Source organism: Toxorhynchites rutilus, chromosome 2, assembly GCF_029784135.1.
Source record: "Toxorhynchites rutilus septentrionalis strain SRP chromosome 2, ASM2978413v1, whole genome shotgun sequence".
NCBI lineage: Eukaryota > Metazoa > Arthropoda > Insecta > Diptera > Culicidae > Toxorhynchites > Toxorhynchites rutilus.
The window spans coordinates 215,806,961-215,876,976 of record NC_073745.1 but is presented as its reverse complement, the minus strand read 5'-3'; the positions used below and the strand labels follow the sequence as shown (position 1 = coordinate 215,876,976).

The 70,016-nt window shown below is 41.6% G+C and overlaps 11 protein-coding genes across 15 annotated transcripts in view; all 11 read right to left on the bottom strand.

Annotated features, from left to right (window-relative positions):
- Positions 1-674, bottom strand: part of LOC129766676 (uncharacterized protein K02A2.6-like) — a 2,777-nt gene extending 2,103 nt beyond the window's left edge. Inside the window, exon 1 of the mRNA XM_055767262.1 lies at positions 1-674. This exon is cut by the window's left edge and continues 2,103 nt beyond it. The gene's annotated coding sequence lies outside the window, so the exon portion shown is untranslated.
- LOC129766675 (uncharacterized) lies at positions 294-1,175 on the bottom strand. The gene has a single exon (XM_055767261.1). The coding sequence runs from the start codon at positions 1,173-1,175 to the stop codon at positions 294-296; it is 882 nt and encodes a 293-aa protein (XP_055623236.1).
- Positions 1,176-3,590: 2,415 nt separating this feature from the next.
- LOC129770421 (uncharacterized) lies at positions 3,591-4,935 on the bottom strand. 2 transcript variants are annotated; one of them, XM_055773254.1, is made up of 4 exons: positions 4,496-4,935; positions 4,187-4,435; positions 3,679-3,866; positions 3,591-3,617 (listed from the first exon to the last, which is right to left on the bottom strand). In XM_055773254.1, exons 1-3 carry the CDS (start codon positions 4,616-4,618, stop codon positions 3,843-3,845), a joined length of 396 nt encoding a protein of 131 aa, XP_055629229.1. In that variant the 5' UTR covers positions 4,619-4,935; the 3' UTR covers positions 3,591-3,617; positions 3,679-3,842. The 2 variants fall into 2 exon arrangements, with proteins under 2 accessions (XP_055629229.1, XP_055629228.1); XM_055773253.1 differs by lacking the exons at positions 3,591-3,617; positions 3,679-3,866 and having other exon boundaries at positions 3,935-4,435.
- A 13,711-nt stretch (positions 4,936-18,646) lies between these two features.
- Positions 18,647-20,932, bottom strand: LOC129768767 (probable RNA helicase armi). Of its 2 annotated transcripts, none has more exons than XM_055770630.1 (2): positions 19,901-20,932; positions 18,647-19,830 (listed from the first exon to the last, which is right to left on the bottom strand). In XM_055770630.1, exon 2 carries the CDS (start codon positions 19,242-19,244, stop codon positions 18,747-18,749), a length of 498 nt encoding a protein of 165 aa, XP_055626605.1. In that variant the 5' UTR covers positions 19,245-19,830; positions 19,901-20,932; the 3' UTR covers positions 18,647-18,746. The 2 variants fall into 2 exon arrangements, with proteins under 2 accessions (XP_055626605.1, XP_055626606.1); XM_055770631.1 differs by having other exon boundaries at positions 18,647-19,827.
- Positions 20,933-22,381: 1,449 nt separating this feature from the next.
- LOC129766674 (uncharacterized protein K02A2.6-like) lies at positions 22,382-26,849 on the bottom strand. The gene is made up of 5 exons (XM_055767260.1): positions 26,804-26,849; positions 25,785-26,421; positions 25,585-25,742; positions 25,340-25,478; positions 22,382-25,277 (listed from the first exon to the last, which is right to left on the bottom strand). The coding sequence occupies exons 1-5, from the start codon at positions 26,847-26,849 to the stop codon at positions 22,382-22,384; spliced, it is 3,876 nt and encodes a 1,291-aa protein (XP_055623235.1).
- A 4,335-nt stretch (positions 26,850-31,184) lies between these two features.
- Positions 31,185-31,842, bottom strand: LOC129771104 (uncharacterized). Its single transcript, XM_055774436.1, has 2 exons — positions 31,587-31,842; positions 31,185-31,526 (listed from the first exon to the last, which is right to left on the bottom strand). The coding sequence occupies exons 1-2, from the start codon at positions 31,707-31,709 to the stop codon at positions 31,200-31,202; spliced, it is 450 nt and encodes a 149-aa protein (XP_055630411.1). The 5' UTR covers positions 31,710-31,842; the 3' UTR covers positions 31,185-31,199.
- A 13,513-nt stretch (positions 31,843-45,355) lies between these two features.
- Positions 45,356-47,685, bottom strand: LOC129768850 (probable RNA helicase armi). 2 transcript variants are annotated; one of them, XM_055770784.1, is made up of 2 exons: positions 46,606-47,685; positions 45,356-46,535 (listed from the first exon to the last, which is right to left on the bottom strand). In XM_055770784.1, the coding sequence occupies exon 2, from the start codon at positions 45,947-45,949 to the stop codon at positions 45,452-45,454; it is 498 nt and encodes a 165-aa protein (XP_055626759.1). In that variant the 5' UTR covers positions 45,950-46,535; positions 46,606-47,685; the 3' UTR covers positions 45,356-45,451. The 2 variants fall into 2 exon arrangements, with proteins under 2 accessions (XP_055626759.1, XP_055626760.1); XM_055770785.1 differs by having other exon boundaries at positions 45,356-46,532.
- A 2,693-nt stretch (positions 47,686-50,378) lies between these two features.
- On the bottom strand, positions 50,379-51,630 carry LOC129766672 (uncharacterized protein K02A2.6-like). The gene has a single exon (XM_055767259.1). It carries the CDS (start codon positions 51,405-51,407, stop codon positions 50,379-50,381), a length of 1,029 nt encoding a protein of 342 aa, XP_055623234.1. The 5' UTR covers positions 51,408-51,630.
- Positions 51,631-51,730: 100 nt separating this feature from the next.
- Positions 51,731-52,612, bottom strand: LOC129766671 (uncharacterized). Its single transcript, XM_055767258.1, has one exon. The coding sequence runs from the start codon at positions 52,610-52,612 to the stop codon at positions 51,731-51,733; it is 882 nt and encodes a 293-aa protein (XP_055623233.1).
- Positions 52,613-54,997: 2,385 nt separating this feature from the next.
- LOC129770863 (uncharacterized) lies at positions 54,998-56,294 on the bottom strand. 2 transcript variants are annotated; one of them, XM_055774005.1, is made up of 4 exons: positions 55,935-56,292; positions 55,626-55,874; positions 55,118-55,305; positions 54,998-55,055 (listed from the first exon to the last, which is right to left on the bottom strand). In XM_055774005.1, the coding sequence occupies exons 1-3, from the start codon at positions 56,055-56,057 to the stop codon at positions 55,282-55,284; spliced, it is 396 nt and encodes a 131-aa protein (XP_055629980.1). In that variant the 5' UTR covers positions 56,058-56,292; the 3' UTR covers positions 54,998-55,055; positions 55,118-55,281. The 2 variants fall into 2 exon arrangements, with proteins under 2 accessions (XP_055629980.1, XP_055629979.1); XM_055774004.1 differs by lacking the exons at positions 54,998-55,055; positions 55,118-55,305 and having other exon boundaries at positions 55,486-55,874; positions 55,935-56,294.
- A 13,646-nt stretch (positions 56,295-69,940) lies between these two features.
- Positions 69,941-70,016, bottom strand: part of LOC129766670 (probable RNA helicase armi) — a 498-nt gene continuing 422 nt past the window's right edge. Inside the window, exon 1 of the mRNA XM_055767257.1 lies at positions 69,941-70,016. This exon is cut by the window's right edge and continues 422 nt beyond it. Within this exon, the coding sequence (XP_055623232.1) occupies positions 69,941-70,016 (76 nt within the window).

Genomic DNA, 70,016 nt, shown 5'->3' with positions numbered 1-70,016 from the left:
CAAATCGGATCCGAGTAACTGCAGCTGCTTCTCGGTTACACGGATGAGCTCACGTCGTGTACTGCTTCCGATGGTGACGTCGCACTCGAACTCCCCATCGAGCGATAGTATGCTGCCAGATGCCGTCTTCGCCTTCACCGTTGCTGACGATAACGCAGGACTGCCAATGCTCCGCCAAATCTCCCTGCTAATGACGGTGATGTCTGAGGCGGTATCGAGTTGCAGGCGAATTTTTGTTCCAGAAAAGCCCACGGAGACATATCTGCGTCGTTGCTGCACACTGCACACATCGACTACCACCACCTTGGCGGACACTGGTTGCTTCCTGCGCCTCCTTCCAGTTTTTCGGGGTTTGGCACTGGCACTGGTTTGGATTCGGTGTCACTGGAAGGATGTTTCGGTGACTCACGGTCACGCTTTTCGTACCGCTTCCCACCAAATTTTCTTATCGCTTGTACTTGGTCGTACGTGGACGGAGATTCGATCATGGCGCTGTCGTGCTTCAGGTTGTACAGCCGCTGGCACTCCTCCGAAAGTTGCTCCAACGTCACGTCATTTCTCTCTTCTATTTTCGTGAGGAGGCGGGTGCGAATCTCGACGTCGTTCTCCGATTTTAAACCACACACGTAGACCAAGCACTTGAATTGCTCCTCCGAGAGCTTACCCAGCTCAAACTCCACGCAAGCCTTGTTTTCGCGGCAAGCGAATGCCACATGGTCCTCTGCAGGATTTTTCGCTATCTGCAGGCATCGGTAGCGACGGCTGATCACCGATTCTTTTGCTCCGAACAGGCTCTTGAGCTTGGCCACTGTTTCCAGGAAGCTAAAATTTTTCGGAAGTTTAGGCAGAATGTAACTCACATACCGTTCGTGCTCCGATGCACCCAGCTTTCGCAAAAGAAGACGACCTTTTGCTTCACCGTCCAATCTAGCAGCATCCTTCTCGAAGAGATCGTCGTATCTCGAGTACCAAGCCGCAAACGTCACGTTGGAGTCGGCCTCGAACCGGAATTCCTTGATGTTGCCGGCCGAAGAGTCAAGGATCTGTTCCGGATTCGGTGGTACCTGCACGTTGATTGACGATGCGATCGTACGGAGAAAGCGTTCATGCTTCTCATCACTTTGCTGCTGCTGTTGAATCAGTTGGGTCATCATCTCTCGGTGCTGCTTCTGCATCATTTGCAAAATTTGCACGAACACATCGCTACCGACCTGTGCTTGCAGTTGGTGGGGCGGGAAAGGCGCGTACTGCTGTTATTGGGCGGCAGAGACGGGAATAAACTGCTGCTGATAGTGGACCGCCGACACGGGGATAATCGGCTGGTTTTGTTGCCGTTGATTGTTTATCACACCCGTGGGGTCAACACTATTCTGCCCGTCGTCGTTGCTCGCAATCGCACTTTCACTCCACTTTCTTTTCTTACGCGCGGGGGGCGAAATGTTCAGTGTGTTTTTCCGACGGTGAAAAACAACACACTCGCGATTACTCGTCGCCACTTTTATACCGCGGGACCCTGGACTTGCACTGGGACAATATCACGACAGGGTTAATGAAACGCGCACGGTACAATAAATAAAAACAAACTTTATTCACGACATGACTAAACGATACATTTCACTATGGACGATAAACAATGACTCTGTCCACAACAATAACAATGTAAACAACAACAAGTGACAACCACATTAAAAACACATATATGCGCATCTCCAGCATCGCTCAGTGACAGTCATGCTGTCGCACGCGAGCCCTGCGGTCTGAGCTGCGTCGGATGAATAACGTATCCGAGCGCGGCAAAATAGGGTTGTCCACAACAGTGGGGATACAAGGAACCCTACTGAATATGGGGAATGCTACTATAACCTCGAAATTTCTCTATGGAATCGAACTATTCAACCCTACGGACCTTCAGGGCCTACGACCAGTTTACAACTGCTTTTTACGTGTGTCATCTGGTGCAATCAGATCATCTCCTATTCTTTCTCTCTACACCGAATGTGGAGTTCGTGATTTCACCTCAGTAGTATGTCGCACTCTGGTTCACCGTGCTTGTCGCACTCTCGAGCGTTCAAACAAAACTTCATCCGGAATGTTCGAAGAAGCAGGGAGACGTTTTTTCAGAACTAATCTCCGAACAGCTTCCTTCCCCTATCAAGGTCCTTAGAATTCTATCCAGACCATGGAATGTTTCCCCGGTGCGAGTAGATTGAACTATCAACAGTCTTTACAAAACGGGTCAGGCAAAAGAAATCGCTCGCATGAGCTACTTGGAACTTACAGTAGCCACAAACTGATGTTCACTGACAGTTCAGCAGCAGATTATCGTATTGGATTTGAAGTCGCGGGAGTCGAACACCCTCTTTGTCGTCACACACAGCACAGCACAGGCAGCGGCCTTATCATGCAGAATTAGCAGAGCAGATGGTCCTACGGCAATTTTTTCGTCTTCAGCCAGTGCACTTCTTGCAAGTGGCAAACAGCAAACACCCGTTCATTCAAGCAACGGTAACTCACGCTATGAATAAGGCGATCACACTTGTTTGGGTTCCCAGTTATGTCGGCATTAATGGAAATGAACACACAGACTGACTGGCTAACGTTTGGAGATATACATGGATCTGAGACACCAGCATTCCTTCCGAAGATATCTTCAGAAATGTTGATTATCAGCTAGAGCATCATCAGCAGATCATCTGGAACCAGACAAATACAAAACTTCGGGAAGTAAAACACTATCAAACGCTGGAAGAACCGACCCGACAGAGTGGAACAACGAGTTCTTACTCGTTGTAGAATAGGACACACAAAATTAACGCATTGGTACTTGTTCGATCAAACTGAATAGTCAGTTGGTATCACCTTCGGAGTTCAGCTGACTATTAAACACATGCTGGCCGAATGTAGAGCCTACGAAGAACAACGACAACAATTTCGTCAATCTCATTCTCTGCACGACATTCTATCTCAAGAACCGATAATGAAACAAAATTTATAAAATTTTTGAAGACCACTGGGTTACTTAATCAGCTTTAGATGTTATAGCGTGGCAAAAGCCTTAAGCCTCTTAAAATCTAATGAATAAAGTCAACGGAACACGAAACTTAATTCCGGAAACGTGAAATCCAATTTATGTGGATGTCACTGCTTCAGCCATCATTTCCGGAGATGGTTAATCAAACCTTCTTTGGAGGAACTTAAACTATTTTCTCGATTGGTCCATGACTGCGCAGTTTGCGCCCAATCTAAACACATCCCAGTATCCATTATTCGTCGAAGGCCACCTAAACCTGAACCATGGTGGAATGAGCAGAGTGCCAAGCTTTATGTTGAAAAATCGAATGCACTTAAAGCTTTTCTAAAATATTGAGTCATCGTCAATTTTAAAACTTTCCTAAAACTTGAGACTAAGTTTGAAGACTTTATAAAAGGGTGTTCGATTGTACTAGTGCAGAAAATTGTAACAAATCGGCTCTAGAGTATAAATTAAATTAGTTTATTACAAATTAATTAATTTATTCATTCTACAACAAAAGATGTTAAAAAATATTAAATCTAAATCGTGACTTGGTCATCTCTTGTTTTTTTTTTAAACGGGAATTGCCTTGGTTTGATCTGACCTATGAAAAATGGAAAAAATTACTACAAATTTGTTTTTTTTATTCTGGAAAAAGAACTCACGTCATATCTTGTGTCATCTACTCATAGCTAGCTCATTTCTCAGTGTTGTAGTCAAGAAGAGTCCCCTCGAAAGCTCATATGTATTTGATGCAATGTAAGAATGAATAAATATTAATAAAATCTTCATCGGAAAACAAAAGAAGAACAATCAAATAATTGAAAAATCAGTAGTGTATTGATAAAAGAAGCTGAAATAAGAAAAAAAACAACTATGAAACTCAGCAACACAAAGTAACATAATAAAATCCAACAGAATACGGAATACAACAACGGTATAAATAAGGTAAATCTAAATACTAATAAAAAACATCCAAATACTAAAGGAAAAAATAAATCATCAAAATATATCAAACAAAACACAACTTGAAATAATAACAAAAATTGAAGATAACACACAAAAACACTCCCAATTATGTTTATGATAGAAGATTTAAACAAAGAGCGACTGCGCCACTTCTCCTGCAACAACCAGCAGCATTTTCAAACAACAATACTTAAATAGTCTTACCCCTTTTGCTGCTGTTTTTAGCCGTTGATTCTCCTGCCGCAATCTGGAGTTTTCCACTCTCATTTTTTGAAGCTCCCATTCAGCCTTCAGCTTCCGAAAATATACCTCGTCGATCTCGGAAATGTTTATCGGCTCCCAGTCGTACGGGTCGTCTCCAGTATCCTCTATGTCTTCATAGAACAACGGCGGAAAATTTTCGTCCTCAATCAAGCTCTCTTCAGGATCTATCTCGTTCGCGGTTGGAATAGTCTGTAAGAAAATAAGATTTCATTTTAACACTGCTACACACTCTTACACGATTTTACTCACCTTGCTTGGAAAACGAACTTTCCCTCCCGATTCCGCTTTACCTCCAATTGCTTGGGTGGCCCGATAGCCTCTCGGAACCCTCAAGCCGGTCGGAATTCGGGATGTAACGCTCGTTCGGTCCATCTTGGTGCTGAGTGAAATTTCTTCTTGCTTCTCTCTTGCAATTTCAAACAGCAGTGACAAGTATTGTTGTGTGCACCTACCAAGTAGACTGCTTGGATCGAAATCAGAGTGGGAGAATGGAAACCGGCCTACTTTTGTACCATTTTCATTTTGACATATGCAAATTGCAATGTATTATATGATTTGTTGAGATTTCTATGAAGATCGAATATCTACTAGTGATTAAATTTGGAAAATTATTCGATGTTATGCTGGAATAATATTGAAATATCAGTAAATTACGTCGCGTGTAGACTTGTTATTAAACGCTTCGTATATTTGTGTACTTAACAAGCGATTCCAGTTGCGCGGTTGATTTGGGTGAAAAAATATTCTGAATATAAAAGATAGTGATTAAGTACTGTGGATAATGCGAAAATTAGATTCAGAATTAATATTCAATTTTCGTCCGGTTCATTCTGGAGCACTGCTGGATAGACAATATGTTTTTCAAATTCAAATAGACTAAGAAGCATCTGTTGGGATCATTGGGATGTGACAACAGGAAATGATGCGAGACAGATTACATACGACAAAAAACGTGCGAAAAAGATCGTGAGGCAGCTGGAACCGTTGCCCAACGAGGACTAATGCCCAGGAAGGTTCTCATGTGTATTCAAGTGGAACTGGAAAAGTATGACTTATTAAGGGTTGCCACACATAAAATTTGAATCATTGCTGTCAATCGCTGGAACCCAGTTATTGATTAAAAACGGCCAATATTCACCGACAGGACAGAACGGAACACAAAAAATGCATTCCCAGACAATCTTTGAGAGCGTTTAAGAGAGCAACCATGGATAACGGCTATTACTACAGGATAACTTCGATATAACGTACATTTTACTTTCAAAATTGTGCGTTGTATCGAATTGTACGCTATATCGAAGCATAATAAAGAACTCAGAAACGTAGCTTATATTACTTTGTTGTGTTGCTATTGGAGTAAGGTTAATGAATAGATTCAACTAGAAGATGAAGGCAACCTTTCTCATGATGTTTCCCTTCGTACTGTTGATTGAAATTTGATTCATTTAGAATTCGGAATCACAAAACAATTGTACTTCGGGATTGATTAAAAGTAAAAATCAAGCTTTAGTATCAAAATACAGATAATTTATTGTTCTTTCAGAAAAACAATATTCAAAAAATTATTCCTTTGGACTTTGAAAATGTGTACGTTATATCGAGGTAAAATGTACGTTATAACGAGGGTACGTTATATCGAAGTTTCCCTGTACCATCCTCCTTTTTTTGGGCTTTGGAACATGCTATTATTAATTCCGTCATTCGCAGGCGAAGTCTGATTATATACAACGTAAAACGTAAACAACGATTCTTCGCAGCGGGAGAAAAACAATGGCTACTAACTTGCGATATCCTAACCTAATATCCTATGCTACTAAGGAGACTAGAGCTTCCCTATTCCTCACTTGTCTGAGATACGTTTCAATGTGCTAAGATGCAATTCTTCCAATAATCCATTGTTTATTATCTATTGCAGGTACTTCCAGTGTTCGTTCAATATCTACCACTACGTGAAGACTTCGAGGAAAACATGGCCGTTTTCCGTAGCTTGGATGTGATATATCGACAAGGTAACGATAACCTCATACCGCTGTTGGGTCGCGTTCTAGTTGTAGGATTACAAGTTTTGTACAAGAAGCAACACAACAATGATGGTAAGTGTCCCGAGTACAGTTATCAAATTTCTCCTACCACCTTAAACATACGTATTTAAACCCTCTCTATCAGAGTGTCGCGATCTAATCTTCAACTTCGTGAAACAAATCAGTAAGGACTTTCCGGAACGTTTCGCCGAGGTGGTAGGTAGCGATGCCGAGATTGCCAACTTCGTCCAGACGCTTCCGCTTCAGTAGAAGTCGGCCCGGGTGCATTTAATGCGCAAACTGTTCGTATCATATATCGATCCCTATCTGCAAACATGCGTGCGTCGTGTCGAGAAGCAAAGCGATCAGAATAAATCGCTCAACGGCGCCACAACACGACTTGTATTCGAGGATCACAACTGAATGAGCGATAGAAATAGATGTTCCATTGTAAGGGCCAAAACGGGTAAACTGATATAGGGGGAAAGCCGGACTCTCATTTCTCGGCAGATATATTTTACTCAACTCTAGATAGGTTTCTAGATCTTCGCAACAGAAACGGAATATTACTCGCTGTTCAGATGCTTTACTATTACTTTTATTCCTAAAATCAGTTACAGATACTAGAATATTAACAATGACACGTTGAAGTTTATTTATCCTCTCTGAATTTAGTTTATTGTTATTGCATATAAACGCATCGTATAGAATATGCATATATATCTACGCATCGTATGTTTTTACTGTTCTATATAACCCGAGCGCGGATTCATTACAAAACTAGACACACCGGCCAGCGCATGCAGGAAATACGAAAGTGATTTACGAAACTAGAGGCTAAATATATAGAAAAGGCAACCGAAGACACTATTTTGTCTATGTGCGAGAAACTCATGCAAGTGGTTCGAAAACACACAAACACTCACATACACACATACAAATGAGCGATAGAAAAGATATTTTATCGCGTACGCGAATACAATAAAAAAGGTAGACTAAATGAAACATTCACAGTAGGTCTAACAGTGAATCGAAATCAATTATTGTCATTTACAATAAATAAATCGTATTAGAAATTACAAAAGAATATTATTGTATCGTATAGCATGGAATTAAATGCATTTTTTATCTCAATGTATTGTAATTTTTTATCGTTATCACAGAATTCTAACTTCATAATTAACATAGGATTATTTATTTCCTGTTCGTCGAGCGGTCCTCGCAGTGTTCCTCCATCCAGGCAACGATCAAGCATTGCAGGGCAGGAATTTTGCTGCTCTCCACACCGCTTCCATTTGATCTCGTCATTATCCGTTTTCCCGTCGAGACGGATATCGATTAGGAATAGCCCTCCGTGTTCCGGAGTTTCCTCCCCATCTCCACACCGGACAAAGAGGCGATCTTGTAAACATCATGCTTGCTCACCATTTGTATCGGATTTACATAGCTAAACCATCAAATTAACGCATTTTGATGATCATGAGTTGTCCAATTCAATAATGTTGTTTTGTCCACATGATTTCTATGGCAACCGCTTGGCGCGCTGCAGTTTGTTTATGTTTGTTTATGGTGTGCTTCGCGCATAGCAGAAGTATGGCTTTTCTGTGTTGATTGTGTTGAGGTGAACACTTCTAAAATGCCCAAGAAAAGGCAATATTCTGAAGAAAGCCTAAATTATGAATGAATCAATATGATGACAGTAAACTCAAGCAATGATAAATGCAACATCTAATTGTGAATTCGAATGTTTTCATTCAAAAATGGAGATTTCTAAAACCGGACAAACCATGATCATTTTTTTGGGCAAACCATGATCAGAGGTGGTCAAACCATGATCATAATTCTTCTTTAAGGAAAATCGTTAAAAAACATAAAAATTTGAATAATTTCAACACCTTATGGTAGTATTAGCAACTAGAGACTTGGGGCTTTTCAACAAACCCAAACTCGTATCGATTATGTGTTATTTTCATGAAGAAAAATCGATTTGCATTTACTAGTTACGTAAAAACACCCCAAATTGGACAAACCAAGATCATTTACCCTACTATACCGAACTTTCTATACCATATGCTAAAGCTGAAATGTCTTGCAAAATAATAATGTTGTTTTGACGTAGGACTACGTCTAACCGGAAGATATAGGGGGTGAAATGAAAATCTAGGCACGGAACAAGTAGGAAAAAATGCAAGATTTGGAACGCTTATAACTCGAGCTATCAATTGATAGGAAATATATCTACGCATCTATCATAACGAATAACATTTCATTTTTCTTGAGATAAATAATTGAATAATTGTGAAATATCAAGCATTGTCCAAATGCAATATGTGCCCATTTTTGATTGGTCCATTTTGTGCTCCTCAAATCGTACCGACTAAGACGGGCAACCAGAGCAGCAGCGAAATACAATGAAGCACGATTGGAAAGGAAAAAGAAAAAAATGAACGAAACATTGGTCGCAGTCTCACACATGCGTAATTCTCGAGCCAGCCAGTCAGCTTAAAACCCCGCTCCGCTGCCATAACGATCATTCTCATCCAAACAGTACACCACATCGTTTCGCAACACATCACATCAACAAACCAACACATGTCTGGACATGACAAAGGAGGAAAAGTGAAGAGAAAGGCAAAATCCCGCTCGAACCGTGTTGGTTTGCAATTCCCCATAGGTGTATTCGCCAATTGCTCCGCAAGGGTAGCTCGGCCGAGCGCGTTAGTCCCAGTGCACCAGTCCACCTAGTCGGCGTTATATAGTTTCGGCCGCCGAAGTGATCGAGTTAGCTGGCAAAGCTGCTCGCAACGATAAGAAAACCCACATTCAGAACAGACCATATTAGGTTCGGTGGACATCAAGACAACAACAGGCAGTTGCAGCGAGTGGCGAGTGGCAAACGCAATCGCAAAACGGCAGCAGGTAGAAGAAGGAAAAAGTTTGTTTATACAGACAACAAAGCAAAGGTAGCAAAACCAGCCACCGTAAAACACGGCGTTTTTCAGGGCAATTAAACCTTTCAAAGAAGAGTTATTAAAAGTTTTTCACAATACCAATGCATTCTAAAGTGACATAATATGACATATAATATAAACTGATTTATTTTGTTTATGCTTGTTTTTGAACTTATTGGTGGTTGGGGTCTTTCAAATTGATCATTCAGTTTTCACATACCCATGCATGGTTTCCGAATTAAAAGTGGCTTCAAATTACAACACATTGTATACAGGATGGCATTAACTAATTTTCTCGGTAGCAAGAACTGCCTTCTTTGGTTGATAACTGATGTTGAAAATTGACTGACGTTACATCTGCATTGTATAGAAAAATAACTAAGGATGATGAGCTATGTATTTCCTGCTGCTCTGTTCGTTTTTTAAAGGACTTTAATCCGAAGGTCATCCGTCCCTGTATTTACCGTTGGTTTGTCAGAACGCTTATAGCTCGTTTGTTTTTCGACAGATCGTAGACTTCGTCTCCAAAAGCTCAGATATTTTTCATTTTTATTTACTTTGTTTGCGGAGACTACAAATCTTACAATTCATTAGTCTCCGAAACCACACTTTAAGGTACGGTAATGTGCTCACTAGTGAAATATATGATAGTGAATGAGCTGATGACCACCTATGCATTCCCTATCACAGCCATCATTTTGATTGTACGATATGTGCAAACGCCGAAAGATGCCCGGCGTTGAACATTTAATAAGTACAAAGCATTCAGAAAAAAAAATCAAGAATCAAGTTTGTAAAAAAAAACGCAAAAACACAACAAAGGTTCTTTTCAGAACCCCCAACATGTTCATGAAGAGTAAACAGTAAACTAATCCATTTTTCAGGTAGATAGGTAGGTATTCACGTAGGAGAAGAAAATAAAACAATATATTTAGCAAAAGCTGTCCCCTTTGTATAGTCCTACGTCACTCCGGTTATGTCCCCGACATTACTAACCCGTCTTTTTTAAATTACAGATTTGGATTGACATGAGGTGAAAGGTAAAGAAAACATTAGCAAACACAAGCGAGAATTTAGGGCCACAGGTGGTGGCCCAATACAATAAAGCTATTGACGCCGCTACAACAAGAAATCGACGCTAAAAGAGAATCACATGCAAAAAAAATTATTTTGTCAAGAAAAGTGGGATTCATGCGTGACTCCTTACGGAATTCCATAGATTGCAGTTGTGAAAATACATGAATAAGTTCATTTTCTAATAATTATATTTTTTGTAAAGCAATTTGTTTCATGATGCTATTACTATCAACCAAATTACCTACCTAAAAACAGAAAGTGGGTTATATCTATGGTATAACCGCAATGGTGACGTAGGACTATCGTTGATTCAGTGATCCTTTGTTTGAAGTTGAATCTGAATCCATTCTGAATGAATGAATAAATGAATATTTGGGGGACTTCGAAAATGAGAGCGTTACGTTGGAGGTACAAGGTTTTATGCATCCAATATTGGATACGAAAATATCCTACTGATGGGAAAAAATAATCTTCAGAAGCTATCCTGTTAATTGCGATTGATTAAAAAATCACAAAACCAAATGTATTTGGTCATAGTGTTACATGGATAGAAAACATTCAAATAAACTCTTTCACATGAATGTAATTTTAAATTCCCAGAGGAACTGGCAGATTATTTTCAGTAACGATTAGATATTTCCACATTTTCCTCGATACTGGAAGCCCACCAGTGGTTTATGCTAACTCGATAACCATCTGTTAATAGCACTTGATTGAAAAATATTTGGTCACAGTGTTACATGGATAGAAAACATCAAAATAAACTCTTTCACATGAATGTAATTTTAAATTCCCAGAGGAACTGGCATACTATTGACGTCTACCCGGAGTATATGGGGGGTAAAATGAAAACCTAAACACAGAACATGCAGGAAAAAATGAAAGATTCCGAATGCTTATAACTCGAACATTTCTTACTGGATCGGAAAGATGTTTGCATCAATTGATAGGGAATATTTCTACGCTTCTGCAATTAATAAAATGTAATTTTTCATCAGATAAACAATTGAATAACTGTAAAATGTTAAGCGTTATCTAAACGGCATAACTGCCTCATTTTGATTGGCCCGATCTACGATTTCCCTAACACAGCCATCAAACCCAAGCAGCCTTGGGTAAATCAGCATTGCAAATACATGAAAGTCGGGGGTATTTTTGTTCCGACTGAAATGTGTTTCCCTAACACAGACTTTAAATCCAAGGAGCGTGGGGAAATTGGCATTCCAAATACATGTAAGTCGGGGGCATTTTTGGTCCGACTGAAATGTGTTTCCCTAACACAGAGTTCAAATCCATGTAGCGTGGAGAAATCAACATTGCAAATACATGAAAGTCGGGTGAATTTTTGTTCCGACTGAAATGTGTTTCCCCAACACAGACTTCAGAACCAAGGTGTCTGAGGAAATTGACATTGTAAATTCATGCAAGTCAGTGGCATTTTTGTTCCGACTAAAATGTGTTTGCTTAACACAGACTTTAAAACCAAAATGTCTGGGAAAATCGGTTCTGCAAATAAATGCAAGCTTCGAGTACTTTTGTACTCGCTTGCCTTTGTGCAAATTAGAATATGTTTCTTTAACACGGTCTCCTAAACTTAGGAATCTGGGAAAATCGTGCAGACACTAGAGACGAATGAACTTTCAAGTTTAAATCCTTTATAGTATAAAAAGTAGAAGTTGAAGTTTTTGATTCATGCAAGTCGGGGGTATCTCTGCACCCGCATTTTTTTTGCACTCCGCAAAGTGTTTTCCTAGCACGGATTATAAAAGCGGGTACGAACTTAACGCTTTGGCTCGGTTATTCATTATTGTATTGAAGGATATACCTTCATATCCTCCGCTCATTGAATTTGTACGCATACCATTTGATGATTAGGCAAAATGTTGTTAACCATTTGCTGCGATAACGCCTATTCATTAAACAATATGCGTTCGACATACATGTCAAAATCGGAACTGAGTGCCTGAAGTTCATATAATCAAGCGAATTCGCGGTTCGATAAGTACGTACACTTGAGAGATGCAAACTTTAGAAACAAATGTAAAATAAAATAATCGTTTGAAAATTCTCCCGTTCACAAATTTTGTTCTAGGCATCATACCAACCGTAAAAGGACTGTCATTAAATTTACTATCACAATGCATGAATTGACCTTACATGACATTTCACAATCTTTTTACTTACAAATCAGATATAGTGAATTCAATTGAATTCGGGAATTGTTTCATTCCATCAAAAATTTAATCAATACAAACGAATGATTGATAAGCTAAGGTAGTCCCACGTCAACCTTGCGGTTATATCATAGATATAACCCACCCATTTTTCGTCAAATTTATCTACCAGACTGTTTGTTTTCACAAATGAGCCGTTTTCATGTATATTTTTCCGATTCAACTACGTGACCATCAGCTGGCCAACGCGACCCAATTTGCTAGCATGAAAACTTAATTTCTTCAAAATAAAAACAGTCATAAAATGCGGCTAATGGAAGCTATTTCCATAAATTACCTAATTGTTTTCCTTTTTTCCTGCTAAATATCTCCTCCGTACTTCATCGGTACAGAGAAGGCAGGTCCAGCTAGACCGCCTCTCTTTCTCCGAATGGCGCAGCAGCCCAGAAGATTTACTGCTCAACCGATTGCGATGTTCGACAGCAAGTACCCCGCCCCAGGCATCGCGTTCGAGCGCAGGGGATAAACATCGAAATCAATTCACAACCTCGGCGATTCAATCAATTTTACATCTTTCTCGATGCTGAATGGTATCCAAACGGAAAGAATTCCGTGCGTGTATGTGTGTGTGTAGCGGCTGCTTCGATGGTCACCTTCTCTTCTCCTGAAGAATCGACTTCTCTGTGCTCCCTCACAGTTTCAAACAAACTGCTCGCGTTTCAGGGCAGATCTCGATCCTTCGCCGTCCAGCATCCTCAGCAACGATGTTGTCATGTCGATGTCCTCACGAAAAATGAATGCGTCTCACCACCAGAATATCGCTTAAGTATGCTTTTTGTGCGTGATTGAATCGAGAGAAGGCGTGGTTTCGATGGCAATTTGGAAGGCAAACTAGAGGGGAATGAACTCTCTGAGCTCGGAACTTTCGGCGACTGAGCAATAATCGATTGCGGGCGCATACAATATTGGATACGGAAATATCCTACTGATGGGGAAGAATAATCTTCAGAAGCTATCCTGTTAATTGTGATTGATTGATTTCCGAGCGGCGCTCGCTTATATACCGATTGGTGATTTCAATAGCCTGTTTTGAAAGCAATTTTAAGACTATTGAAACAAGTTTTTGGATCAAAAAGTAACAAGTATAGAATGCGTAGACATTTTATCTTTCGAATGAAGTGTTTATCATGGGGGTCTCCGTAGCCACATTGGTTGCGCGTTCGCTTAGTAAGCGATCGATCGTGAGTTCAAAACTCAGGGCCCTCATTGACCATCTTTGTGTTGTTACAGAATAGCTACGTCCACGCAACAATCATCAGCGATGGAGATCGATCCACGGTCGAAATAAGATCGATTCATCCATACATCTGCTCTGCTCTGCAAGAAACATCGGGATGCTGTTCTTTAAATAACTCAACAATGGATCAACGACTGTCTCCGCTGTCCAGTCTTAACTGGATAATGGAAGAACAGACAGAAAACTCTTACGCCTAAATGGCTACTGTGTAAATGTGTACCATTTGCAATGGTATAGAAAGGAATACTCTAACGCCAAATAAAAAATGGCAACTGTGTAATGTGCTAATTATAGATATGATAAATATGTGACATGTACACGATTAAAATTCGGCTCTGTTACAGCTAAAATGCTAATGAGCCTTAAATAAATAAATGGGATAAAAAAAAGTGTTTATCATACCATTTCGTTCAGTTGTTTAGGAGCTATTAACGCTCAAAATCTCGGTCTCGGGTGTAACGCTTTCGTTTTCGAAACTTTGATTTTACATCCCGGTATAGAAATGAAAGACGTAGTCCTACGTCAAAATTGCTTATTCCTGCTAGCGTACATTAGTACGTGTTACTTTTGTCAGCAATTTTCTTTTTTATTGCTATACTATACCAAACTTTCTCTACCATATGCTGAAGCTGAAATGTCTTGCAAAACAAAAATTATTTTTTGACGTAGGACTACGTCTAACCGGAAGATATAGGGGGTGAAATGGAAATCTAGGCACTGAACAAGAAGGAAAAAATGCAAGATTTGGAACGCTTATAACTCGATCATTTCTCAATAGATCGCAAAGGTTTTTGCATCAATTGATAGGAAATATATCTACGCATCTATCATAACGAATAACATTTCATTTTTCTTGAGATAAATAATTGAATAATTGTGAAATATCAAGCATTGTCAAAATGCACTATGTGCCCATTTTTGATTGGTCCATTTTGTGCTCCTCAAATCGTACCGACTAAGACGGGCAACCAGAGCAGCAGCGAAATAGAATGAAGCACGATTGGAAAGAAAAAAGAAAAAAATTAACGAAACATTGGTCGCAGTCTCACACATGCGTAATTCTCTAGCCAGCCAGTCTGCTTAAAAATCCCCGCTCCGCTGCCGTAACGATCAGCATTCTTTGTGTGGACACCGACTGGACAACATCGTTGCTGGACGGCGAGGGATCGAGTGCCTTTCTCAAGGCAAGAGGGCGGAGGTGGTAGCGCTGGAGTAGAATAGAGTAGAGTTTTCAAAGGGCCTTTCTCAAGGCTAGAGACGAATGAACTGCAAAAGTTTAAAGTCTCTATAATACAATACCTTCCTTCCTTCCGTAACGATCATTCTCATTCAAACCGTACACCACATCGGTTCGCATCACAGCACATCAACAAACCAACCCAAGCAGCCATGTCTGGACATGGTAAAGGAGGAAAAGTGAAGGGAAAGGCAAAATCCCGCTCGAACCGTGTTGATCTGGAGTTCCCCGTAAGGGTAGCTAGGCCGAGCGCGTTAGTACCAGTGCACCAGTCCACCTAGCCGGCGTTATATAGTTTCGGCCGCCGAAGTATTCGAGTTAGCTGGCAAAGCTGCTGGCGACGATAAGAAAACCCGCATTCGGAACAGAACACATTCGGTTCGGTGGACATCAAGACAACAGGCAGTTGCAGCGAGTGGCGAGTGGCAAACGCAATCGCAAAATGGCATCAGGTAGCAGAAGAAAAAAGTTTGTTCTTTATACAAACTGCTTTGGTGGCAAATCCAGAACAAGGCGGCATCGAGGGCGCTCGAAATGGTTTTTTTCAAAACCACGAGTACAAAGTTTTCTAAATTGGAACCATTCCATAAAATAAGGCGCTTTTCAGGGCCATTAAACCTTCCAAAAAAGAGTTTAGGAAATACAGTTCAATGCTTTCTAAAACAATATCCAAAATAATAATAAAACACAAATTGATTTTTTCATAATTTGTTTGCCAGGATATGATGAGTATGTGAATTTGGTAGTTGTTCTGAGCTTATTGATTTTCACCAATTCTTAAATTGCTTCTAGATTGAAAGTACAGTAATTTACACTTATCTCGACATTTAGCTAATTGGACGGACCTGCAATGCGACATATTTAGTTGGACATTTTTGTAAACATAGAGTTCGGGGTCCAAATTATGACCCCACATTGAAAGTCGACACTGTACCACTGTCATCGCAAATGTTCAATTGCCATTGAATGTAATTTACTGTAAAATATGTCACAAGCTGGATGGGAAGAAATTTTCCAACTGTGAAAGCTGTGGCGAGTGGCAAATGCAATCGCTGAACAGAAAGGTTTAGCCGAACAAGATGGGGATATCGAGTGATAACAAAACAATAAACTCTTTAGATTGAAGATAATTTTGTGATCCTGAAAAGGACCCTTTTTAGCCTGCATGTGAATTAAACGAGCGAACAAATCGTAATGAACGTATTTTTTTTGCCATCGCTCCCTTTTAACGCTCATTCGTTCGTCTCGTTGGACTCGCCCCTCTGGCTGAGTTTGCCGATTTGTCTCTATCCTGTGAGTGTGTACCGCTAGAGTATAAAACACGCGGACCCCAAAAAAATATCTTATTTTCTTTCAAACTGTAAACCCGTGTGGTTGTACGGCATCGGCATCGTGGACGTAACAAAGGAGGACAAGTTAAGGGAAAGGCAAAGTCCCACTCGAACCGTACAGGTCTCCAGTTCACTGTTGGTCGCATTCACTGATTGCTCCGCAAGGGTAACTATGCCGAACGGATTGGTGCCGGAGCACCAGTATACCTAACAGCGATTATAGAGTTTCGGCCGTCGGAGTGCTCGAGTTGGCTTGCAAAGCTGCTCACGACAATCAGAAAACCCGCATCAAGAACAGAGCAGCTTCGGTTCGGCGCTCATCAAGGCAACAATTAGTTTCAGTGAGTGGCAAAGTGTTTCTCCGGCACGTCGCATTAAATGTAATTTACTGAACAATATGTCACAAGCTGGATGGGAAGAAATTTTCCAACTGTGAAAGCTGTGGCAAACGCAATAGCTAAACAGGAAGGTTTAACCGAACAAGATGGGAATATCGAGTGATAACAAAAACACAACACCAAAGGTTCTTTTCAGAACCATCAACATGTTCATAAAGAGTAAACAGTAAACTAATCCATTTTCAGGTAGATAAGTAGGTATTCACGTAGGAGAAGAAAATAAAACAATATATTTAAAATATATATTTAACAAAAGCTGTCCCCTTTGTATAGTCCTACGTCACTCCGGTTATGTCCCCGACATTACCCACCCGTCTTTTTAAATTACAGATTTGGATTGACATGAGGTGAAAGGTAAAGAAAACACTAGCACACAACAAGCGAGAATTCAGGGCCATATGTTGTGGCCCAATACAATGAAGCTATTAACGCCGCTGCAACAAGAAATCGACGCTGAAAGAGAATTACATGAAAAAAAATGTTTTGCTAAAAAAAGTGGAATTCATGTGTGACTCCTTACGGAATTCCATAGTTTGCATTTGTGAAAATACATGAAAAGATTCATTTTCTAATAATTATATTTTTTGTAAAGCAAATTGTTCCATGATGTCATTTTTATTACATATCCATGCATGCATTACGTTACGTTCATTCGTTGAGGAAATATCAGTTTTCTCCAAAACATAACCATATTAACGCTTTTGGAAATATAGATATTTATAATTTTCATAGCAGATGACTCAAAAAAAGATTTGGCATCCTTTCTATAGTGCTTTGTGAGACATTTTAAACTCGTTTCAAAATATTTCTGCATCGCTACTGACATTCGAGCAGAGTAACGAATCGAGCTGTTTTCCTCGATTTCTATAATTCCAGATTCTACTCGGTGTGATAGTGATAGTGATTGTATCGAATCCCCGATTCGATTTCTATAATAGGGCCCATTATATAAATCGAATCGAGAATTCGATACAATCACTATCACTATCACACCGAGCAAAATCTCATATTTTGTAAATCGAGATAATATTGTACCGAGCTCGAATTTCATGTGTTGCGATTGCATATATTTAGGCGTTTCCGAAATGTTTCTCAAAGGAACATATCAGGGACGCAAACCAAAACAAAACACTTCTCTGAAGGTATGCAACAAGCAAACTGAACAACTCAAAAAATTCTGAAAGCTGCATCGATAGCTATCACTCGCTCGATGCGATCGAATTGCTCGGTATCTATAATAGTAAAATAGGGCTAACGAGCAAAAACACATGAAAATCGAGCTCGGTACGAGAATATCTCGAATTACAAAATATGAAATTTTGCTCGCAATGTGATAGTGATAGGGATTGTATCGAATCCTCGATTCGATTTATATAATAGGGACCATAATTCCAGATTCATGCCTTATCTCACAGGAGGCCAATCGTGACATCGTGACTGTTTCCCGGTTGTGACTTTTCTTGGAGACCTGCACCTTCTTCTTGAATGGCGTTAACGTTCCCTGTGGAACTTTTGCTGTCTCAACGTATGCATTAATTAGCGTCATTTAATAATACTTAATTGAGATTTCTTAGGCCAAATAACATGCCTTGAATGTAGACAAGCTCTAGAATACGCGTGACCACAGTGCAAGTCGAAGGAAATTTCTTTGACGAAAAATCCCCCGGCCAGAACGGGAATGCAACCCGAACACCCGGCATGATAATGTGAGACGCTAACCACTCGGCCACGACCTGCACCTGCAATGCTCATTTTGTTTAGAGACAGTTCCCCCGTCGCAAGACAAATTCAGAGATTTTCGGAATTGAAAAACTGTAAAGTCGGTTTTAAGATATTATTCTCTGTGCTTTAAAATTAATCTCATTTATTTTATTTGTTTCAAACATAAAAATTAAATTCAGAAATGATACATCTCATAATAATACGATACACTGCATTTCGTTCGAGGTATTCGGATGTAGCATATACGAACCCGCGTTTATAAGTAATCAAACTCCAACCGTTACACAATAGTTCACTCCTCCTTGTGTGCGTCGCCATTCAGCGCTGGCTCCGTGGGATCAATATGCTCGGGAAGATCGCACCCACAGTACGAACCGGAATTAATCGCCCTGAACAACAGATTTCGCCAGTGTTTGTCCGCTGACAGCAGATGAGGGCTACCGAAGATCACAAGCAGCGCCCGTGCACGGGAGATGGCCACATTCAAGCGCTTTGGGCTGGCAATGAAACCAAGTGCATGCTGCAGGTCGCTTTGCAGCAGCGATTTCGAAGTTCGCACAGTAGATATAATAATCACCATACGCTCCTGGCCTTGGAATTCCTCCACGCTTCCGATTTTTGGTTTCTGCAAATTACTTTCATCCAGAATACGCCGAATTGTCTTGACCTGCTGTTGGTACGGTGTGATAATGCCAATGTCTTCCGGTCGAACGCCTTTCTTGTAGAGCTTCAGCAGGAAGTTCGGACATGATCCGGGGCACCCCGACGTTCGTTCGATGCTTGCTGGCATCGGGCAACTGGAAGCACCACCGGCAAGTTTCCAACACAAACAGCACCGATTAGTCCCAAACGCTGCTCAACTTTCAGTTTCACTAACGACGCTCACACTGTCGCCTTCATTCGATCCTGGTAAAGGAACAAGATCTCGAAGTTTTCTGGCTTCAAAATATCGGCCTACCGCATGCGACGATCCAAACAAGTTGAAACGTACCAGAAAATCCAGAACTGGCCACATTCACCGACCAAAGCCACACGGACAACTGTTTTCGAAAGGTGAATAAAAATTTCGCACAGGACTTGTTACTCCAACCAGACACCGCAACATCTCCAACTGTGGCTACGATCGATGTAACTTCTCTATCTCCTCCCTTTGCTGGCCGCGTTCGGGCATGATCCAGAGCCGTCTAACGGTCGTTCGGTGCCTGCTGCCATTGGGAAATTGGGTGGGGCCCAGGCAAGTACATACCCCATATCTCAATCCAATGAACGCAGAAGTTGATCCACTTAACCTTCCAGAAACTCACTTTCCGGATGATTCAGATATCAGCTCTATCTCCGAAGAACCGGCCACCAGCGATGGTTTCCGTGTTCTGCTACTACAATGGAACATTCGAAGCATATGGAATAACGTGGATGAGCTACTCATTCTAGTAAGGAATCAACTACCTGTCGTGCTCTGCCTCCAGGAATCCATGACCATTAACTTTGGATCCTAGCTCGAAAACTGGTATGAGTTTTTCGTCTACTCTTCCGGATCATTCCGAAATCGTCAGGGTCTAGCTGTTCTTGTAGTCCTATGCTGTGTTCCACATTCACAGATTCATCTGGACACCAATATCCCGGCTGTGGCTGTAGAGATTCGGTCACCTATTAAATTGACAATCGTCTGCGTATACAACAACACACACAGTGCTCTGCGCATTTCGGAAGCACTGATGGGTATTTCCGAACAGATTTCTGAACGATCTATGTTTGCCGGTGATTTCAACGGCAGACATTTTTCCTGGGACAACCTTGGATTTGAATTTGCGTCGAGCTTCAATATCCCTCTACCACAAGTGGCATATTGTGGAAACATTTCAATCGCCTAACAGGAAGACGAGATGATAGAATCCCTAAGATTGATCTACATGGTGTTCTTGTTGGAGATCCGTCAGCTATCGTGTTAGTACTTGGAAAGCATTTTTCCTTAAATTCGAGTTCTCGCAGCTATCCGCTGGATTTCTGGAAAGAGGAAATTTCCCAAAAAACATCCACTAGTTCGTTACTCCACCAAGTAACCCCACAATGGATGTTGATTTCAACATGGAGGATTCGCTCTGGAAAAAAGCAAAGGAAAGTCCGCCGGCCCGGATGAAATCACATATCAAATGTTGCGTCGTTTACCATTCATAACCAAAGAAGTTCTTCTACACGGGTATAACACTAGCTGGTAGCGAGGAGAATACCCAGCAGAATGGCGTGAGTTAATTATAATCCCCATATTAAAGAGTAGCAGATTGTCAAGTGATATCAACTATCGACCGCCTCGCTGACCTCGTGTGTGGGTAAGGTATTTGAAAGAATGATGAACCACAGAGTGATTCAACACTTGGAAAGTACAGCTCGACTCGCCAACGAACAACATGCCTTTCGCCCAGGCAGGGGAACTACAACTTATTTCAACGAGCTTAAGGAATCTATCGAAGAGATCATTGAGAGAAACGAACATATGGATTTCGAAACGAGTAACTCGTTTCGAGAAAATTCGAACTCAAATCGAAATGGTTTTAGTATTATGTATATTTTTCAAGTTCATATTTTCGGTGTACTAGATTTAGAGCAAAATTTGTCTCGTAAAAAAATGTAAAATTTTTGGTTTCCTAAACAAAGCTGGTCAAAGGCATGTCAAAATGGTCGAAACGAATAAAAATCACTCGTTTCGAAATGCGCAATGTCACCCCAGGTCTGTAAAGCCGGCTTAGGTCACAAAGTTTTTCGGTTTGGTCGACAAAATCTCGATACTAGCACATTTAGAGTATCTGTAGGTGGAAAAACCTCTCCACCAACGATTCAAGAGAATGGAGTACCACAAGGCGGGGTCTTTTCACCCACTCTTTCCCTGTTGGCTGTCAATCCCGCTTTCGATATTCCGTTATCCCGCTGTGTCCTCAGTGGCTACGCAGATGATTTTAAAATTTCGTGTTCAAGCAAGTATACGGCAGTTGCCCGTAAGCACCGGCAACGTAACATCGAGACGTTAGACAAGTGAGCGACATCGGTTGGTTTCACAATCAATTCTTCTAAAAGCACGATGATACATATCTGCAACAAAAAACGCCATCGTTTCAACCGAATACCGAAGGTTAAATTACGAAACTCTGTGATCCAGAAGGTTAGCTCAATAAGAATTCTAGGTGCTTGGATAAATCGTCGAAGGACAGCAAAAACACATGTTGCAAAGACACGAAACGACTTGCGACTACGGCTCAACATTATCAAAGCGATCCGATGGTGGGTTTTGTACCGCGGGACCCTGGACTTGCACTGGGACAATATCACGACAGGGTTAATGAAACGCGCACGGTACAATAAATAAAAACAAACTTTATTCACGACATGACTAAACGATACATTTCACTATGGACGATAAACAATGACTCTGTCCACAACAATAACAATGTAAACAACAACAAGTGACAACCACATTAAAAACACATATATGCGCATCTCCAGCATCGCTCAGTGACAGTCATGCTGTCACACGCGAGCCCTGCGGTCTGAGCTGCGTCGGATGAATAACGTATCCGAGCGCGGCAAAATAGGGTTGTCCACAACATCTCCCCTCTTAATAGAGGTGGTACGGATCAAACTTTACTGGCGGTCTTCGTAGTGGTGAAGAGCGCCTAGGGATGTCTACAGCTAGTTCTACTTCGACAGCGGACTCGAACTCTGTCGATGTTGGCGTTGTTGTTGTTGATGATGACGATGCTGATGACGGGACGAACGCCGAGACCTCATGACGTGGCGTAGACGTTGCAAGAGTCGGCCCGGAACCTACCATGGTTCTCTCAGCACTGGAGACAGGCTCTGGTGAAGATAGACCTGGTGATTGGCTTGGGAGATCCCAGGCATCCAGCAAAATGTCCAGCGGCAGCGAATGTTGGTTTAAGGTGGCTTCCAACCGGTATGACCATGTAGTTTGGCGTACACGGTCTCGTTTCGGTTGAAGGACCTCGGTTGCTTGCGGTCATCGTCGGTTGGCACTGGGACACGTACCGGTGGTGGACGCAGAAGCTCGAGACACGTTCGGATTTTGCGACCAAACATGATCTCAGATGGCGACTTCTGATCCGGCAGAGCACGACTGGGCGTGCTTCGGTACGTCAGCAAGAAGACATCCAGTGCTTCTTCAATGGATCCTCTCCCCTCTCGGATTTTCTTGACGGCTCGCTTGAAGGTATCCACGAATCGTTCCGCCTGGCCATTTGATTGTGGATGAAACGGTGCTGTCGTGAGGTGCTCGATGCCATTGGAAGCGCAGAAATCGGCAAATTCGGCGCTGGTAAACTGGGTACCGTTGTCACTGACCAAGGTTACGGGCATACCCAGCCGCGCGAACAACGCACGCAAGATGCTGATGGTCGCAGCAGAGGTGATGCGGGTCGTTCGGATGATCTCGGGCCACTTAGAGAACGAATCGATAGCGAGCAGGTAGTAGTCGCCTTCGATTGGACCGGCGAAGTCGACGTGGACGCGTTGCCACGGAGCGGTCAATTTGGGCCACGACACCGGTGGAGAGTGAGGAGGTGATCGAGCTACAGACGCACACTGCTGGCATGCCTTGACGAAGCTGACGATGTCAGCATCCAACGTAGGCCAGTACACGTAGCTCCTAGCGATGGCTTTCATTCGCTGCATGCCCGGATGGCCACGGTTCAGCTGTTCGAGGCACCGTTTCCGATGCAGCGACGGAATGACGAGTCGTTCGGCAAACAAAATACACCCATCCACCACAGAGAGCGATTCCTGCCTTGATTGGAACCGGCGAAGTTCTGACCCATCGAGTGTTGACTGGGGCCAGCCGTTCTGAACGTAGCGGTGGACTTGACGGAGCAGCGGATCTGCTTGGGTGCTTTGCGCAACGACTATGAAATTGAGAGGCAACACTTTAACCGTATTAGTTACTACTGACCTAATATCCTCTTCCAGATTGAGACTCGCGATGACGTAGTCCTCTTCAGGCTTGATGTGCTGGTCGATCAACCGGGAGAGCAGGTCTGCGTTGCCGAACTTCTCAGTGGACACGTACTCGATCTCAAAGTCGTAGAGCAGCAAGTTGAGGGCGAGGCGTTGCAGGCGGTTCGCAGTGTACACTGGAATTCCCTTCTTAGAGTCGAAGATACGAAGCAGCGGGCGATGATCGGTTTGCAAACGGAAGTGCCGTCCGAAGAGCATTTTGTGGAACTTCGTGACGGCGAAGATGATGGCCAGACCTTCGCGATCGGGCTGACTGTAGGCCTGTTCTGCCTTCGTGAGCGCCCTGGATGCATGTTGGACCACCTTGATGGTTCCATCTGGGAACCTATGGCTAATGGTAGCCCCAAGTCCAACGGATGAAGCGTCAGCAGAAACGATGATTTCCCCCTTCGGATCGTAGTGTGTGAGGAGAAGATCCGACGAGTGAATCTGCTTGAACCGGTCGAACGCTTTCTGGCACTCCGGACTCCAGCTGAACTTCGTCTCCACCTTGAGGAGATTGTCGAGCGGGTAGCGTAGCATGCGCATGTTGGGGACGAACTTGCCGTAGTAGTTGATGGCCCCCAAAAACGATCGCACACCGGACACATCGGCTGGAGGCGGCAGCTTGGTGATCGCCTCGATTTTCGCCGGATCTGGTCGCAACCCGCGACTGTCGACGATGTGCCCCAAGTATCGGATTTGCTGCTTGCGAAACAAATACTTGTCAACACGAATCGTGAATCCGAAATCTTGGATTCGCTTCAGGACACCCCGTAGATTGAGGTCGTGCTCCTCTTCAGTTTCTCCGCCGACGATGACGTCATCGAGGTAGCCAGAAGTGCCCTTCAGTCCGGCTAACATTGTGTCGATGAGCTGCTGAAATGCGCCAGGCGTGATCTTCAAACCCGGCGGCAGGCGGTTGTAGAGGTAGAGACCACGATGCGTATTGATCGTCAGCAAACTACGGTACTGCTCGTCAACTTCCACCTGTAAGAAGACGTCGGACAAATCTATCTGGCTGAAGATCTTACACTTAGCCAGCTTGGCGAAGATGTCATTCGGAAGTGGAAGTGGATACTGCTGTGATTGGAGAGCTGCATTCAGACCCGTTGAGTAGTCTCCGCAAATCCTGATGGAGCCATTGGACTTGCGGACTACGTCGATCGGAGCGGCCCACTCCGAATAATCGACCGGGGTGATGATGTCCAATTTCTCTAACCGGTCGAGCTCGCGATCAACGGTATCATACATAGCGTAAGCTACCGGACGCTTCGGACAGAAGACGGGTCGAACGTTTTCTTTCAACTCCAACTTCAATTTTGTTCTGGTGCACATGCCGAGCTTCTCGCTGAAGACCTCTGGAAAAGACGACTTGAGTGCACCTGTCGACACTGGCGTTCCAGACACGTGGCAGCAGAAGGTGTCCATAGGGACGGCCCAAAGGTTGAAACTGTCGACCAAATCGGATCCGAGTAACAGCAGCTGCTTCTCGGTTACACGGATGAGCTCACGTCGTGTACTGCTTCCGATGGTGACGTCGCACTCGAACTCCCCATCGAGCGATAGTATGCTGCCAGATGCCGTCTTCGCCTTCACCGTTGCTGACGATAACGCAGGACTGCCAATGCTCCGCCAAATCTCCCTGCTAATGACGGTGATGTCTGAGGCGGTATCGAGTTGCAGGCGAATTTTTGTTCCAGAAAAGCCCACGGAGACATATCTGCGTCGTTGCTGCACACTGCACACATCGACTACCACCACCTTGGCGGACACTGGTTGCTTCCTGCGCCTCCTTCCAGTTTTTCGGGGTTTGGCACTGGCACTGGTTTGGATTCGGTGTCACTGGAAGGATGTTTCGGTGACTCACGGTCACGCTTTTCGTACCGCTTCCCACCAAATTTTCTTATCGCTTGTACTTGGTCGTACGTGGACGGAGATTCGATCATGGCGCTGTCGTGCTTCAGGTTGTACAGCCTCTGGCACTCCTCCGAAAGTTGCTCCAACGTCACGTCATTTCTCTCTTCTATTTTCGTGAAGTATTTCGAGGCGGGTGCGAATCTCGACGTCGTTCTCCGATTTTAAACCACACACGTAGACCAAGCACTTGAATTGCTCCTCCGAGAGCTTACCCAGCTCAAACTCCACGCAAGCCTTGTTTACGCGGCAAGCGAATGCCACATGGTCCTCTGCAGGATTTTTCGCTATCTGCAGGCTTCGGTAGCGACGGCTGATCACCGATTCTTTTGCTCCGAACAGGCTCTTGAGCTTGGCCACTGTTTCCAGGAAGCTAAAATTTTTCGGAAGTTTAGGCAGAATGTAACTCACATACCGTTCGTGCTCCGATGCACCCAGCTTTCGCAAAAGAAGACGACCTTTTGCTTCACCGTCCAATCTAGCAGCATCCTTCTCGAAGAGATCGTCGTATCTCGAGTACCAAGCCGCAAACGTCACGTTGGAGTCGGCCTCGAACCGGAATTCCTTGATGTTGCCGGCCGAAGAGTCAAGGATCTGTTCCGGATTCGGTGGTACCTGCACGTTGATTGACGATGCGATCGTACGGAGAAAGCGTTCATGCTTCTCATCACTTTGCTGCTGCTGTTGAATCAGTTGGGTCATCATCTCTCGGTGCTGCTGCTGCATCATTTGCAAAATTTGCACGAACACATCGCTACCGACCTGTGCTTGCGGTTGGTGGGGCGGGAAAGGCGCGTACTGCTGTTGCTGGGCGGCAGAGACGGGAATAAACTGTTGCTGATAGTGGACCGCCGACACGGGGATAATCGGCTGGTTTTGTTGCCGTTGATTGTTTATCACACCCGTGGGGTCAACACTATTCTGCCCGTCGTCGTTGCTCGCAATCGCGCTTTCACTCCACTTTCTTTTCTTACGCGCGGGGGACGGTGAAAAACAACACACACTCGCGATTACTCGTCGCCACTTTTGTACCGCGGGACCCTGGACTTGCACTGGGACAATATCACGACAGGGTTATAAAAACGCGCACGGTACAATAAATAAAAACAAACTTTATTCACGACATGACTAAACGATACATTTCACTATGGACGATAAACAATGACTCTGTCCACAACAATAACAATGTAAACAACAACAAGTGACAACCACATTAAAAACACATATATGCGCATCTCCAGCATCGCTCAGTGACAGTCATGCTGTCGCACGCGAGCCCTGCGGTCTGAGCTGCGTCGGATGAATAACGTATCCGAGCGCGGCAAAATAGGGTTGTCCACAACAGTGGGGATACAAGGAACCCTACTGAATATGGGGAATGCTACTATAACCTCGAAATTTCTCTATGGAATCGAACTATTCAACCCTACGGACCTTCAGGGCCTACGACCAGTTTACAACTGCTTTTTACGTGTGTCATCTGGTGCAATCAGATCATCTCCTATTCTTTCTCTCTACACCGAATGTGGAGTTCGTGATTTCACCTCAGTAGTATGTCGCACTCTGGTTCACCGTGCTTGTCGCACTCTCGAGCGTTCAAACAAAACTTCATCCAGAATGTTCGAAGAAGCAGGGAGACGTTTTTTCAGAACTAATCTCCGAACAGCTTCCTTCCCCTATCAAGGTCCTTAGAGTTTTATTCAGACCATGGAATGTTTCCCCGGTGCGAGTAGATTGAACTATCAACAGTCTTTACAAGACGGGTCAGGCAAAAGAAATCGCTCGCATGAGCTACTTGGAACTTACAGTAGCCACAAACTGATGTTCACTGACGGTTCAGCAGCAGATTATCGTATTGGATTTGGAGTCGCGGGAGTCGAACCCCCTGTTTGTCGTCACACACAGCACAGCACAGGCAGCGGCCTTATTATGCAGAATTAGCAGAGCAGATGGTCCTACGGCAATTTTTTCGTCTTCAGCCAGTGCACTTCTTGCAAGTGGCAAACAGCAAACACCCGTTCATTCAAGCAACGGTAACTCACGCTATGAATAAGGCGATCACACTTGTTTGGGTTCCCAGTTATGTCGGCATTAATGGAAATGAACACGCAGACTGACTGGCTAACGTTGGGAGATATACATGTATCTGAGACACCAGCATTCCTTCCGAAGATATCTTCAGAAATGTTGATTATCAGCTAGAGCATCATCAGCAGATCATCTGGAACCAGACAAATACAAAACTTCGGGAAGTAAAACACTATCAAACGCTGGAAGAACCGACCCGACAGAGTGGAACAACGAGTTCTTACTCGTTGTAGAATAGGACACACAAAATTAACGCATTGGTACTTGTTCGATCAAACTGAATAGTCAGTTGGTATCACCTTCGGAGTTCAGCTGACTATTAAACACATGCTGGCCGAATGTAGAGCCTACGAAGAACAACGACAACAATTTCGTCAATCTCATTCTCTGCACGACATTCTATCTCAAGAACCGATAATGAAACAAAACTTATAAAATTTTTGAAGACCACTGGGTTACTTAATCAGCTTTAGATGTTATAGCGTGGCAAAAGCCTTAAGCCTCTTAAAATCTAATGAATAAAATCAACGGAACACGAAACTTAATTCCGGAAACGTGAAATCCAATTTATGTGGATGTCACTGCTTCAACTATCATTTCCGGAGATGGTTAATCAAACCTTCTTTGGAGGAACTATTTTCTCGATTGGTCCATGACCAGGGATGGTAAAAAATCACATTCAACGATCAATGAATAAGTATATCCCTCTAGTCGGATGTTTTTAAATCACCCCCAGCAGGCGAGGCTCTTTTATTCTTCATATGTACACAGAGAGAATACTTGGAACGGTGAGCTACCAAGATCTCAAAAAAGCAATATGAGAGCGGAATCCCAACTGCTTGCACTCTCGAAGCATTACTTCTACTACTCAGGTTTTATCGTGAGTGCAAGCCACAAACGATTAATCCCATTCCATAGAGCGGATGATGAGTTCTTGATCGGAAAGTGTACAAGAGACGATCAACTGAAATCTTACGACACTCGTCGAGGGATTTTTAATTCTCTATTGCACTGTCCGCAGTGAGTGGCTGACTCAGTCTCGTGTCGATTTTATTTTGCTGTCGTCTCCCGCCCGATAAACAGCAGATGGGTAATGGATGCAATTGATTAATTTTATTACCAGCAGATTTGGGCGAATCTCATCCCGCCCAAAATCGTTTTTAGATTCCAATAATTCTGAACATTCATATTTCTCTCCAAATAATTTTTCAATAGTAATTCAATTAGTGACTTCACGAAACACCTTTCGAATTCGATTGAATTTCAGACCCTTTTTTATTTTGTAGATAAAACGGATCACATATTTGATTAATTCAATTCTGTGTGGTTACGTTCTTCGTTGCGAATAAATGTAATGAAATAGTATGGACGTATGATATTCATGTATCGTGGACTTCCGACATATGTGGCAGTAGATTTGTCGAACGACTAATGTTTTTTTATATCCCTTCAAACTTGTTGCATCTCTCAAGTGTACATACTGCTTTGACCGCAGATTTGCATGGTAGAATCTGGTTAATTTCAGGTATTCAGTCTTCATATTGTCGAATGAATACTGTTGGAACAATAGGTATCGCAGCAAATGATTATCAACATCCTACCTTATCATCAAACGGTATGCGAATAATTTCAGTGAACTGACGGCATTGGAATATATGCTTTGTGAGGACCACACAATTATTATCAGAGCGAATAAACGTCCGACTGGAAGTCATGAACATCAATTCAATGTGCCCAAGATAAATTTATCCTTTGAAGGTCATTAACCTTTCTAAAGATGATCAGATGGAATATATTCCAATGTCGTCTGGAATAACCTGTCCAACACCTTATGATCGTTATATTGTTTTTGCTATTATTCTGATGTTTCATAACACGGCACTCTATTGATTATTCGCCGAAAATGAATAAAAAATATCCTTGAAGTTAGCCTACGGTTTTAGTAGCAGTGCAATATGGTGAGCCAGTCTCAGGATAAGAAAACATTTAAAAATAAAGCTTTTTTTTTTTGAATGAATCAATAGTAAAACAAAACGTCAAAAAATTTCTCGGCTTTGTGATAGCAGATAATCATTATCCATTTGAGTTGTATGAGTATTCCATTCCCCCACAAACTGTGGATAGTCTATCTGCATACAAATTATGTAGAGTGCCACAATCCAAAAAAATTATGAGCAAATATTTACGTGCTTAAACAAAAAAACACATGTTGACATATTTGCGCTAATTTATGTTTTTTGATTAATTCAAGGTAATCAAGGTCTTTTCTAGACACCAGTTTACTCGGCCCCGAAAAAAGTGGTCTGTATTTGGGCAGGCGGAAAAATATATCTCGCAAGACCACGTGTTCGATGTCGTAAAAGCCTTGGCCAATAACGCATTTACATTAACTCATAAAATTAGTGATTTGAGAGGGATTATTGTTTGTAGTCTCTTGATTAATTTAAACACCATCTGAGAAATCCTCCGTGAAACATGAAACATTAAAGTCGTCCTATCTGCTGTAGCGCATTTTTTTTATTTTACCCAGTTTCATCGAAGTAAACGCGCTCGGAAAAGAAAATTGAACGCCCGGATGAGAGAGCGAGAATCGTACGTCATAGAGACACTCATTCCCATGGAGCAAATTCTTGTTAGGAGTTGAAAGCAAAACGAGGAAGGAGAGTAACTCAATTATTCAGACTAGTTTCAGTCTAGTAATGCTTTGGTCAACTCAGAGTTACCAAGAGAAAATCATTTGGTTATGATGGGTGAGGATTAATAGTTAGTCGCAGTTTGCACAGATTACGATCTGTGCAGTTTGCGATTAATCGTAAATCACATCATGCTCCCTTGTTTTCCATCCTTGTCCATGACTGCGCAGTTTGCGCCCAATCTAAACACATCCCAGTATCCATTATTCGTCGAAGGCCACCTAAACCTGAACCATGGTGGAATGAGCAGAGTGCCAAGCTTTATGTTGAAAAATCGAATGCACTTAAAGCTTTTCTAAAATATTGAGTCATCGTCAATTTTAAAACTTTCCTAAAACTTGAGACTAAGTTTGAAGACTTTATAAAAGGGTGTTCGATTGTACTAGTGCAGAAAAATGTAACAAATCGGCTCTAGAGTATAAATTAAATTAGTTTATTACAAATTAATTAATTTATTCATTCTACAACAAAAGATGTTAAAAAATATTAAATCTAAATCGTGACTTGGTCATCTCTTGTTTTTTTTTAAACGGGAATTGCCTTGGTTTGATCTATCACCTATGAAAAATGGAAAAAATTACTACAAATTTGTTTTTTTTTATTCTGGAAAAAGAACTCACGTCATATCTTGTGTCATCTACTCATAGCTAGCTCATTTCTCAGTGTTGTAGTCAAGAAGAGTCCCCTCGAAAGCTCATATGTATTTGATGCAATGTAAGAATGAATAAATATTAATAAAATCTTCATCGGAAAACAAAAGAAGAACAATCAAATAATTGAAAAATCTGTAGTGTATTGATAAAAGAAGCTGAAATAAGAAAAAAAACAACTATGAAACTCAGCAACACAAAGTAACATAATAAAATCCAACAGAATACGGAATACAATAACGGTATAAATAAGGTAAACTAAATACTACTAAAAAACATCCAAATACTAAAGGAAGAAATTAAACATCAAAATATATCAAACAAAACACAACTTGAAATAATAACAAAAATTGAAAATAACACACAAAAACACTCCCAATTATGTTTATGATAGAAAATTTAAACAAAGAGCGACTGCGCCACTTCTCCTGCAACAACCAGCAGCATTTTCAAACAACAATACTTAAATAGTCTTACCCCTTTTGCTGCTGTTTTTAGCCGTTGATTCTCCTGCCGCAATCTGGAGTTTTCCACTCTCATTTTTTGAAGCTCCCATTCAGCCTTCAGCTTCCGAAAATATACCTCGTCGATCTCGGAAATGTTTATCGGCTCCCAGTCGTACGGGTCGTCTCCAGTATCCTCTATGTCTTCATAGAACAACGGCGGAAAATTTTCGTCCTCAATCAAGCTCTCTTCAGGATCTATCTCGTTCGCGGTTGGAATAGTCTGTAAGAAAATAAGATTTCATTTTAACACTGCTACACACTCTTACACGATTTTACTCACCTTGCTTGGAAAACGAACTTTCCCTCCCGATTCCGCTTTACCTCCAATTGCTTGGGTGGCCCGATAGCCTCTCGGAACCCTCAAGCCGGTCGGAATTCGGGATGTAACGCTCGTTCGGTCCATCTTGGTGCTGAGTGAAATTTCTTCTTGCTTCTCTCTTGCAATTTCAAACAGCAGTGACAAGTATTGTTGTGTGCACCTACCAAGTAGACTGCTTGGATCGAAATCAGAGTGGGAGAATGGAAACCGGCCTACTTTTGTACCATTTTGACATATGCAAATTGCAATGTATTATATGATTTGTTGAAATTTCTATGAAGATCGAATATCTACTAGTGATTAAATTTGGAAAATTATTCGATGTTATGCTGGAATAATATTGAAATATCAGTAAATTACGTCGCGTGTAGACTTGTTATTAAACGCTTCGTATATTTGTGTACTTAACAAGCGATTCCAGTTGCGCGGTTGATTTGGGTGAAAAAATATTCTGAATATAAAAGATAGTGATTAAGTACTGTGGATAATGCGAAAATTAGATTCAGAATTAATATTCAATTTTCGTCCGGTTCATCCTGGAGCACTGCTGGATAGACAATATGTTTTTCAAATTCAAATAGACTAAGAAGCATCTGTTGGGATCATTGGGATGTGACAACAGGAAATGATGCGAGACAGATTACATACGACAAAAAACATGCGAAAAAGATCGTGAGGCAGCTGGAACCGTTGCCCAACGAGGACTAATGCCCAGGAAGGTTCTCATGTGTATTCAAGTGGAACTGGAAAAGTATGACTTATTAAGGGTTACCACACATAAAATTTGAATCATTGCTGTCAATCGCTGGAACCCAGTTATTGATTAAAAACGGCCAATATTCACCGACAGGACAGAACGGAACACAAAAAATGCATTCCCAGACAATCTTTGAGAGCGTTTAAGAGAGCAACCATGGATAACGGCTATTACTACAGGATAACTTCGATATAACGTACATTTTACTTTCAAAATTGTGCATTGTATCGAATTGTACGCTATATCGAAGCATAATAAAGAACTCAGAAACGTAGCTTATATTACTTTGTTGTGTTGCTATTGGAGTAAGGTTAATGAATAGATTCAACTAGAAGATGAAGGCAACCTTTCTCATGATGTTTCCCTTCGTACTGTTGATTGAAATTTGATTCATTTAGAATTCGGAATCACAAAACAATTGTACTTCGGGATTGATTAAAAGTAAAAATCAAGCTTTAGTATCAAAATACAGATAATTTATTGTTCTTTCAGAAAAACAATATTCAAAAAATTATTCCTTTGGACTTTGAAAATGTGTACGTTATATCGAGGTAAAATGTACGTTATAACGAGGGTATGTTATATCGAAGTTTGCCTGTACCATCCTCCTTTTTTTGGGCTTTGGAACATGCTATTATTAATTCCGTCATTCGCAGGCGAAGTCTGATTATATACAACGTAAAACGTAAACAACGATTCTTCGCAGCGGGAGAAAAACAATGGCTACTAACTTGCGATATCCTAACCTAATATCCTATGCTACTAAGGAGACTAGAGCTTCCCTATTCCTCACTTGTCTGAGATACGTTTCAATGTGCTAAGATGCAATTCTTCCAATAATCCATTGTTTATTATCTATTGCAGGTACTTCCAGTGTTCGTTCAATATCTACCACTACGTGAAGACTTCGAGGAAAACATGGCCGTTTTCCGTAGCTTGGATGTGATATATCGACAAGGAAACGATAACCTCATACCGCTGTTGGGTCGCGTTCTAGTTGTAGGATTACAAGTTTTGTACAAGAAGCAACACAACAATGATGGTAAGTGTCCCGAGTACAGTTATCAAATTTCTCCTACCACCTTAAACATACGTATTTAAACCCTCTCTATCAGAGTGTCGCGATCTAATCTTCAACTTCGTGAAACAAATCAGTAAGGACTTTCCGGAACGTTTCGCCGAGGTGGTAGGTAGCGATGCCGAGATTGCCAACTTCGTCCAGACGCTTCCGCTTCAGTAGAAGTCAGCCCGGGTGCATTTAATGCGCAAACTGTTCGTATCGTATATCGATCCCTATCTGCAAACATGCGTGCGTCGTGTCGAGAAGCAAAGCGATCAGAATAAATCGCTCAACGGCGCCACAACACGACTTGTATTCGAGGATCACAACTGAATGAGCGATAGAAATAGATGTTCCATTGTAAGGGCCAAAACGGGTAAACTGATATAGGGGGAAAGCCGGACTCTCATTTCTCGGCAGATATATTTTACTCAACTCTAGATAGGTTTCTAGATCTTCGCAACAGAAACGGAATATTACTCGCTGTTCAGATGCTTTACTATTACTTTTATTCCTAAAATCAGTTACAGATACTAGAATATTAACAATGACACGTTGAAGTTTATTTATCCTCTCTGAATTTAGTTTATTGTTATTGCATATAAACGCATCGTATAGAATATGCATATATATCTACGCATCGTATGTTTTTACTGTTCTATATAACCCGAGCGCGGATTCATTACAAAACTAGACACACCGGCCAGCGCATGCAGGAAATACGAAAGTGATTTACGAAACTAGAGCCTAAATATATAGAAAAGGCAACCGAAGACACTATTTTGTCTATGTGCGAGAAACTCATGCAAGTGGTTCGAAAACACACAAACACTCACATACACACATACAAATGAGCGATAGAAAAGATATTTTATCGCGTACGCGAATACAATAAAAAAGGTAGACTAAATGAAACATTCACAGTAGGTCTAACAGTGAATCGAAATCAATTATTGTCATTTACAATAAATAAATCGTATTTGAAATTACAAAAGAATATTATTGTATCGTATAGCATGGAATTAAATGCATTTTTTATCTCAATGTATTGTAATTTTTTATCGTTATCACAGAATTCTAACTTCATAATTAACATAGGATTATTTATTTCCTGTTCGTCGAGCGGTCCTCGCAGTGTTCCTCCATCCAGGCAACGATCAAGCATTGCAGGGCAGGAATTTTGCTGCTCTCCACACCGCTTCCATTTGATCTCGTCATTATCCGTTTTCCCGTCGAGACGGATATCGATTAGGAATAGCCCTCCGTGCTCCGGAGTTTCCTCCCCATCTCCACACCGGACAAAGAGGCGATCTTGTAAACATCATGCTTGCTCACCATTTGTATCGGATTTACATAGCTAAACCATCAAATTAACGCATTTTGATGATCATGAGTTGTCCAATTCAATAATGTTGTTTTGTCCACATGATTTCTATGGCAACCGCTTGGCGCGCTGCAGTTTGTTTATGTTTGTTTATGGTGTGCTTCGCGCATAGCAGAAGTATGGCTTTTCTGTGTTGATTGTGTTGAGGTGAACACTTCTAAAACGCCCAAGAAAAGGCAATATTCTGAAGAAAGCCTAAATTATGAATGAATCAATATGATGACAGTAAACTCAAGCAATGATAAATGCAACATCTAATTGTGAATTCGAATGTTTTCATTCAAAAATGGAGATTTCTAAAACCGGACAAACCATGATCATTTTTTTGGGCAAACCATGATCAGAGGTGGTCAAACCATGATCATAATTCTTCTTTAAGGAAAATCGTTAAAAAACATAAAAATTTGAATAATTTCAACACCTTATGGTAGTTAGCAACTAGAGACTTGGGGCTTTTCAACAAACCCAAACTCGTATCGATTATGTGTTATTTTCATGAAGAAAAATCGATTTGCATTTACTAGTTACGTAAAAACACCCCAAATTGGACAAACCAAGATCATTTACCCTACTATTCCGAACTTTCTATACCATATGCTAAAGCTGAAATGTCTTGCAAAATAATAATGTTGTTTTGACGTAGGACTACGTCTAACCGGAAGATATAGGGGGTGAAATGAAAATCTAGGCACGGAACAAGTAGGAAAAAATGCAAGATTTGGAACGCTTATAACTCGAGCTATCAATTGATAGGAAATATATCTACGCATCTATCATAACGAATAACATTTCATTTTTCTTGAGATAAATAATTGAATAATTGTGAAATATCAAGCATTGTCCAAATGCAATATGTGCCCATTTTTGATTGGTCCATTTTGTGCTCCTCAAATCGTACCGACTAAGACGGGCAACCAGAGCAGCAGCGAAATACAATGAAGCACGATTGGAAAGGAAAAAGAAAAAAATGAACGAAACATTGGTCACAGTCTCACACATGCGTAATTCTCGAGCCAGCCAGTCAGCTTAAAACCCCGCTCCGCTGCCATAAGGATCATTCTCATCCAAACAGTACACCACATCGTTTCGCAACACATCACATCAACAAACCAACACATGTCTGGACATGACAAAGGAGGAAAAGTGAAGAGAAAGGCAAAATCCCGCTCGAACCGTGTTGGTTTGCAATTCCCCATAGGTGTATTCGCCAATTGCTCCGCAAGGGTAGCTCGGCCGAGCGCGTTAGTCCCAGTGCACCAGTCCACCTAGTCGGCGTTATATAGTTTCGGCCGCCGAAGTGATCGAGTTAGCTGGCAAAGCTGCTCGCAACGATAAGAAAACCCACATTCAGAACAGACCATATTAGGTTCGGTGGACATCAAGACAACAACAGGCAGTTGCAGCGAGTGGCGAGTGGCAAACGCAATCGCAAAACGGCAGCAGGTAGAAGAAGGAAAAAGTTTGTTTATACAGACAACAAAGCAAAGGTAGCAAAACCAGCCACCGTAAAACACGGCGTTTTTCAGGGCAATTAAACCTTTCAAAGAAGAGTTATTAAAAGTTTTTCACAATACCAATGCATTCTAAAGTGACATAATATGACATATAATATAAACTGATTTATTTTGTTTATGCTTGTTTTTGAACTTATTGGTGGTTGGGGTCTTTCAAATTGATCATTCAGTTTTCACATACCCATGCATGGTTTCCGAATTAAAAGTGGCTTCAAATTACAACACATTGTATACAGGATGGCATTAACTAATTTTCTCGGTAGCAAGAACTGCCTTCTTTGGTTGATAACTGATGTTGAAAATTGACTGACGTTACATCTGCATTGTATAGAAAAATAACTAAGGATGATGAGCTATGTATTTCCTGCTGCTCTGTTCGTTTTTTAAAGGACTTTAATCCGAAGGTCATCCGTCCCTGTATTTACCGTTGGTTTGTCAGAACGCTTATAGCTCGTTTGTTTTTCGACAGATCGTAGACTTCGTCTCCAAAAGCTCAGATCTTTTTCATTTTTATTTACTTTGTTTGCGGAGACTACAAATCTTACAATTCATTAGTCTCCGAAACCACACTTTAAGGTACGGTAATGTGCTCACTAGTGAAATATATGATAGTGAATGAGCTGATGACCACCTATGCATTCCCTATCACAGCCATCATTTTGATTGTACGATATGTGCAAACGCCGAAAGATGCCCGGCGTTGAACATTTAATAAGTACAAAGCATTCAGAAAAAGACGGGTGGGTAATGTCAGGGACATAACCGGAGTGACGTAGGACTATACAAATGGGACAGCTTTTGTTAAATATATATTTTAAATACATTGTTTTATTTTCTTCTCCTACGTGAATACCTACCTATCTACCTGAAAAATGGATTAGTTTACTGTTTACTCTTTATGAATATGTTGAGGGTTGAAAAGAACCTTGTGTTTTTGTTATCACTCGATATTCCCATCTTGTTCGGTTAAACCTTCCTGTTTAGCTATTACGTTTGCCACTCGCCACAGCTTTCACAGTTGGAAAATTTCTTCCTATCCAGCTTGTGACATATTGTGCAGTAAATTACATTTAATGCGACGTGCCGGAGAAGCAGTTTGCCACTCAATGAAACTAATTGTTGCCTTGATGAGCGCCGAACCGAAGCTGCTCTGTTCTTGATGCGGGTTTTCTGATTGTCGTGAGCAGCTTTGCAAGCCAACTCGAGCACTCCGACGGCCGAAACTCTATAATCGCTGTTAGGTATACTGGTGCTCCGGCACCAATCCGTTCGGCCTAGTTACCCTTGCGGAGCAATCAGTGAATGCGACCAACAGAGAACTGGAGACCTGCACGGTTCGAGTGAGACTTTGCCTTTTCCTTAACTTGTCCTCCTTTGTTACGTCCACGGTGCCGATGCCGTACAACCACACGGGTTTACGGTTTGAAAGAAAATAAGATATTTTTTTGGGGTCCGCGTGTTTTATACTCTAGCGGTACACACTCACAGGATAGAGACAAATCGGCAGACTCAGCCAGAGGGGCGAGTCCAACGAGACGAACGAATGAGCGTTAAAAGGGAGCGATGGCAAAAAAAATACATTCATTACGATTTGTTCGCTCGTTGGATTCACATGCAGGCTGAAAAGGGTCCTTTTCAGGATCACAAAATTATCTTCAATCTAAAGAGTTTATTGTTTTGTTGTCACTCGATATCCCCATCTTGTTCGGCTAAACCTTTCTGTTTAGCGATTGCATTTGCCACTCGCCTCATCTTTCACAGTTGGAAAATTTCTTCCCATCCAGCTTGTGACATATTTTACAGTAAATTACATTCAATGCAACGTACCGAAGCGCCACTCAGTGTCGCATTGGAGGCGATTTGAACCTGTAATTGAACATTTGCGATGACAGTGGTACAGTGTCGACTTTCAATGTGCGGTCATAATTTAGATCTCTATGTTTACAAAAATGTCCAACTAAATAAGTCGCATTACATGTCCGTCCAATTAGCTAAATGTCGAACTAATTGTAAATTACTGTACTTTCAATCTGGAAACAATTTAAGAGTTGGTGAAAATTGAATAATCTTGAAAGTCCCCAACTATCAATAAGCTCAGAACTACTGCCAAATTCACATACTCATCAGATCCTGGCAAACAAATTATGAAAACATCAATTTGTGTTTTATTATTATTTTGGATAATGTTTTAGAACGCATTGAACTTTATTTCCTAAACTCTTTTTTTGGAAGGTTTAATGGCCCTGAAAAGCGCCTTGTTTTATGGAATGGTTCCAATTTAGAAAACTTAGTACTCGTGGTTTTGAAAAAAAAACCATTTCGAACGCCCTCGATGCCGCCTTGTTCTGGATTTGCCACCAAAGCAGATTGTAAAAAGAACAAACTTTTTTCTTCTGCTACCTGCTGCCGTTTTGCGATTGCGTTTGCCACTCGCCACTCGCTGCAACTGCCTGTTGTTGTCTTGATGTGTTCTGTTCTGAATGCGGTTTTTCTTATCGTCGCGAGCAGCTTTACCAGCCAACTCGATCACTTCGGCGGCCGAAACTATATAACGGCGGCGACTGGTGCACTGGTACTAACGCGCTCGGCCTAGCTACCCTTGCGGGGAACTCCATATCAACACGGTTCGAGCGGGACTTTGCCTTTCCCTTCACTTTTCCTCCTTTACCATGTCCAGACATGGGTGCTTGGGTTGGTTTGTTGATGTGTTGTGATGCGAACCGATGTGGTGTACGGTTTGAATGAGAATGATCGTTACGGCAGCGGAGCGGGGATTTTTAAGCTGACTGGCTGGCTCGAGAATTACGCATGTGTGAGACTTCGACCAATGTTTCGTTCATTTTTTTCTTTTTCCTTTCCAATCGTGCTTCATTCTATTTCGCTGCTGCTCTGGTTGCCCGTTTTGGTCGGTACGATTTGAGGAGCACAAAATGGACCAATAAAAAATGGGCACATAGTGAATTTTGAGAATGCTTGATATTTCACAATTATTCAATTATTTATCTCAAGAAAAATGAAATGTTATTCGTTATGATAGATGCGTAGATATATTTCCTATCAATTGATGCAAAAACCTTTGCGATCTATTGAGAAATGCTCGAGTTATAAGCGTTCCAAATCTTGCATTTTTTCGTACTTGTTCAGTGCCTAGATTTCCATTTCACCCCCTATATCTTCCGGTTAGACGTAGTCCTACGTCAAAAAAAATCAAGAATCAAGTTTGTAAAAAAAACGCAAAAACACAACAAAGGTTCTTTTCAGAACCCCCAACATGTTCATGAAGAGTAAACAGTAAACTAATCCATTTTTCAGGTAGATAGGTAGGTATTCACGTAGGAGAAGAAAATAAAACAATATATTTAAAATATATATTTAGCAAAAGCTGTCCCCTTTGTATAGTCCTACGTCACTCCGGTTATGTCCCCGACATTACTAACCCGTCTTTTTTAAATTACAGATTTGGATTGACATGAGGTGAAAGGTAAAGAAAACATTAGCAAACACAAGCGAGAATTTAGGGCCACAGGTGGTGGCCCAATACAATAAAGCTATTGACGCCGCTACAACAAGAAATCGACGCTAAAAGAGAATCACATGCAAAAAAAATTATTTTGTCAAGAAAAGTGGGATTCATGCGTGACTCCTTACGGAATTCCATAGATTGCAGTTGTGAAAATACATGAATAAGTTCATTTTCTAATAATTATATTTTTTGTAAAGCAATTTGTTTCATGATGCTATTACTATCAACCAAATTACCTACCTAAAAACAGAAAGTGGGTTATATCTATGGTATAACCGCAATGGTGACGTAGGACTATCGTTGATTCAGTGATCCTTTGTTTGAAGTTGAATCTGAATCCATTCTGAATGAATGAATAAATGAATATTTGGGGGACTTCGAAAATGAGAGCGTTACGTTGGAGGTACAAGGTTTTATGCATCCAATATTGGATACGAAAATATCCTACTGATGGGGAAAAATAATCTTCAGAAGCTATCCTGTTAATTGCGATTGATTAAAAAATCACAAAACCAAATGTATTTGGTCATAGTGTTACATGGATAGAAAACATTCAAATAAACTCTTTCACATGAATGTAATTTTAAATTCCCAGAGGAACTGGCAGATTATTTTCAGTAACTATTAGATATTTCCACATTTTCCTCGATACTGGAAGCCCACCAGTGGTTTATGCTAACTCGATAACCATCTGTTAATAGCACTTGATTGAAAAATATTTGGTCACAGTGTTACATGGATAGAAAACATCAAAATAAACTCTTTCACATGAATGTAATTTTAAATTCCCAGAGGAACTGGCATATTATTGACGTCTACCCGGAGTATATGGGGGGTAAAATGAAAACCTAAACACAGAACATGCAGGAAAAAATGAAAGATTCCGAATGCTTATAACTCGAACATTTCTTACTGGATCGGAAAGATGTTTGCATCAATTGATAGGGAATATTTCTACGCTTCTGCAATTAATAAAATGTAATTTTTCATCAGATAAACAATTGAATAACTGTAAAATGTTAAGCGTTATCTAAACGGCATAACTGCCTCATTTTGATTGGCCCGATCTACGATTTCCCTAACACAGCCATCAAACCCAAGCAGCCTTGGGTAAATCAGCATTGCAAATACATGAAAGTCGGGGGTATTTTTGTTCCGACTGAAATGTGTTTCCCTAACACAGACTTTAAATCCAAGGAGCGTGGGGAAATTGGCATTCCAAATACATGTAAGTCGGGGGCATTTTTGGTCCGACTGAAATGTGTTTCCCTAACACAGAGTTCAAATCCATGTAGCGTGGAGAAATCAACATTGCAAATACATGAAAGTCGGGTGAATTTTTGTTCCGACTGAAATGTGTTTCCCCAACACAGACTTCAGAACCAAGGTGTCTGAGGAAATTGACATTGTAAATTCATGCAAGTCAGTGGCATTTTTGTTCCGACTGAAATGTGTTTGCTTAACACAGACTTTAAAACCAAAATGTCTGGGAAAATCGGTTCTGCAAATAAATGCAAGCTTCGAGTACTTTTGTACTCGCTTGCCTTTGTGCAAATTAGAATATGTTTCTTTAACACGGTCTCCTAAACTTAGGAATCTGGGAAAATCGTGCAGACACTAGAGACGAATGAACTTTCAAGTTTAAATCCTTTATAGTATAAAAAGTAGAAGTTGAAGTTTTTGATTCATGCAAGTCGGGGGTATCTCTGCACCCGCATTTTTTTTGCACTCCGCAAAGTGTTTTCCTAGCACGGATTATAAAAGCGGGTACGAACATAACGCTTTGGCTCGGTTATTCATTATTGTATTGAAGGATATACCTTCATATCTTCCGCTCATTGAATTTCTACGCATACCATTTGATGATTAGGCAAAATGTTGTTAACCATTTGCTGCGATAACGCCTATTCATTAAACAATATGCGTTCGACATACATGTCAAAATCGGAACTGAGTGCCTGAAGTTCATATAATCAAGCGAATTCGCGGTTCGATAAGTACGTACACTTGAGAGATGCAAACTTTAGAAACAAATGTAAAATAAAATAATCGTTTGAAAATTCTCCCGTTCACAAATTTTGTTCTAGGCATCATACCAACCGTAAAAGGACTGTCATTAAATTTACTATCACAATGCATGAATTGACCTTACATGACATTTCACAATCTTTTTACTTACAAATCAGATATAGTGAATTCAATTGAATTCGGGAATTGTTTCATTCCATCAAAAATTTAATCAATACAAACGAATGATTGATAAGCTAAGGTAGTCCCACGTCAACCTTGCGGTTATATCATAGATATAACCCACCCATTTTTCGTCAAATTTATCTACCAGACTGTTTATTTTCACAAATTAGCCGTTTTCATGTATATTTTTCCGATTCAACTACGTGACCATCAGCTGGCTAACGCGACCCAATTTGCTAGCATGAAAACTTAATTTCTTCAAAATAAAAACAGTCATAAAAAGCAGCTAATGGAAGCTATTTCCATAAATTACCTAATTGTTTTCCTTTTTTCCTGCTAAATATCTCCTCCGTACTTCATCGGTATAGAGAAGGCAGGTCCAGCTAGACCGCCTCTCTTTCTCCGAATGGCGCAGCAGCCCAGAAGATTTACTAGTCAACCGATTGCGATGTTCGACAGCAAGTACCCCGCCCCAGGCATCGCGTTCGAGCGCAGGGGATAAACATCGAAATCAATTCACAACCTCAGCGATTCAATCAATTTTACATCTTTCTCGATGCTGAATGGTATCCAAACGGAAAGAATTCCGCGCGTGTATGTGTGTGTGTAGCGGCTGCTTCGATGGTCACCTTCTCTTCTCCTGAAGAATCGACTTCTCTGTGCTCCCTCACAGTTTCAAACAAACTGCTCGCGTTTCAGGGCAGATCTCGATCCTTCGCCGTCCAGCATCCTCAGCAACGATGTTGTCATGTCGATGTCCTCACGAAAAATGAATGCGTCTCACCACCAGAATATCGCTTAAGTATGCTTTTTGTGCGTGATTGAATCGAGAGAAGGCGTGGTTTACGATGGCAATTTGGAAGGCAAACTAGAGGGGAATGAACTCTCTGAGCTCGGAACTTTCGGCGACTGAGCAATAATCGATTGCGGGCGCATACAATATTGGATACGGAAATATCCTACTGATGGGGAAGAATAATCTTCAGAAGCTATCCTGTTAATTGTGATTGATTGAAAAATCACTAAACCAAATGTATTTGGTCACAGTGTTACATGGATAGAAAACATTCAAATAAACTCTTTCACATGAATGTATTTTTAAATTCCCAGAGGAACTGGCAGATTATTTTCCGGATCTTTCTCGATGCTGAATGGCATCCAAACGGAAAGAATTCCGCGCGTGTATGTGTGTGTAGCGGCTGCTTCGAGATCTTCCCGGGGAACCGTTTGTGGCATCACTCTCCTCCTGATGGATTCATGTCTGACCTAAGGTGCACAAACAGGCTCTTGGTGACACCGTTCATCAGCGCTTTCATGATAAACGAAGAGCTTCACCACAACAGCGACAACATGCTCCAATCGCTGTTCAATTAGAACTGAGTGGATTTCCGAGCGGCGCTCGCTTATATACCGATTGGTGATTTCAATAGCCTGTTTTGAAAGCAATTTTAAGACTATTGAAACAAGTTTTTGGATCAAAAAGTAACATGTATAGAATGCGTAGACATTTTATCTTTCGAATGAAGTGTTTATCATGGGGGTCTCCGTAGCCACATTGGTTGCGCGTTCGCTTAGTAAGCGATCGATCGTGAGTTCAAAACTCAGGGCCCTCATTGACCATCTTTGTGTTGTTACAGAATAGCTACGTCCACGCAACAATCATCAGCGATGGAGATCGATCCACGGTCGAAATAAGATCGATTCATCCATACATCTGCTCTGCTCTGCAAGAAACATCGGGATGCTGTTCTATAAATAACTCAACAATGGATCAACGACTGTCTCCGCTGTCCAGTCTTAACTGGATAATGGAAGAACAGACAGAAAACTCTTACGCCTAAATGGCTACTGTGTAAATGTGTACCATTTGTAATGGTATAGAAAGGAATACTCTAACGCCAAATAAAAAATGGCAACTGTGTAATGTGCTAATTATAGATATGATAAATATGTGACATGTACACGATTAAAATTCGGCTCTGTTACAGCTAAAATGCTAATGAGCCTTAAATAAATAAATGGGATAAAAAAAAAGTGTTTATCATACCATTTCGTTCAGTTGTTTAGGAGCTATTAACGCTCAAAATCTCGGTCTCGGGCGTAACGCTTTCGTTTTCGAAACTTTGATTTTACATCCCGGTATAGAAATGAAAGACGTAGTCCTACGTCAAAATTGCTTATTCCTGCTAGCGTACATTAGTACGTGTTACTTTTGTCAGCAATTTTCTTTTTTATTGCTACACTATACCAAACTTTCTCTACCATATGCTGAAGCTGAAATGTCTTGCAAAACAAAAATTATTTTTTTAAATTACAGATTTGGATTGACATGAGGTGAAAGGTAAAGAAAACACTAGCACACAACAAGCGAGAATTCAGGGCCATATGTTGTGGCCCAATACAATGAAGCTATTAACGCCGCTGCAACAAGAAATCGACGCTGAAAGAGAATTACATGAAAAAGAATGTTTTGCTAAAAAAAAGTGGAATTAATGTGTGACTCCTTACGGAATTCCATAGATTGCATTTGTGAAAATACATGAAAAGATTCATTTTCTAATAATTATATTTTTTGTAAAGCAAATTGTTCCATGATGTCATTTTTATTACACATCCATGCATGCATTACGCCTATTAAGCTTCATTCGTTGAGGAAATATCAGTTTCGAATATCTCGAATTACATATGAAATTTGAAATTTTGCTCGCAATGTGATAGTGATAGGGATTGTATCGAATCCTCGATTCGATTTATATAATAGGGACCATAATTCCAGATTCATGCCTTATCTCACAGGAGGCCAATCGTGACATCGTGACTGTTTCCCGATTGTGACTTTTTTTGGAGACCTGCATCTTCTTCTTGAATGGCGTTAACGTTCCCTGTGGAACTTTTGCTGTCTCAACGTATGCATTAATTAGCGTCATTTAATAATACTTAATTGAGATTTCTTAGGCCAAATAACACGTCTTGAATGTAGACAAGCTCTAGAATACGCGTGACCACAGTGCAAGTCGAAGGAAATTTCTTTGACGAAAAATCCCCCGGCCAGAACGGGAATCGAACCCGAACACCCGGCATGATAATGTGAGACGCTAACCACTCGGCCACGACCTGCACCTGCAATGCTCATTTTGTTTAGAGACAGTTCCCCCGTCGCAAGACAAATTCATAGATTTTCGGAATTGAAAAACTGTAAAGTCGTTTTTAAGATATTATTCGCTGTGCTTTAAAATTAATCTCATTTATTTTATTTGTTTCAAACATAAAAATTAAATTCAGAAATGATACATCTCATAATAATACGATACTCTGCAGTTCGTTCGAGGTATTCGGATGTAGCATATACGAACCCGCGTTTATAAGTAATCAAACTCCAACCGTTACACAATAGTTCACTCCTCCTTGTGTGCGTCGCCATTCAGCGCTGGCTCCGTGGGATCAATATGCTCGGGAAGATCGCACCCACAGTACGAACCGGAATTAATCGCCCTGAACAACAGATTTCGCCAGTGTTTGTCCGCTGACAGCAGATGAGGGCTACCGAAGATCAAAAGCAGCGCCCGTGCACGGGAGATGGCCACATTCAAGCGCTTTGGGCTGGCAATGAAACCAAGTGCATGCTGCAGGTCGCTTTGCAGCAGCGATTTCGAAGTTCGCACAGTAGATATAATAATCACCATACGCTCCTGGCCTTGGAATTCCTCCACGCTTCCGATTTTTGGTTTCTGCAAATTACTTTCATCCAGAATACGCCGAATTGTCTTGACCTGCTGTTGGTACGGTGTGATAATGCCAATGTCTTCCGGTCGAACGCCTTTCTTGTAGAGCTTCAGCAGGAAGTTCGGACATGATCCGGGGCACCCCGACGTTCGTTCGATGCTTGCTGGCATCGGGCAACTGGAAGCACCACCGGCAAGTTTCCAACACAAACAGCACCGATTAGTCCCAAACGCTGCTCAACTTTCAGTTTCACTAACGACGCTCACACTGTCGCCTTCATTCGATCCTGGTAAAGGAACAAGATCTCGAAGTTTTCTGGCTTCAAAATATCGGCCTACCGCATGCGACGATCCAAACAAGTTGAAACGTACCAGAAAATCCAGAACTGGCCACATTCACCGACCAAAGCCACACGGACAACTGTTTTCGAAAGGTGAATAAAAATTTCGCACAGGACTTGTTACTCCAACCAGACACCGCAACATCTCCAACTGTGGCTACGATCGATGTAACTTCTCTATCTCCTCCCTTTGCTGGCCGCGTTCGGGCATGATCCAGAGCCGTCTAACGGTCGTTCGGTGCCTACTGCCATTGGGAAATTGGGTGGGGCCCAGGCAAGTACATACCCCATATCTCAATCCAATGAACGCAGAAGTTGATCCACTTAACCTTCCAGAAACTCACTTTCCGGATGATTCAGATATCAGCTCTATCTCCGAAGAACCGGCCACCAGCGATGGTTTCCGTGTTCTGCTACTACAATGGAACATTCGAAGCATATGGAATAACGTGGATGAGCTACTCATTCTAGTAAGGAATCAACTACCTGTCGTGCTCTGCCTCCAGGAATCCATGACCATTAACTTTGGATCCTAGCTCGAAAACTGGTATGAGTTTTTCGTCTACTCTTCCGGATCATTCCGAAATCGTCAGGGTCTAGCTGTTCTTGTAGTCCTATGCTGTGTTCCACATTCACAGATTCATCTGGACACCAATATCCCGGCTGTGGCTGTAGAGATTCGGTCACCTATTAAATTGACAATCGTCTGCGTATACAACAACACACACAGTGCTCTGCGCATTTCGGAAGCACTGATGGGTATTTCCGAACAGATTTCTGAACGATCTATGTTTGCCGGTGATTTCAACGGCAGACATTTTTCCTGGGACAACCTTGGATTTGAATTTGCATCGAGCTTCAATATCCCTCTACCACAAGTGGCATATTGTGGAAACATTTCAATCGCCTAACAGGAAGACGAGATAATAGAATCCCTAAGATTGATCTACATGGTGTTCTTGTTGAAGATCCGTCAGCTATCGTGTTAGTACTTGGAAAGCATTTTTCCTTAAATTCGAGTTCTCGCAGCTATCCGCTGGATTTCTGGAAAGAGGAAATTTCCCAAAAAACATCCACTAGTTCGTTACTCCACCAAGTAACCCCACAATGGATGTTGATTTCAACATGGAGGATTCGCTCTGGAAAAAAGCAAAGGAAAGTCCGCCGGCCCGGATGAAATCACATATCAAATGTTGCGTCGTTTACCATTCATAACCAAAGAAGTTCTTCTACACGGGTATAACACTAGCTGGTAGCGAGGAGAATACCCAGCAGAATGGCGTGAGTTAATTATAATCCCCATATTAAAGAGTAGCAGATTGTCAAGTGATATCAACTATCGACCGCCTCGCTGACCTCGTGTGTGGGTAAGGTATTTGAAAGAATGATGAACCACAGAGTGATTCAACACTTGGAAAGTACAGCTCGACTCGCCAACGAACAACATGCCTTTCGCCCAGGCAGGGGAACTACAACTTATTTCAACGAGCTTAAGGAATCTATCGAAGAGATCATTGAGAGAAACGAACATATGGATATCGCTATCCTTGATATCGTAAAAACTTACGACCGAGCATGGAGGCCGCTTATTTTTTACGATTTTACGATATCGTAAAAACTTACGACCGAGCATAGAGGCCGCATTGCGCATTTCGAAACGAGTAACTCGTTTCGAGAAAATTCGAACTCAAATCGAAATGGTTTTAGTATTATGTATATTTTTCAAGTTCATATTTTCGGTGTACTAGATTTAGAGCAAAATTTGTCTCGTAAAAAAATGTAAAATTTTTGGTTTCCTAAACAAAGCTGGTCAAAGGCATGTCAAAATGGTCGAAACGAATAAAAATCACTCGTTTCGAAATGCGCAATGTCACCCCAGGTCTGTAAAACCGGCTTAGGTCACAAAGTTTTTCGGTTTGGTCGACAAAATCTCGATACTAGCACATTTAGAGTATCTGTAGGTGGAAAAACCTCTCCACCAACGATTCAAGAGAATGGAGTACCACAAGGCGGGGTCTTTTCACCCACTCTTTCCCTGTTGGCTGTCAATCCCGCTTTCGATATTCCGTTATCCCGCTGTGTCCTCAGTGGCTACGCAGATGATTTTAAAATTTCGTGTTCAAGCAAGTATACGGCAGTTGCCCGTAAGCACCGGCAACGTAACATCGAGACGTTAGACAAGTGAGCGACATCGGTTGGTTTCACAATCAATTCTTCTAAAAGCACGATGATACATATCTGCAACAAAAAACGCCATCGTTTCAACCGAATACCGAAGGTTAAATTACGAAACTCTGTGATCCAGAAGGTTAGCTCAATAAGAATTCTAGGTGCTTGGATAAATCGTCGAAGGACAGCAAAAACGCATGTTGCAAAGACACGAAACGACTTGCGACTACGGCTCAACATTATCAAAGCGATCCGATGGTGGGTTTTGTACCGCGGGACCCTGGACTTGCACTGGGACAATATCACGACAGGGTTAATGAAACGCGCACGGTACAATAAATAAAAACAAACTTTATTCACGACATGACTAAACGATACATTTCACTATGGACGATAAACAATGACTCTGTCCACAACAATAACAATGTAAACAACAACAAGTGACAACCACATTAAAAACACATATATGCGCATCTCCAGCATCGCTCAGTGACAGTCATGCTGTCGCACGCGAGCCCTGCGGTCTGAGCTGCGTCGGATGAATAACGTATCCGAGCGCGGCAAAATAGGGTTGTCCACAACATCTCCCCTCTTAATAGAGGTGGTACGGATCAAACTTTACTGGCGGTCTTCATAGTGGTGAAGAGCGCCTAGGGATGTCTACAGCTAGTTCTACTTCGACAGCGGACTCGAACTCTGTCGATGTTGGCGTTGTTGTTGTTGATGATGACGATGCTGATGACGGGACGAACGCCGAGACCTCATGACGTGGCGTAGACGTTGCAAGAGTCGGCCCGGAACCTACCATGGTTCTCTCAGCACTGGAGACAGGCTCTGGTGAAGATAGACCTGGTGATTGGCTTGGGAGATCCCAGGCATCCAGCAAAATGTCCAGCGGCAGCGAATGTTGGTTTAAGGTGGCATGTACAGTGGGTTGCTTCGGTATCGCGCCAGCAGCAAGGCGACTCCGAAGTTGGTTGATATGCGAGCGTAGCATTCGGCGATCTTCGACCCACACGTTGTACATAACGTCTCCGATCTTCTCGACGACGACACCAGGAGCCCACTTCCAACCGGTATGACCATGTAGTTTGGCGTACACGGTCTCGTTTCGGTTGAAGGACCTCGGTTGCTTGCGGTCATCGTCGGTTGGCACTGGGACACGTACCGGTGGTGGACGCAGAAGCTCGAGACACGTTCGGATTTTGCGACCAAACATGATCTCAGATGGCGACTTCTGATCCGGCAGAGCACGACTGGGCGTGCTTCGGTACGTCAGCAAGAAGACATCCAGTGCTTCTTCAATGGATCCTCTCCCCTCTCGGATTTTCTTGACGGCTTGACTCTCGCTTGAAGGTATCCACGAATCGTTCCGCCTGGCCATTTGATTGTGGATGAAACGGTGCTGTCGTGAGGTGCTCGATGCCATTGGAAGCGCAGAAATCGGCAAATTCGGTGCTGGTAAACTGGGTACCGTTGTCACTGACCAAGGTTACGGGCATACCCAGCCGCGCGAACAACGCACGCAGATGCTGATGGTCGCAGCAGAGGTGATGCGGGTCGTTCGGATGATCTCGGGCCACTTAGAGAACGAATCGATAGCGAGCAGGTAGTAGTCGCCTTCGATTGGACCGGCGAAGTCGACGTGGACGCGTTGCCACGGAGCGGTCAATTTGGGTCACGGCACCGGTGGAGAGTGAGGAGGTGATCGAGCTACAGACGCACACTGCTGGCATGCCTTGACGAAGCTGACGATGTCAGCATCCAACGTAGGCCAGTACACGTAGCTCCTAGCGATGGCTTTCATTCGCTGCATGCCCGGATGGCCACGGTGCAGCTGTTCGAGGCACCGTTTCCGATGCAGCGACGGAATGACGAGTCGTTCGGCAAACAAAATACACCCATCCACCACAGAGAGCGATTCCTGCCTTGATTGGAACCGGCGAAGTTCTGACCCATCGAGTGTTGACTGGGGCCAGCCGTTCTGAACGTAGCGGTGGACTTGACGGAGCAGCGGATCTGCTTGGGTGCTTTGCGCAACGACTATGAAATTGAGAGGCAACACTTTAACCGTATTAGTTACTACTGACCTAATTCTTCGGATCGTAGTGTGTGAGGAGAAGATCCGACGAGTGAATCTGCTTGAACCGGTCGAACGCTTTCTGGCACTCCGGACTCCAGCTGAACTTCGTCTCCACCTTGAGGAGATTGTCGAGCGGGTAGCGTAGCATGCGCATGTTGGGGACGAACTTGCCGTAGTAGTTGATGGCCCCCAAAAACGATCGCACACCGGATACATCGGCTGGAGGCGGCAGCTTGGTGATCGCCTCGATTTTCGCCGGATCTGGTCGCAACCCGCGACTGTCGATGATGTGCCCCAAGTATCGGATTTGCTGCTTGCGAAACAAACACTTGTCAACACGAATCGTGAATCCGAAATCTTGGATTCGCTTCAGGACACCCCGTAGATTGAGGTCGTGCTCCTCTTCAGTTTCTCCGCCGACGATGACGTCATCGAGGTAGCCAGAAGTGCCCTTCAGTCCGGCTAACATTGTGTCGATGAACTGCTGAAATGCGCCAGGCGCGATCTTCAAACCCGGCGGCAGGCGGTTGTAGAGGTAGAGACCACGATGCGTATTGATCGTCAGCAAACTACGGTACTGCTCGTCAACTTCCACCTGTAAGAAGGCGTCGGACAAATCTATCTGGCTGAAGATCTTACACTTAGCCAGCTTGGCGAAGATGTCATCCGGAAGTGGAAGTGGATACTGCTGTGATTGGAGAGCTGCATTCAGACCCGTTGAGTAGTCTCCGCAAATCCTGATGGAGCCATTGGACTTGCGGACTACGACGATCGGAGCGGCCCACTCCGAATAATCGACCGGGGTGATGATGTCCAATTTCTCTAACCGGTCGAGCTCGCGATCAACGGTATCATACATAGCGTAAGCTACCGGACGCTTCGGACAGAAGACGGGTCGAACGTTTTCTTTCAACTCCAACTTCACTTTTGTTCTGGTGCACAAGCCGAGCTTCTCGCTGAAGACCTCTGGAAAAGACGACTTGAGTGCACCTGTCGACACTGGCGTTCCAGACACGTGGCAGCAGAAGGTGTCCATAGGGACGGCCCAAAGGTTGAAACTGTCGACCAAATCGGATCCGAGTAACTGCAGCTGCTTCTCGGTTACACGGATGAGCTCACGTCGTGTACTGCTTCCGATGGTGACGTCGCACTCGAACTCCCCATCGAGCGATAGTATGCTGCCAGATGCCGTCTTCGCCTTCACCGTTGCTGACGATAACGCAGGACTGCCAATGCTCCGCCAAATCTCCCTGCTAATGACGGTGATGTCTGAGACGGTATCGAGTTGCAGGCGAATTTTTGTTCCAGAAAAGCCCACGGAGACATATCTGCGTCGTTGCTGCACACTGCACACATCGACTACCACCACCTTGGCGGACACTGGTTGCTTCCTGCGCCTCCTTCCAGTTTTTCGGGGTTTGGCACTGGCACTGGTTTGGATTCGGTGTCACTGGAAGGATGTTTCGGTGACTCACGGTCACGCTTTTCGTACCGCTTCCCACCAAATTTTCTTATCGCTTGTACTTGGTCGTACGTGGACGGAGATTCGATCATGGCGCTGTCGTGCTTCAGGTTGTACAGCCGCTGGCACTCCTCCGAAAGTTGCTCCAACGTCACGTCATTTCTCTCTTCTATTTTCGTGAGGAGGCGGGTGCGAATCTCGACGTCGTTCTCCGATTTTAAACCACACACGTAGACCAAGCACTTGAATTGCTCCTCCGAGAGCTTACCCAGCTCAAACTCCACGCAAGCCTTGTTTTCGCGGCAAGCGAATGCCACATGGTCCTCTGCAGGATTTTTCGCTATCTGCAGGCATCGGTAGCGACGGCTGATCACCGATTCTTTTGCTCCGAACAGGCTCTTGAGCTTGGCCACTGTTTCCAGGAAGCTAAAATTTTTCGGAAGTTTAGGCAGAATGTAACTCACATACCGTTCGTGCTCCGATGCACCCAGCTTTCGCAAAAGAAGACGACCTTTTGCTTCACCGTCCAATCTAGCAGCATCCTTCTCGAAGAGATCGTCGTATCTCGAGTACCAAGCCGCAAACGTCACGTTGGAGTCGGCCTCGAACCGGAATTCCTTGATGTTGCCGGCCGAAGAGTCAAGGATCTGTTCCGGATTCGGTGGTACCTGCACGTTGATTGACGATGCGATCGTACGGAGAAAGCGTTCATGCTTCTCATCACTTTGCTGCTGCTGTTGAATCAGTTGGGTCATCATCTCTCGGTGCTGCTTCTGCATCATTTGCAAAATTTCCACGAACACATCGCTACCGACCTGTGCTTGCAGTTGGTGGGGCGGGAAAGGCGCGTACTGCTGTTATTGGGCAGCAGAGACGGGAATAAACTGCTGCTGATAGTGGACCGCCGACACGGGGATAATCGGCTGGTTTTGTTGCCGTTGATTGTTTATCACACCCGTGGGGTCAACACTATTCTGCCCGTCGTCGTTGCTCGCAATCGCACTTTCACTCCACTTTCTTTTCTTACGCGCGGGGGGCGAAATGTTCAGTGTGTTTTTCCGACGGTGAAAAACAACACACTCGCGATTACTCGTCGCCACTTTTATACCGCGGGACCCTGGACTTGCACTGGGACAATATCACGACAGGGTTAATGAAACGCGCACGGTACAATAAATAAAAACAAACTTTATTCACGACATGACTAAACGATACATTTCACTATGGACGATAAACAATGACTCTGTCCACAACAATAACAATGTAAACAACAACAAGTGACAACCACATTAAAAACACATATATGCGCATCTCCAGCATCGCTCAGTGACAGTCATGCTGTCGCACGCGAGCCCTGCGGTCTGAGCTGCGTCGGATGAATAACGTATCCGAGCGCGGCAAAATAGGGTTGTCCACAACAATGGGGATACAAGGAACCCTACTGAATATGGGGAATGCTACTATAACCTCGAAATTTATCTATGGAATCGAACTATTCAACCCTACGGACCTTCAGGGCCTACGACCAGTTTACAACTGCTTTTTACGTGTGTCATCTGGTGCAATCAGATCATCTCCTATTCTTTCTCTCTACACCGAATGTGGAGTTCGTGATTTCACCTCAGTAGTATGTCGCACTCTGGTTCACCGTGCTTGTCGCACTCTCGAGCGTTCAAACAAAACTTCATCCAGAATGTTCGAAGAAGCAGGGAGACGTTTTTTCAGAACTAATCTCCGAACAGCTTCCTTCCCCTATCAAGGTCCTTAGAATTCTATCCAGACCATGGAATGTTTCCCCGGTGCGAGTAGATTGAACTATCAACAGTCTTTACAAAACGGGTCAGGCAAAAGAAATCGCTCGCATGAGCTACTTGGAACTTACAGTAGCCACAAACTGATGTTCACTGACAGTTCAGCAGCAGATTATCGTATTGGATTTGAAGTCGCGGGAGTCGAACACCCTCTTTGTCGTCACACACAGCACAGCACAGGCAGCGGCCTTATCATGCAGAATTAGCAGAGCAGATGGTCCTACGGCAATTTTTTCGTCTTCAGCCAGTGCACTTCTTGCAAGTGGCAAACAGCAAACACCCGTTCATTCAAGCAACGGTAACTCACGCTATGAATAAGGCGATCACACTTGTTTGGGTTCCCAGTTATGTCGGCATTAATGGAAATGAACACGCAGACTGACTGGCTAACGTTGGGAGATATACATGGATCTGAGACACCAGCATTCCTTCCGAAGATATCTTCAGAAATGTTGATTATCAGCTAGAGCATCATCAGCAGATCATCTGGAACCAGACAAATACAAAACTTCGGGAAGTAAAACACTATCAAACGCTGGAAGAACCGACCCGACAGAGTGGAACAACGAGTTCTTACTCGTTGTAGAATAGGACACACAAAATTAACGCATTGGTACTTGTTCGATCAAACTGAATAGTCAGTTGGTATCACCTTCGGAGTTCAGCTGACTATTAAACACATGCTGGCCGAATGTAGAGCCTACGAAGAACAACGACAACAATTTCGTCAATCTCATTCTCTGCACGACATTCTATCTCAAGAACCGATAATGAAACAAAACTTATAAAATTTTTGAAGACCACTGGGTTACTTAATCAGCTTTAGATGTTATAGCGTGGCAAAAGCCTTAAGCCTCTTAAAATCTAATGAATAAAGTCAACGGAACACGAAACTTAATTCCGGAAACGTGAAATCCAATTTATGTGGATGTCACTGCTTCAGCCATCATTTCCGGAGATGGTTAATCAAACCTTCTTTGGAGGAACTTAAACTATTTTCTCGATTGGTCCATGACTGCGCAGTTTGCGCCCAATCTAAACACATCCCAGTATCCATTATTCGTCGAAGGCCACCTAAACCTGAACCATGGTGGAATGAGCAGAGTGCCAAGCTTTATGTTGAAAAATCGAATGCACTTAAAGCTTTTCTAAAATATTGAGTCATCGTCAATTTTAAAACTTTCCTAAAACTTGAGACTAAGTTTGAAGACTTTATAAAAGGGTGTTCGATTGTACTAGTGCAGAAAATTGTAACAAATCGGCTCTAGAGTATAAATTAAATTAGTTTATTACAAATTAATTAATTTATTCATTCTACAACAAAAGATGTTAAAAAATATTAAATCTAAATCGTGACTTGGTCATCTCTTGTTTTTTTTTTTAAACGGGAATTGCCTTGGTTTGATCTGACCTATGAAAAATGGAAAAAATTACTACAAATTTGTTTTTTTTTTTTCTGGAAAAAGAACTCACGTCATATCTTGTGTCATCTACTCATAGCTAGCTCATTTCTCAGTGTTGTAGTCAAGAAGAGTCCCCTCGAAAGCTCATATGTATTTGATGCAATGTAAGAATGAATAAATATTAATAAAATCTTCATCGGAAAACAAAAGAAGAACAATCAAATAATTGAAAAATCAGTAGTGTATTGATAAAAGAAGCTGAAATAAGAAAAAAAACAACTATGAAACTCAGCAACACAAAGTAACATAATAAAATCCAACAGAATACGGAATACAACAACGGTATAAATAAGGTAAATCTAAATACTAATAAAAAACATCCAAATACTAAAGGAAAAAATAAATCATCAAAATATATCAAACAAAACACAACTTGAAATAATAACAAAAATTGAAGATAACACACAAAAACACTCCCAATTATGTTTATGATAGAAAATTTAAACAAAGAGCGACTGCGCCACTTCTCCTGCAACAACCAGCAGCATTTTCAAACAACAATACTTAAATAGTCTTACCCCTTTTGCTGCTGTTTTTAGCCGTTGATTCTCCTGCCGCAATCTGGAGTTTTCCACTCTCATTTTTTGAAGCTCCCATTCAGCCTTCAGCTTCCGAAAATATACCTCGTCGATCTCGGAAATGTTTATCGGCTCCCAGTCGTACGGGTCGTCTCCAGTATCCTCTATGTCTTCATAGAACAACGGCGGAAAATTTTCGTCCTCAATCAAGCTCTCTTCAGGATCTATCTCGTTCGCGGTTGGAATAGTCTGTAAGAAAATAAGATTTCATTTTAACACTGCTACACACTCTTACACGATTTTACTCACCTTGCTTGGAAAACGAACTTTCCCTCCCGATTCCGCTTTACCTCCAATTGCTTGGGTGGCCCGATAGCCTCTCGGAACCCTCAAGCCGGTCGGAATTCGGGATGTAACGCTCGTTCGGTCCATCTTGGTGCTGAGTGAAATTTCTTCTTGCTTCTCTCTTGCAATTTCAAACAGCAGTGACAAGTATTGTTGTGTGCACCTACCAAGTAGACTGCTTGGATCGAAATCAGAGTGGGAGAATGGAAACCGGCCTACTTTTGTACCATTTTGACATATGCAAATTGCAATGTATTATATGATTTGTTGAAATTTCTATGAAGATCGAATATCTACTAGTGGTTAAATTTGGAAAATTATTCGATGTTATGCTGGAATAATATTGAAATATCAGTAAATTACGTCGCGTGTAGACTTGTTATTAAACGCTTCGTATATTTGTGTACTTAACAAGCGATTCCAGTTGCGCGGTTGATTTGGGTGAAAAAATATTCTGAATATAAAAGATAGTGATTAAGTACTGTGGATAATGCGAAAATTAGATTCAGAATTAATATTCAATTTTCGTCCGGTTCATCCTGGAGCACTGCTGGATAGACAATATGTTTTTCAAATTCAAATAGACTAAGAAGCATCTGTTGGGATCATTGGGATGTGACAACAGGAAATGATGCGAGACAGATTACATACGACAAAAAACATGCGAAAAAGATCGTGAGGCAGCTGGAACCGTTGCCCAACGAGGACTAATGCCCAGGAAGGTTCTCATGTGTATTCAAGTGGAACTGGAAAAGTATGACTTATTAAGGGTTACCACACATAAAATTTGAATCATTGCTGTCAATCGCTGGAACCCAGTTATTGATTAAAAACGGCCAATATTCACCGACAGGACAGAACGGAACACAAAAAATGCATTCCCAGACAATCTTTGAGAGCGTTTAAGAGAGCAACCATGGATAACGGCTATTACTACAGGATAACTTCGATATAACGTACATTTTACTTTCAAAATTGTGCGTTGTATCGAATTGTACGCTATATCGAAGCATAATAAAGAACTCAGAAACGTAGCTTATATTACTTTGTTGTGTTGCTATTGGAGTAAGGTTAATGAATAGATTCAACTAGAAGATGAAGGCAACCTTTCTCATGATGTTTCCCTTCGTACTGTTGATTGAAATTTGATTCATTTAGAATTCGGAATCACAAAACAATTGTACTTCGGGATTGATTAAAAGTAAAAATCAAGCTTTAGTATCAAAATACAGATAATTTATTGTTCTTTCAGAAAAACAATATTCAAAAAATTATTCCTTTGGACTTTGAAAATGTGTACGTTATATCGAGGTAAAATGTACGTTATAACGAGGGTACGTTATATCGAAGTTTCCCTGTACCATCCTCCTTTTTTTGGGCTTTGGAACATGCTATTATTAATTCCGTCATTCGCAGGCGAAGTCTGATTATATACAACGTAAAACGTAAACAACGATTCTTCGCAGCGGGAGAAAAACAATGGCTACTAACTTGCGATATCCTAACCTAATATCCTATGCTACTAAGGAGACTAGAGCTTCCCTATTCCTCACTTGTCTGAGATACGTTTCAATGTGCTAAGATGCAATTCTTCCAATAATCCATTGTTTATTATCTATTGCAGGTACTTCCAGTGTTCGTTCAATATCTACCACTACGTGAAGACTTCGAGGAAAACATGGCCGTTTTCCGTAGCTTGGATGTGATATATCGACAAGGAAACGATAACCTCATACCGCTGTTGGGTCGCGTTCTAGTTGTAGGATTACAAGTTTTGTACAAGAAGCAACACAACAATGATGGTAAGTGTCCCGAGTACAGTTATCAAATTTCTCCTACCACCTTAAACATACGTATTTAAACCCTCTCTATCAGAGTGTCGCGATCTAATCTTCAACTTCGTGAAACAAATCAGTAAGGACTTTCCGGAACGTTTCGCCGAGGTGGTAGGTAGCGATGCCGAGATTGCCAACTTCGTCCAGACGCTTCCGCTTCAGTAGAAGTCGGCCCGGGTGCATTTAATGCGCATACTGTTCGTATCATATATCGATCCCTATCTGCAAACATGCGTGCGTCGTGTCGAGAAGCAAAGCGATCAGAATAAATCGCTCAACGGCGCCACAACACGACTTGTATTCGAGGATCACAACTGAATGAGCGATAGAAATAGATGTTCCATTGTAAGGGCCAAAACGGGTAAACTGATATAGGGGGAAAGCCGGACTCTCATTTCTCGGCAGATATATTTTACTCAAATCTAGATAGGTTTCTAGATCTTCGCAACAGAAACGGAATATTACTCGCTGTTCAGATGCTTTACTATTACTTTTATTCCTAAAATCAGTTACAGATACTAGAATATTAACAATGACACGTTGAAGTTTATTTATCCTCTCTGAATTTAGTTTATTGTTATTGCATATAAACGCATCGTATAGAATATGCATATATATCTACGCATCGTATGTTTTTACTGTTCTATATAACCCGAGCGCGGATTCATTACAAAACTAGACACACCGGCCAGCGCATGCAGGAAATACGAAAGTGATTTACGAAACCAGAGGCTAAATATATAGAAAAGGCAACCGAAGACACTATTTTGTCTATGTGCGAGAAACTCATGCAAGTGGTTCGAAAACACACAAACACTCACATACACACATACAAATGAGCGATAGAAAAGATATTTTATCGCGTACGCGAATACAATAAAAAAGGTAGACTAAATGAAACATTCACAGTAGGTCTAACAGTGAATCGAAATCAATTATTGTCATTTACAATAAATAAATCGTATTAGAAATTACAAAAGAATATTATTGTATCGTATAGCATGGAATTAAATGCATTTTTTATCTCAATGTATTGTAATTTTTTATCTTTATCACAGAATTCTAACTTCATAATTAACATAGGATTATTTATTTCCTGTTCGTCGAGCGGTCCTCGCAGTGTTCCTCCATCCAGGCAACGATCAAGCATTGCAGGGCAGGAATTTTGCTGCTCTCCACACCGCTTCCATTTGATCTCGTCATTATCCGTTTTCCCGTCGAGACGGATATCGATTAGGAATAGCCCTCCGTGCTCCGGAGTTTCCTCCCCATCTCCACACCGGACAAAGAGGCGATCTTGTAAACATCATGCTTGCTCACCATTTGTATCGGATTTACATAGCTAAACCATCAAATTAACGCATTTTGATGATCATGAGTTGTCCAATTCAATAATGTTGTTTTGTCCACATGATTTCTATGGCAACCGCTTGGCGCGCTGCAGTTTGTTTATGTTTGTTTATGGTGTGCTTCGCGCATAGCAGAAGTATGGCTTTTCTGTGTTGATTGTGTTGAGGTGAACACTTCTAACATGCCCAAGAAAAGGCAATATTCTGAAGAAAGCCTAAATTATGAATGAATCAATATGATGACAGTAAACTCAAGCAATGATAAATGCAACATCTAATTGTGAATTCGAATGTTTTCATTCAAAAATGGAGATTTCTAAAACCGGACAAACCATGATCATTTTTTTGGGCAAACCATGATCAGAGGTGGTCAAACCATGATCATAATTCTTCTTTAAGGAAAATCGTTAAAAAACATAAAAATTTGAATAATTTCAACACCTTATGGTAGTATTAGCAACTAGAGACTTGGGGCTTTTCAACAAACCCAAACTCGTATCGATTATGTGTTATTTTCATGAAGAAAAATCGATTTGCATTTACTAGTTACGTAAAAACACCCCAAATTGGACAAACCAAGATCATTTACCCTACTATACCGAACTTTCTATACCATATGCTAAAGCTGAAATGTCTTGCAAAATAATAATGTTGTTTTGACGTAGGACTACGTCTAACCGGAAGATATAGGGGGTGAAATGAAAATCTAGGCACGGAACAAGTAGGAAAAAATGCAAGATTTGGAACGCTTATAACTCGAGCTATCAATTGATAGGAAATATATCTACGCATCTATCATAACGAATAACATTTCATTTTTCTTGAGATAAATAATTGAATAATTGTGAAATATCAAGCATTGTCCAAATGCAATATGTGCCCATTTTTGATTGGTCCATTTTGTGCTCCTCAAATCGTACCGACTAAGACGGGCAACCAGAGCAGCAGCGAAATACAATGAAGCACGATTGGAAAGGAAAAAGAAAAAAATGAACGAAACATTGGTCGCAGTCTCACACATGCGTAATTCTCGAGCCAGCCAGTCAGCTTAAAACCCCGCTCCGCTGCCATAACGATCATTCTCATCCAAACAGTACACCACATCGTTTCGCAACACATCACATCAACAAACCAACACATGTCTGGACATGACAAAGGAGGAAAAGTGAAGAGAAAGGCAAAATCCCGCTCGAACCGTGTTGGTTTGCAATTCCCCATAGGTGTATTCGCCAATTGCACCGCAAGGGTAGCTCGGCCGAGCGCGTTAGTCCCAGTGCACCAGTCCACCTAGTCGGCGTTATATAGTTTCGGCCGCCGAAGTGATCGAGTTAGCTGGCAAAGCTGCTCGCAACGATAAGAAAACCCACATTCAGAACAGACCATATTAGGTTCGGTGGACATCAAGACAACAACAGGCAGTTGCAGCGAGTGGCGAGTGGCAAACGCAATCGCAAAACGCCAGCAGGTAGAAGAAGGAAAAAGTTTGTTTATACAGACAACAAAGCAAAGGTAGCAAAACCAGCCACCGTAAAACACGGCGTTTTTCAGGGCAATTAAACCTTTCAAAGAAGAGTTATTAAAAGTTTTTCACAATACCAATGCATTCTAAAGTGACATAATATGACATATAATATAAACTGATTTATTTTGTTTATGCTTGTTTTTGAACTTATTGGTGGTTGGGGTCTTTCAAATTGATCATTCAGTTTTCACATACCCATGCATGGTTTCCGAATTAAAAGTGGCTTCAAATTACAACACATTGTATACAGGATGGCATTAACTAATTTTCTCGGTAGCAAGAACTGCCTTCTTTGGTTGATAACTGATGTTGAAAATTGACTGACGTTACATCTGCATTGTATAGAAAAATAACTAAGGATGATGAGCTATGTATTTCCTGCTGCTCTGTTCGTTTTTAAAGGACTTTAATCCGAAGGTCATCCGTCCCTGTATTTACCGTTGGTTTGTCAGAACGCTTATAGCTCGTTTGTTTTTCGACAGATCGTAGACTTCGTCTCCAAAAGCTCAGATCTTTTTCATTTTTATTTACTTTGTTTGCGGAGACTACAAATCTTACAATTCATTAGTCTCCGAAACCACACTTTAAGGTACGGTAATGTGCTCACTAGTGAAATATATGATAGTGAATGAGCTGATGACCACCTATGCATTCCCTATCACAGCCATCATTTTGATTGTACGATATGTGCAAACGCCGAAAGATGCCCGGCGTTGAACATTTAATAAGTACAAAGCATTCAGAAAAAAAAATCAAGAATCAAGTTTGTAAAAAAATCGCAAAAACACAACAAAGGTTCTTTTCAGAACCCCCAACATGTTCATGAAGAGTAAACAGTAAACTAATCCATTTTTCAGGTATTCACGTAGGAGAAGAAAATAAAACAATATATTTAAAATATATATTTAGCAAAAGCTGTCCCCTTTGTATAGTCCTACGTCACTCCGGTTATGTCCCCGACATTACTAACCCGTCTTTTTTAAATTACAGATTTGGATTGACATGAGGTGAAAGGTAAAGAAAACATTAGCAAACACAAGCGAGAATTTAGGGCCACAGGTGGTGGCCCAATACAATAAAGCTATTGACGCCGCTACAACAAGAAATCGACGCTAAAAGAGAATCACATGCAAAAACAATTATTTTGTCAAGAAAAGTGGGATTCATGCGTGACTCCTTACGGAATTCCATAGATTGCAGTTGTGAAAATACATGAATAAGTTCATTTTCTAGTAATTATATTTTTTGTAAAGCAATTTGTTTCATGATGCTATTACTATCAACCAAATTACCTACCTAAAAACAGAAAGTGGGTTATATCTATGGTATAACCGCAATGGTGACGTAGGACTATCGTTGATTCAGTGATCCTTTGTTTGAAGTTGAATCTGAATCCATTCTGAATGAATGAATAAATGAATATTTGGGGGACTTCGAAAATGAGAGCGTTACGTTGGAGGTACAAGGTTTTATGCATCCAATATTGGATACGAAAATATCCTACTGATGGGAAAAAATAATCTTCAGAAGCTATCCTGTTAATTGCGATTGATTAAAAAATCACAAAACCAAATGTATTTGGTCATAGTGTTACATGGATAGAAAACATTCAAATAAACTCTTTCACATGAATGTAATTTTAAATTCCCAGAGGAACTGGCAGATTATTTTCAGTAACGATTAGATATTTCCACATTTTCCTCGATACTGGAAGCCCACCAGTGGTTTATGCTAACTCGATAACCATCTGTTAATAGCACTTGATTGAAAAATATTTGGTCACAGTGTTACATGGATAGAAAACATCAAAATAAACTCTTTCACATGAATGTAATTTTAAATTCCCAGAGGAACTGGCATATTATTGACGTCTACCCGGAGTATATGGGGGGTAAAATGAAAACCTAAACATAGAACATGCAGGAAAAAATGAAAGATTCCGAATGCTTATAACTCGAACATTTCTTACTGGATCGGAAAGATGTTTGCATCAATTGATAGGGAATATTTCTACGCTTCTGCAATTAATAAAATGTAATTTTTCATCAGATAAACAATTGAATAACTGTAAAATGTTAAGCGTTATCTAAACGGCATAACTGCCTCATTTTGATTGGCCCGATCTACGATTTCCCTAACACAGCCATCAAACCCAAGCAGCCTTGGGTAAATCAGCATTGCAAATACATGAAAGTCGGGGGTATTTTTGTTCCGACTGAAATGTGTTTCCCTAACACAGACTTTAAATCCAAGGAGCGTGGGGAAATTGGCATTCCAAATACATGTAAGTCCGGGGCATTTTTGGTCCGACTGAAATGTGTTTCCCTAACACAGAGTTCAAATCCATGTAGCGTGGAGAAATCAACATTGCAAATACATGAAAGTCGGGTGAATTTTTGTTCCGACTGAAATGTGTTTCTCCAACACAGACTTCAGAACCAAGGTGTCTGAGGAAATTGACATTGTAAATTCATGCAAGTCAGTGGCATTTTTGTTCCGACTAAAATGTGTTTGCTTAACACAGACTTTAAAACCAAAATGTCTGGGAAAATCGGTTCTGCAAATAAATGCAAGCTTCGAGTACTTTTGTACTCGCTTGCCTTTGTGCAAATTAGAATATGTTTCTTTAACACGGTCTCCTAAACTTAGGAATCTGGGAAAATCGTGCAGACACTAGAGACGAATGAACTTTCAAGTTTAAATCCTTTATAGTATAAAAAGTAGAAGTTGAAGTTTTTGATTCATGCAAGTCGGGGGTATCTCTGCACCCGCATTTTTTTTGCACTCCGCAAAGTGTTTTCCTAGCACGGATTATAAAAGCGGGTACGAACTTAACGCTTTGGCTCGGTTATTCATTATTGTATTGAAGGATATACCTTCATATCCTCCGCTCATTGAATTTGTACGCATACCATTTGATGATTAGGCAAAATGTTGTTAACCATTTGCTGCGATAACGCCTATTCATTAAACAATATGCGTTCGACATACATGTCAAAATCGGAACTGAGTGCCTGAAGTTCATATAATCAAGCGAATTCGCGGTTCGATAAGTACGTACACTTGAGAGATGCAAACTTTAGAAACAAATGTAAAATAAAATAATCGTTTGAAAATTCTCCCGTTCACAAATTTTGTTCTAGGCATCATACCAACCGTAAAAGGACTGTCATTAAATTTACTATCACAATGCATGAATTGACCTTACATGACATTTCACAATCTTTTTACTTACAAATCAGATATAGTGAATTCAATTGAATTCGGGAATTGTTTCATTCCATCAAAAATTTAATCAATACAAACGAATGATTGATAAGCTAAGGTAGTCCCACGTCAACCTTGCGGTTATATCATAGATATAACCCACCCATTTTTCGTCAAATTTATCTACCAGACTGTTTGTTTTCACAAATGAGCCGTTTTCATGTATATTTTTCCGATTCAACTACGTGACCATCAGCTGGCCAACGCGACCCAATTTGCTAGCATGAAAACTTAATTTCTTCAAAATAAAAACAGTCATAAAATGCGGCTAATGGAAGCTATTTCCATAAATTACCTAATTGTTTTCCTTTTTTCCTGCTAAATATCTCCTCCGTACTTCATCGGTACAGAGAAGGCAGGTCCAGCTAGACCGCCTCTCTTTCTCCGAATGGCGCAGCAGCCCAGAAGATTTACTGCTCAACCGATTGCGATGTTCGACAGCAAGTACCCCGCCCCAGGCATCGCGTTCGAGCGCAGGGGATAAACATCGAAATCAATTCACAACCTCAGCGATTCAATCAATTTTACATCTTTCTCGATGCTGAATGGTATCCAAACGGAAAGAATTCCGTGCGTGTATGTGTGTGTGTAGCGGCTGCTTCGATGGTCACCTTCTCTTCTCCTGAAGAATCGACTTCTCTGTGCTCCCTCACAGTTTCAAACAAACTGCTCGCGTTTCAGGGCAGATCTCGATCCTTCGCCGTCCAGCATCCTCAGCAACGATGTTGTCATGTCGATGTCCTCACGAAAAATGAATGCGTCTCACCACCAGAATATCGCTTAAGTATGCTTTTTGTGCGTGATTGAATCGAGAGAAGGCGTGGTTTCGATGGCAATTTGGAAGGCAAACTAGAGGGGAATGAACTCTCTGAGCTCGGAACTTTCGGCGACTGAGCAATAATCGATTGCGGGCGCATACAATATTGGATACGGAAATATCCTACTGATGGGGAAGAATAATCTTCAGAAGCTATCCTGTTAATTGTGATTGATTGATTTCCGAGCGGCGCTCGCTTATATACCGATTGGTGATTTCAATAGCCTGTTTTGAAAGCAATTTTAAGACTATTGAAACAAGTTTTTGGATCAAAAAGTAACAAGTATAGAATGCGTAGACATTTTATCTTTCGAATGAAGTGTTTATCATGGGGGTCTCCGTAGCCACATTGGTTGCGCGTTCGCTTAGTAAGCGATCGATCGTGAGTTCAAAACTCAGGGCCCTCATTGACCATCTTTGTGTTGTTACAGAATAGCTACGTCCACGCAACAATCATCAGCGATGGAGATCGATCCACGGTCGAAATAAGATCGATTCATCCATACATCTGCTCTGCTCTGCAAGAAACATCGGGATGCTGTTCTTTAAATAATTCAACAATGGATCAACGACTGTCTCCGCTGTCCAGTCTTAACTGGATAATGGAAGAACAGACAGAAAACTCTTACGCCTAAATGGCTACTGTGTAAATGTGTACCATTTGCAATGGTATAGAAAGGAATACTCTAACGCCAAATAAAAAATGGCAACTGTGTAATGTGCTAATTATAGATATGTACACGATTAAAATTCGGCTCTGTTACAGCTAAAATGCTAATGAGCCTTAAATAAATAAATGGGATAAAAAAAAGTTTTTATCATACCATTTCGTTCAGTTGTTTAGGAGCTATTAACGCTCAAAATCTCGGTCTCGGGCGTAACGCTTTCGTTTTCGAAACTTTGATTTTACATCCCGGTATAGAAATGAAAGACGTAGTCCTACGTCAAAATTGCTTATTCCTGCTAGCGTACATTAGTACGTGTTACTTTTGTCAGCAATTTTCTTTTTTATTGCTATACTATACCAAACTTTCTCTACCATATGCTGAAGCTGAAATGTCTTGCAAAACAAAAATTATTTTTTGACGTAGGACTACGTCTAACCGGAAGATATAGGGGGTGAAATGGAAATCTAGGCACTGAACAAGAAGAAAAAAATGCAAGATTTGGAACGCTTATAACTCGATCATTTCTCAATAGATCGCAAAGGTTTTTGCATCAATTGATAGGAAATATATCTACGCATCTATCATAACGAATAACATTTCATTTTTCTTGAGATAAATAATTGAATAATTGTGAAATATCAAGCATTGTCAAAATGCACTATGTGCCCATTTTTGATTGGTCCATTTTGTGCTCCTCAAATCGTACCGACCAAAACGGGCAACCAGAGCAGCAGCGAAATAGAATGAAGCACGATTGGAAAGAAAAAAGAAAAAAATTAACGAAACATTGGTCGCAGTCTCACACATGCGTAATTCTCTAGCCAGCCAGTCTGCTTAAAAATCCCCGCTCCGCTGCCGTAACGATCATTCTCATTCAAACCGTACACCACATCGGTTCACATCACAGCACATCAACAAACCAACCCAAGCAGCCATGTCTGGACATGGTAAAGGAGGAAAAGTGAAGAGAAAGGCAAAATCCCGCTCGAACCGTGTTGATCTGGAGTTCCCCGCAAGGGTAGCTAGGCCGAGCGCGTTAGTACCAGTGCACCAGTCCACCTAGCCGGCGTTATATAGTTTCGGCCGTCGAAGTGATCGAGTTAGCTGGCAAAGCTGCTCGCAACGATAAGAAAACCCACATTCGGTTCGGTGGACATCAAGACAACAACAGGCAGTTGCGGCGAGTGGCGAGTGGCAAACGCAATCGCAAAACGGCATCAGGTAGCAGAAGAAAAAAGTTTGTTCTTTATACAAACTGCTTTGGTGGCAAATCCAGAACAAGGCGGCATCGAGGGCGCTCGAAATGGTTTTTTTCAAAACCACGAGTACAAAGTTTTCTAAATTGGAACCATTCCATAAAATAAGGCGCTTTTCAGGGCCATTAAACCTTCCAAAAAAGAGTTTAGGAAATACAGTTCAATGCTTTCTAAAACAATATCCAAAATAATAATAAAACACAAATTGATTTTTTCATAATTTGTTTGCCAGGATATGATGAGTATGTGAATTTGGTAGTTGTTCTGAGCTTATTGATTTTCACCAATTCTTAAATTGCTTCTAGATTGAAAGTACAGTAATTTACACTTATCTCGACATTTAGCTAATTGGACGGACCTGCAATGCGACATATTTAGTTGGACATTTTTGTAAACATAGAGTTCGGGGTCCAAATTATGACCCCACATTGAAAGTCGACACTGTACCACTGTCATCGCAAATGTTCAATTGCCATTGAATGTAATTTACTGTAAAATATGTCACAAGCTGGATGGGAAGAAATTTTCCAACTGTGAAAGCTGTGGCGAGTGGCAAATGCAATCGCTGAACAGAAAGGTTTAGCCGAACAAGATGGGGATATCGAGTGATAACAAAACAATAAACTCTTTAGATTGAAGATAATTTTGTGATCCTGAAAAGGACCCTTTTTAGCCTGCATGTGAATTAAACGAGCGAACAAATCGTAATGAATGTATTTTTTTTGCCATCGCTCCCTTTTAACGCTCATTCGTTCGTCTCGTTGGACTCGCCCCTCTGGCTGAGTTTGCCGATTTGTCTCTATCCTGTGAGTGTGTACCGCTAGAGTATAAAACACGCGGACCCCAAAAAAATATCTTATTTTCTTTCAAACCGTAAACCCGTGTGGTTGTACGGCATCGGCATCGTGGACGTAACAAAGGAGGACAAGTTAAGGGAAAGGCAAAGTCCCACTCGAACCGTACAGGTCTCCAGTTCACTGCTGGTCGCATTCACTGATTGCTCCGCAAGGGTAACTATGCCGAACGGATTGGTGCCGGAGCACCAGTATACCTAACAGCGATTATAGAGTTTCGGCCGTCGGAGTGCTCGAGTTGGCTTGCAAAGCTGCTCACGACAATCAGAAAACCCGCATCAAGAACAGAGCAGCTTCGGTTCGGCGCTCATCAAGGCAACAATTAGTTTCAGTGAGTGGCAAAGTGTTTCTCCGGCACGTCGCATTAAATGTAATTTACTGAACAATATGTCACAAGCTGGATGGGAAGAAATTTTCCAACTGTGAAAGCTGTGGCAAACGCAATAGCTAAACAGGAAGGTTTAACCGAACAAGATGGGAATATCGAGTGATAACAAAAACACAACACCAAAGGTTCTTTTCAGAACCATCAACATGTTCATAAAGAGTAAACAGTAAACTAATCCATTTTCAGGTAGATAAGTAGGTATTCACGTAGGAGAAGAAAATAAAACAATATATTTAAAATATATATTTAACAAAAGCTGTCCCCTTTGTATAGTCCTACGTCACTCCGGTTATGTCCCCGACATTACCCACCCGTCTTTTTAAATTACAGATTTGGATTGACATGAGGTGAAAGGTAAAGAAAACACTAGCACACAACAAGCGAGAATTCAGGGCCATATGTTGTGGCCCAATACAATGAAGCTATTAACGCCGCTGCAACAAGAAATCGACGCTGAAAGAGAATTACATGAAAAAAAATGTTTTGCTAAAAAAAGTGGAATTCATGTGTGACTCCTTACGGAATTCCATAGTTTGCATTTGTGAAAATACATGAAAAGATTCATTTTCTAATAATTATATTTTTTGTAAAGCAAATTGTTCCATGATGTCATTTTTATTACATATCCATGCATGCATTACGTTACGTTCATTCGTTGAGGAAATATCAGTTTTCTCCAAAACATAACCATATTAACGCTTTTGGAAATATAGATATTTATAATTTTCATAGCAGATGACTCAAAAAAAGATTTGGCATCCTTTCTATAGTGCTTTGTGAGACATTTTAAACTCGTTTCAAAATATTTCTGCATCGCTACTGACATTCGAGCAGAGTAACGAATCGAGCTGTTTTCCTCGAATTCTATAATTCCAGATTCTACTCGGTGTGATAGTGATAGTGATTGTATCGAATCCCCGATTCGATTTCTATAATAGGGCCCATTATATAAATCGAATCGAGAATTCGATACAATCACTATCACTATCACACCGAGCAAAATCTCATATTTTGTAAATCGAGATAATATTGCCCCGAGCTCGAATTTCATGTGTTGCGATTGCATATATTTAGGCGTTTCCGAAATGTTTCTCAAAGGAACATATCAGGGACGCAAACCAAAACAAAACACTTCTCTGAAGGTATGCAACAAGCAAACTGAACAACTCAAAAAATTCTGAAAGCTGCATCGATAGCTATCACTCGCTCGATGCGATCGAATTGCTCGGTATCTATAATAGTAAAATAGGGCTAACGAGCAAAAACACATGAAAATCGAGCTCGGTACGAGAATATCTCGAATTACAAAATATGAAATTTTGCTCGCAATGTGATAGTGATAGGGATTGTATCGAATCCTCGATTCGATTTATATAATAGGGACCATAATTCCAGATTCATGCCTTATCTCACAGGAGGCCAATCGTGACATCGTGACTGTTCCCCGGTTGTGACTTTTCTTGGAGACCTGCACCTTCTTCTTGAATGGCGTTAACGTTCCCTGTGGAACTTTTGCTGTCTCAACGTATGCATTAATTAGCGTCATTTAATAATACTTAATTGAGATTTCTTAGGCCAAATAACATGCCTTGAATGTAGACAAGCTCTAGAATACGCGTGACCACAGTGCAAGTCGAAGGAAATTTCTTTGACGAAAAATCCCCCGGCCAGAACGGGAATGCAACCCGAACACCCGGCATGATAATGTGAGACGCTAACCACTCGGCCACGACCTGCACCTGCAATGCTCATTTTGTTTAGAGACAGTTCCCCCGTCGCAAGACAAATTCAGAAATTTTCGGAATTGAAAAACTGTAAAGTCGGTTTTAAGATATTATTCTCTGTGCTTTAAAATTAATCTCATTTATTTTATTTGTTTCAAACATAAAAATTAAATTCAGAAATGATACATCTCATAATAATACGATACACTGCAGTTCGTTCGAGGTATTCGGATGTAGCATATACGAACCCGCGTTTATAAGTAATCAAACTCCAACCGTTACACAATAGTTCACTCCTCCTTGTGTGCGTCGCCATTCAGCGCTGGCTCCGTGGGATCAATATGCTCGGGAAGATCGCACCCACAG

Excerpts from the sequence above, each read along its gene's own strand:
- LOC129766675 (XM_055767261.1), bottom strand. The coding sequence starts at position 1,175 with ATGCAGAAGCAGCACCGAGAGATGATGACCCAACTGATTCAACAGCAG.
- LOC129770421 (XM_055773253.1), bottom strand. The coding sequence starts at position 4,618 with ATGGACCGAACGAGCGTTACATCCCGAATTCCGACCGGCTTGAGGGTT. Across the intron at positions 4,436-4,495 it reads AAGTTCGTTTTCCAAGCAAG|ACTATTCCAACCGCGAACGA; the intron begins GTGAGTAAAATC and ends ATTTTCTTACAG.
- LOC129768767 (XM_055770630.1), bottom strand. The coding sequence starts at position 19,244 with ATGCCAGCAAGCATCGAACGAACGTCGGGGTGCCCCGGATCATGTCCG.
- LOC129766674 (XM_055767260.1), bottom strand. The coding sequence starts at position 26,849 with ATGACACACGTAAAAAGCAGTTGTAAACTGGTCGTAGGCCCTGAAG. Across the intron at positions 26,422-26,803 it reads ACTGGTCGTAGGCCCTGAAG|TGCAAGTCCAGGGTCCCGCG; the intron begins GTCCGTAGGGTT and ends ATATTGTCCCAG. Across the intron at positions 25,743-25,784 it reads GGTGCATCGGAGCACGAACG|CTTCCTGGAAACAGTGGCCA; the intron begins GTATGTGAGTTA and ends GAAAAATTTTAG.
- LOC129771104 (XM_055774436.1), bottom strand. The coding sequence starts at position 31,709 with ATGGACCGAACGAGCGTTACATCCCGAATTCCGACCGGCTTGAGGGTT. Across the intron at positions 31,527-31,586 it reads AAGTTCGTTTTCCAAGCAAG|ACTATTCCAACCGCGAACGA; the intron begins GTGAGTAAAATC and ends ATTTTCTTACAG.
- LOC129768850 (XM_055770784.1), bottom strand. The coding sequence starts at position 45,949 with ATGCCAGCAAGCATCGAACGAACGTCGGGGTGCCCCGGATCATGTCCG.
- LOC129766672 (XM_055767259.1), bottom strand. The coding sequence starts at position 51,407 with ATGGACACCTTCTGCTGCCACGTGTCTGGAACGCCAGTGTCGACAGGT.
- LOC129766671 (XM_055767258.1), bottom strand. The coding sequence starts at position 52,612 with ATGCAGAAGCAGCACCGAGAGATGATGACCCAACTGATTCAACAGCAG.
- LOC129770863 (XM_055774004.1), bottom strand. The coding sequence starts at position 56,057 with ATGGACCGAACGAGCGTTACATCCCGAATTCCGACCGGCTTGAGGGTT. Across the intron at positions 55,875-55,934 it reads AAGTTCGTTTTCCAAGCAAG|ACTATTCCAACCGCGAACGA; the intron begins GTGAGTAAAATC and ends ATTTTCTTACAG.